Consider the following 72,089-nt stretch of genomic DNA (forward strand, 5'->3'; position numbering starts at 1 on the left):
TGCTAGTGATCCAAGGTTTCATCACTCAGCCTGGACCTGCACAAGCTGTACTCAGATGGGTAAGGCTACCTAAGTGTTCTTGGAAGCAAAGATGTGCACAGCAGCCCTCAGATGACTCTGAGAGTTACAGTCTTGGATCTATTTTTTGTCTGGTGCCAGTATGTAACTCATTGAATGGGCTGAAAAATTCAGTCCTGCAGGAAGTTATTCCTGATCAAGGATATTTAGGGACATAGGTGAGAGGCCACAGCCCCTTTTGTTATTTTTTTGTATTGTGGTTGTGCCTAAGGGAACAGGAGAGGAGTAAAACAGGAGTCTTTCCCAGTGAGGGTGACAACTGTGGGAAGATGCCAGTCATCACCCTGGGAGAACACAAGCTCTAGACTTTATTGCTCTGCATGACACACAATATTTTGCAGAGCAACCAATCATTGCAAGATTTTTGAAGTAGTTGTATTGCAGTTGGGACAGCAGGAAGACGTGGGGGGTACAGCTCATTAGGGTGAGTAATTTTCCATGTTAGACAAACTGCTTGTTATAAATGGACATACAAACCTCTCAACATATCTGAGAGATACACTACATTGTGAACTGCAGCAAGGCCAAACTCACGATGAGAAGGGTCATCTTCTTTTGCAGAGTTTTTGGTACCTGTAAATAATCCAGCAGAAATATAGAGAAAATATATAGAAAATATAGAGAAGATGTCTCCAAGAGGCAGGTTGAAATACAATCTGCGTGAAATGTTCTGAAGGGAACAAAATGGTGGAAAATGAAGGAACAACAGAGGCTGAAAGTTGCTGTGGCTTCCATTTCTCTCTTGTATGGCCTGCTCCTCTGTGGTCCAGTGTGGTCTGAACTGTCTAGATATGTTTGAGGAATAGAAGATGGAGAGAAGGCTGTCCTCTTTGTTCTTCCAACCAAAACCAGGGCTAATGTATAAATAATTGTATGAAGGTGTCTTGTTTTGTAGACCTCAGATCTAGGAGTGGAGCTCAGCAAATCATGCTGCATCCTTGGCAAATCAGATGAGAAACATGGGATCTGAATTAGCTCAGATAGCACACTAGGTGTCAAAACACACGTCACAGATCAGGCTCTGAGGAATGCTTTGCCTAGAGCCTCTTCATAAACTTCAAAAGGATGTGAGCAAAGATACATTTAGGCTGAGAGGTTTGGCTGACTCTAATGCAACGAGTATCTAGTAGAAGAAATGGTGTTCATGTGGTTTTCATCAACATCAAATGTAACAGTGACAGTGGATCTTGTCAGAAGTAGGTTTTTCATTTTCCAGGCAAATTTAAAAATCACAGTTTGTACCATGATGAAATGATGTGTAAACTCAGATCAGTCAGCAGAAAAGCTACAATTTCCTTACTTTGGGCAAGGCTGTATTCTTGTAGGTTGGGGCATACAAAATCTATAAGGAAACTGATGATTGACTTTCACTAAAATTCGGTGAGAATTAGATGCAAAACTGTCTCCAGTTTGTTCCATTTCCTCTTGGATGTATCTGTCAAATGACCTGTCCCTTAAATAACTACTTGAGGGACAGACATCTATATTAGCTGTATGACCTTGTCACAGGGCAAAACGTGTATAGCACGTGGAATCCCATTGTGTGGGAGGCCATTTGCAAAACCCAAGTGGGAGTTCTTAGAAGTAAAATCCCACTTCAAATACTGTCCTGTATGTGTTTCATGAGGTAGCAACCCAATTTAGGGATTGGCCTGAGTCAAAAATGAGACCTGGATCGTGGCTGCCTCTGTTATTCTTTGTTAGCTGCCTTGCGATCTCTTCTGGTGCAGGCAGGGGCTGCAGACATGTTTGAACAAATGGGGTAAGTGTTACAAATGGCTTAAAGCTGGATGCTTTTCATGACAATAAACAAGCCTTGGCTGCTGCTTGTTTACTTCTGATTTATTCCCCAATAAAAAGGAGTGAAGTTCACTCTTTGTGAGCTCAACATTGTCTACCAAAAATTAACGTCAGTAAAATGTCTGATGTATTATTGTCATTCTTCTACAAAAGCAGCTGGGATAGCATTGGAAAAAAATTATCTCTACACTTTGGGGGAAGCAGAAGGCTGGAAGAAGCCAGTCTGTCATCTGACAGTGGTGTTTAGAGAATATATTGCTGTTTTCTCCGTTACTGATATTTCACTAGCTTACAGCTAGTGAAGCACAGTCACTGACCTAACCGTTTAACCAAATGTTTTCTGGGAGTAAAGAAAAACAAATGCTAAGATGAGATTTATTAGGTGTCTTCCTTTACTTAGTCCATTAGCTGCTTTTGGTTCTCACTCAACATGCAGAAGAGTTGGTGCTGCATGGGATTTCAGCCCTCTGGCTCATATAATTTGGATGAAGACCTACAGACTGAAGAAGAGGAGGAAATAATGAAGCTAATTAGAAGGAATGAGTTTCAGAAAGAGTTAGAACAGCCCAGCCAGGTGCTTGTAACCATAAGCCAGCTACTGTATTATAGCTAATGAAAGATCAGACTGGGGGAAATGTCACCTTTCGGAAAGGTGTATTGGCTGCTGAAAAGACTTTTTTACACCTGCATTGATGTAAAGCTTTCCTTTCTTCCTGGAAGGACATAGATGGTCAAAGGATTTATTTTCCTTCTCTTCAGCTCTCCTCGTATCTATTTCTTTGCTGTTTCTTACATGGTGTCTCCCCATCTCATCTTCTGTTGCATCTCCCTGCTACTATGCTACAATATTCCTAGTTATGATACTAGCACGGACACCAGACCCATCAACCTGCATGTTCTCCAAAGAGCTCTGTTTATCTTCCTGTTGTAGACAAATCATCAGCATAGTGAAACTTATGGGGCTACAAGCCCTGGACTTCAGATTCCCAAGCATTTGGAGTAGCTTAAAGCATAGGGAATAGGGCTGCAATGAGCTTATTAGTGTTGATATACCTTTTGACAGTGTCTTGAGTTTCTTACATGATGCAGCCTTCAGTAGTCTTCAAGGAGTGGACTAAGAGGTGAAGGAAATATTGACTTTTAACATTAGTTATATTATAACAGAAGATACATTTGTTTTATCTGCCTGTCTGAAAGTGGTGTTTTAAGTTGAGATGAGACTCAGCAGGCTCTTTGCCCTGGTTGTCTGCTTGAGGTGGTTAAACCTTCCATACTCCTCTGTACTTTTTCTAAATAGGAAATAATAGTAGCTTCCTTCAAAATTCACAAACACACCTGGAAGACAAGGTAATGTACTATTATTCTAGATAAGAACAAGCTCAGAGGCTTGGGTGAAGTGAGTACAATGAGTAGGACCCCAGCTGTATTTTTAAGGATGCCAGTATGCATTCTGTGTCATAGGCCTTTTGTTGTGTAGTGTAGCTGCAGTTCACCCCTTACACTTCTCCTTCTTCTTTTAGGCAACAAGTGTGCCAGGACAGGATATCCAGCTTGGTTTGAACTGGCTCTCCAATTTCTACTCCAGACTACAAAGGCCAAACATATATAAAACTCCATCAGCTTTGTAAAGGAACTGAACAGCACCATGGGACTCTCCACCCAGGTTTTGGCCTGTGCGATCTTAGCTTTGCTGTACCAGCATGTCAGTGGTGGACTCATCAAGCGAATTATCCGGCAGAAGCGGGAGACTGGGCTAAACGTGACCTTGCCAGAGGATAATCAGCCTGTAGTTTTTAACCATGTCTACAACATTAAGTTGCCTGTTGGCTCCCTTTGCTCTGTGGACCTGGACACAGCGAGCGGTGATGCAGACCTGAAGGCGGAAATTGAGCCCGTCAAGAATTACGAGGAGCACACGGTGAATGAGGGGAACCAGATTGTCTTCACACACCGAATTAACATTCCCCGACGGGCTTGTGGCTGTGCGGCTGCCCCAGACATTAAGGATCTGCTGAGCAGACTAGAAGAGCTGGAGGGGCTGGTATCCTCCCTACGGGACCAGTGTGCCAGCGGGGCTGGATGCTGTCCTAATTCCCAGGCAGCGGAAGGTAAGGCAGACCGGGGAGCTGCTCTTGGGGAAATTCTTGTGCTGGCTGTAGATCTTGTTTAGAGCAGATACTCAAATCTGTTTCAAGAATGAGCAAAAGCCAACCTGTTAAATTTGAAACATAATCAAAACTGGGAATGTATTTGGCCAGCTTGCAAGATGCACTCATTCACAATTTCGCAGTTTTATGAACCTGTGGATCAGAAGTCTGCCTAAGCTGCTTTGTAGCTGTGGCATTGAGCATGTACAGCACTTGGGCACAGTGACAATCTGTGTCGGAGTTAAGATTAAAACTCATGCAGTCCAAGGTCTTGGCTCCACATTTTGTCCCCTTGAGTAAGCTGCCAATGTAACCGTTCTCCTTTCCAAGTTTTCTTTAATAGAGACCAATAAAAATACAGCAGGACATAAGGCAATAGAAAAGCACAAATAGTTGGAAAAGGGGGGGAATAGGTATCCTTCAGCTGTTTTTAAACTGAGGTAAGAGATTGGTGAGGTAAGAGATTGGTAATGCGAGAAAGAAAACACAGGTTGTCGTAGTAGCAATCTGTCCCTCTGACCACAGAGACAGTCTTGCTGTCGATGGTGCAGCATGCTGCCTGGCTTTTTATGTTCTAGAGCAAGCTGGTGAATAGTGCTTCATAGTGCATTCCCTGATGAAGCAGTCAGGAAAGCTGCTCGGTCACTGGATGAGGGACTTCGAGAAGAGCAGAGGAATCCAGCATGTTAATTTACCCAGTAGTTGGCAGGGGCTCTTCTCTGGCATTAGTGCAAATTACAGCATAATATCCCTGCAGAAAGGAGGAGAAATTCTCATTTAAAAGGTTTGGTGATTGTGGAAATTGTCCCCTCAAGGGAGCTGTGAAAGTCAGACCTCTTTTAGGTCATATGTGCTATGCTGGCTTAACATACCCCAGAACCAAGGGGAGTAACAGGTTTTCCAAATCATTGGTACAGGTCGCCTGGACACAACACCCTATTGCAGTGGACATGGCAACTATAGCATCGAGATCTGTGGCTGCATTTGTGAGCCTGGCTGGAAAGGCCCCAACTGCTCTGAACGGGACTGCCCACACAACTGCTTCAACCGGGGGAAATGCGTCCAGGGCAAATGCGTCTGCAATGAAGGCTTCACTGGTGAGGACTGCAGCCAAGCCACCTGTCCGTCAGACTGTAACGACCAAGGCAAGTGCGTGGATGGGGCCTGTCAGTGCTTTGAGGGATACACGGGCACAGACTGCAGTGAAGAGCTCTGCTCCCAGGGGTGCAGTGTGCACGGGAGGTGTGTGAGCGGCCAGTGCGTGTGCGATGAGGGCTTCACCGGTGAGGACTGCAGCGAGCCCCTCTGTCCCAACAACTGCAACAACCGTGGGCGCTGCGTGGACAATGAGTGCGTCTGCAATGAAGGCTACACCGGTGAGGACTGCAGTGAGCTCATCTGCCCCAATGACTGCTTTGACCGTGGGCGCTGCGTCAACGGGACCTGCTTCTGTGAGGAGGGCTTCACAGGGGAGGACTGTGGGGACCTGACCTGCCCCAACAACTGCAATGGCAACGGCCGCTGCGAGAATGGGCAGTGTGTCTGCTACGAGGGCTTCGTGGGGGATGACTGCAGTGAGAAGAGGTGCCCAAAGGACTGCCACAACCGTGGGCGCTGCGTGGGCGGGCGCTGCATCTGCCATGAGGGATACCTGGGCGAGGACTGTGGGGAGCTGCGGTGCCCCAACGACTGTCACAACCATGGACGCTGTGTCAATGGGCAGTGTGTTTGCCATGAAGCATTCATTGGGGAGGACTGCAGGGAGCTGCGGTGCCCCGATGACTGCAATAACCGTGGGCGCTGTGTCAATGGGCAGTGCGTGTGCCAGGAGGGATTCACCGGGGACAGCTGTGGTGAGCTGCGGTGCCCCAATGACTGCAACAACCATGGACTCTGTGTCAATGGGCAGTGTGTGTGTGATGAGGGGTACACAGGGGAGGACTGTGGGGAGCTGCGGTGCCCCAACGACTGCCACAACCGCGGGCGCTGTGTGGAGGGACGCTGTGAGTGTGATAATGGCTTCACAGGGGAGGACTGTGGCGAGCTGTCCTGCCCCAACGACTGCCACCAACGTGGGCGCTGCATCAATGGGCGCTGTGTGTGCCATGAGGGCTTCACAGGGGAGGACTGTCGTGACCAGTCCTGCCCCAATGACTGCAACAACGCGGGACGCTGCATTGGCGGACAGTGTGTCTGCGACGATGGTTACATGGGAGACGACTGCTCCGATGGTAGGTTGCAATGTCCCTTTTGAACTACTTCCCCTGGGTAATTCCCTGTGTCCAGGCAGCAGCCTCCATGGCTCTGTGAACATTTTCCCTGTTGCCATCCTTCTTTAGCACAGTCCAGACAGCTGAATCAGAGAAGTAATGCAAGCTCTTGGCCTCCCTTACTTTTCAGGGGTGTAGATATAGTTGTTGCTGGTCACTTTTGGTGGTCAGCAAGCGAACAGGCTAATGATGCCAATGCAGTCCATTTGTTATTTCTAAGTTTGTTCCCACCATGATGTCACTGGAGCTGGAGCTTGCACTGGCTGGGACTTTTCACCAGAATCTTTCAGTTTCTCATAGTATCTTTGATGCTAACAAAGGAATATGTCCAAAAGAAACTGTTCTAGCTCTGCACAAGATTTCTTACCAGGTACTCAGCAGAATTAGTCACAAGAACATGGACTGAATTTTGACTAATAAATAAGGCTTTGTAGGAATGAGATAATGTAAATGATGAACATCAGTGAATAAAGAACCAGGGTATCACAGTTCCTTACAGCCAGGTTCTGGTTCCCAGTCTCACATTGAGTGGGTAAGAATGAGGTTTCAATTTCCAATGCCATCACTATTGTAGGAGCTGAAAATGAAACGCAGCTCTGACAGCATACACTGACTGACCCCAAGGGCTCAGTGACTTTGCTTTGAAGGTAGATCTTGGAGCTGGAGGTGGAGAGTGCAGTGGAGGTGAGGGACACACTGAAAATAACATCCCATCTGAGTGATCCGTAAGAGACAACTGTCATGATGGAATTGCCAGATGTTGCAAACATTGCACCTTTCAGGATTATTACAGAGGTCTTGGCTGTCCCTCAATTGGCCAAATTAATTTTTCTAACTACAGTAAAACTTTATTATTATTATTTAAAATATATATGTGTGTGTACATGTATGTATATGTATGCATATGTGTGTGTGTGTATGCTGACAAAAGCTTGTAGAATAATCATGGAATCGGTTGTAGTGGTAACTTAGCTATAAAGCCACAGGCTTGGTTGCCCAGTACCACAGACTCTGTGGAAATTGGTAGCAGAATTTGGCAGTTAGATGATGACAGGCATTATGCTATAAAGGAGGTAGTTTTCTTTAGTAGGTCCCAGGGGAGAAATTTTGGAACTACGATCTCTGTAGAGCAATCAAAGAGTACTTTGGGGTAAGGAACATTATAAGAGACAGTGAATACCCTTGAAAAAAAAATCCTGTTTTTCACCTCCTGCTTCTGGAAGACTCCCAAGCCACATTTTGTGCTCTTGTGCGTGCAAATGTGGAGCAATCCATTGAAAGTATTTACAAAAATAACCATGTTTTATTTTACTCTGGAAAACCTTTGCAATTCTGTGCATCTGAACCACAGGACTTCCAGCCTTAAAGTCATGTGTTGCTGAGACTGGAATTAAACACATGAATCCTGAGGGACTTAGCTCTAGTAGTCTTGTGCAGCAGCCACGAGAGAAGGAACTGGAGCACAGTCAGCCATAGGTTATGTGCAACCTTTTGTGTAGAAATTGGCCCATGACTTTTAGAAATGTCTGTAGTTTTCATCAGCTGAATATTTCTTTCTTCAAGTGGCTAATTTGTGTGACATGGCTTCTCAATTCCCTGTTTGTTAGATGACTCTTAGGAACTGTTCATGGGAAAATGTGAAACTGGGTAAGTCATTACTTTCTGAGCCTGGAAATCTTCTTAGAAGTTTGTTCTGTTTTTTTCCCCTTCCTTAGTGTCTCCTCCGACTGAACTGAGTGTGACAAACATAACAGATAAAACTGTAAACCTGGAATGGAAGCACGAGAACCTCGTCAATGAGTACCTCATCACCTATGTCCCTACCAGCAGTGGTGGCTTAGACATGCAGTTCACTGTGCCAGGAAACCAGACAGCTGCCACTATTCATGAACTGGAGCCAGGTGTAGAATATTTCATCCGAGTCTTTGCAATCCTTAAAAACAAGAAGAGCTTTCCAGTCAGCGCCAGGGTAGCAACGTGTGAGTTTAATATACTCTGTAGTGATTATTTTGTCTGTTCTGTAATATCTTTTATTTGCATCCCCTTTTTATGGCATTGTTTCTTTTGCATTTTCTATTTTCAGTTCATCTTGTGTGCTGGATGAAGACTGACTCCTGCACCTTCATCTTCTATTATTTCCCAATACCAATAACCATGTTAAAAGTACAGTTCATCAGCTCTTCTGCTCTCTGCACTGCCTCCCAATGGATATCATGGGGTCTTTGTAAATTAAGACCCTTGGCTTCTACATAATAAGTTACACTTTTAAAATCTGGTAATGCTTCCTGAAAAAAATATAAAAATGGAGCAGTGTGTAAAAGAGCAATATGAAATCACTTGAATTCAAAGTATTTTGAGTAAAATGGAGGTTGTGTATTTTTTTTTTTTTTTTTGCATCACCAGCATATTTTACCTCTATCTTCCTGTCTGCTCATTGTTTATCTTCCTTTTTCTGTTGTTCACACCACAGTCATATCTAAACACCCCAGCCTCAAAAGCTGCTCTTTGCTCTCTGCCACTCTGCTCATTTTTAGAGAGCTGGGGCAGGATTCATCTTGCGTAACTTCAAATGTCCACATGAGGCTTCTTTCAAGAGGGTAAAAAAAGAGATTTCTGGGGCAGGTGACCCTAGAGGTCACCTTTTACTCTAAGGTGACCTCTAAAACAGGTCAAAGGAATGTCTGAAAAGACAGAACAACTGGCTCTGAGGAAGTTTTAGACATCTCAGATGCAGATACCTACTGGGCAGATATTTATAGTGGTGGAAAGCTGGCCCACCCCAGTGCCAGTTGATGGGAACTTGTTGCTCACGTAATGATATCCTTTTTTTTTCTGTCACAGATCTGCCTGCTCCAGAAGGTCTGAAATTCAAAACTGTTAAAGAAACATCTGTCCAGGTGGAGTGGGATCCTCTGAACTTTTCATTTGATGGCTGGGAGGTGGTCTTCCGTAACATGGTAAGGAAGAAGCGTTTCTTGTACAGAGGCTGTAAGTAAGTGAAAGATCTGGGATTTTGTGTATTTATACTGGTTTTTTCTGTGTGATGCAGAAAAAGGACGATAATGGAGATATAACCAGCAGCTTGAAACAGCCAGAGACATCTTATATGCAGCCAGGTTTGGCACCAGGGCAGCAGTATAATGTGTCCCTCCATATAGTGAAAAACAATACCAGAGGACCAGGACTGTCCAAAGTGATAACCACAAGTAAGCACAACCTGCGTTCGGTGTAGTGCCAGCAATAAAACTGCTGTTTGAGGTAGCCTAGGGAGTTTTTAAACAAAGAGGAAGGCAAGCTCTATGCCATGAATTGATAGGGGGAAAGAAGGAAAGAAGGAAGTAGTGCACCTGCCAATTAAGAATACATGAGGAGAAATTAATTCCTCTCCAAATTACCTCTTTGAAGAAGAAGTTTATGTTTAGCTAGAAATTAGGAAGCATTATGCACTTATACTCTTTTTCAAAATGGGCATCAACAGGAATTAGAATTTATTTCACCCTGGTGATCTTTGCATGAAGAAATTATTTAAAGGAGGCTTTCTGTTGTGTGAATGGAGAATCTTTTAGGGTTCCTGCTTGGAAGCTTCTGATGTTAATGAATTTTGATGAATTTGCTTCTGATGAATCGACTCTGTTTGATACTCTCTTCTACAGCTATAGAAAGTAAAGGAGGAAAGTAAATGAGGAGAAGTTTCAGTTATTAGAAGTTACTCAGTTTTACTCTGAATAGGCAATTAAAGCACAAGAGTGTGTATGATTTTTCTGATGAGGTTTATTTAAAAGAACACCTTTTTCTCTCTGTGTAACAGAGCTTGATGCCCCTAGCCAGATCGAGGCAAAAGATGTCACAGACACAACAGCTCTTATCACGTGGTCCAAACCCTTGGCTGAAATTGAAGGCATAGAGCTCACTTATGGCCCCAAGGATATTCCAGGGGACAGGACAACCATTGACCTCTCTGAAGATGAAAACCAATATTCTATTGGAGAGCTGAGGCCGCACACAGAGTATGAAGTGACACTCGTCTCTCGTCGAGGAGACATGGAAAGCGACCCTGTGAAAGAAGTCTTTGTCACAGGTAAGAGGCCTGGATACCATCCCAAACTCATGGGAAGGTAACAGAGTCACCATCAGTCTTCATGACACAAATAGCATAGCTTGCCTGGATAGAGCATCAACACAGAATCAGCACTCTTATTGAGGTATATGAAAATGGAGAATGGTTTATGGGTCTTCTATACCTTAGTGGCTCAACAAAATATTTAGAGCCCCCAAGTATCTCAATGTATTTTGAAAATAGGAATTATGCTATCAAGTCACTCAGAAGCTTTTATTCATCATACCCTAAATCTCAAGCAACAAATTCCTCAAATTAATTGCTTGTCTGCTGAGCTAAATATCTTCCACGGTTCCTATTCAAAGATCTTATTTCTGTTTGTCTAAATGTGTGACATTAGCAGAGAACTTTGCTTTTCTTCTTCCTTCAGTTCTGCAAATGTATTCTGTTACACTTTCATACATTTACTTTGCTCCTTAGTGATCCTGGGAATGCCTTAGGGAAGTGTGGGTCTTTTAGCATGTTACTGAGGTTTGATGCATTAAGGGAGCTGAGTAAACAGTGCCTAAATCACTCCCTTTTCATCCCCAAATGTAGTTGCTCATTCAGAGCAGGATTTAAGTGTATTCGAGGTGTGAACAGTGAAAGCCCACTGAATTTCTACATAATATTCACCTTTTGTTTTGAGACTTTGATTTCCTTTCAGCTGTGAATGCAAGTTGCATACTGAACAGATATTCTGAAGATGATAAATTCTCTTTTCTTAGCAGCCTTTTTCCTTTGAAAGCAGAGATAGTTATAAAGGAAAGATAGTATTTTCATCCAAATATGATTTTGTACAAGGCTATTTTGTAATAAAAAACAATTACTAACATTGAAAATGTAATTTTTGTCTCAGGAGATAAAAGTTGAATTTCTTCCACTGATCTTTTTCTCAAAGCTGGTGAACTCTCCACTTCATGCTAGAAGAAATCTCAATGTAGTTAAGAGTACAGTGAGAGGAAACTTAACTTCAGCTTTACGCATCATTTCACCTTCTGAAAAGTACTGCCAAGAGAGACTGCTGTCATAGGAGAATTATTCCTATTCAATTATTTATTTATATATTGGTTGATTCGTTACAGACTTGGATGCTCCCAGAAACCTGAAGCGGGTGTCACAGACAGACAACAGCATTACTTTGGAGTGGAAGAACAGCCATGCAGACATTGATAGCTACCGAATTAAATTTGCTCCCATCTCTGGTGGAGACCACGCTGAGATCATGGTGCCAAAGGGCACCCAGGCAACAACCAGAGCTACACTCACAGGTAGGAGAATGTTATTGTCATGATGCTGCCATCACCCTAGAGCACAGTAGTGCAGTGAAGAAGTGACCTTTTGGTCACTATACATAAGAGGCTACGCATTTTGAGTATGAGCAATTCAATTAAAATACATGCAATCTCTATTGACACACCTGAAGCCAACAGAAGGTGTGTAGCCATTTCACTGTGCCATGCATCTCTGAATTGCAGTGGTCAGTTCCCTGTGTTGTTAGACAGCTATGCCTTTGTGGAGATGGCCTGAGATCCCTGAGTTCAAAAGGCTTTTGCATGTGCTAGCAACCAGATTTACCAATGCTGGCCTGCAACTCTTCTGTGTACATGCAAGTTGCCTTAGCAGCCTGCAAGGCTAGGTAACGGTACTTTTGCCATGTCATCTGCATGTCTAGGTGCTTTTCTTTGGCACAAGTACCTGTGCTGCAAGCTTTTGAAAGGAGAAACTGTCTCTAATTATTCACTTGCACAGTGTCCAAAATGCAATCTCAGTCAAACATAATCTTTATCTTTTGGCACATACATGAAAGAAAAATTATTAACATCAGGTCAGCTGGAGGGTCAACTGAAACCTCAAGTCTCTGCATACACAAGGAAGCAGTTATCTTACTTTGCATACATTCTGACTTCCTTATTTAAACAAATGCCCATAGGCATATTCCATGGGCAGGAACTCATATTTGTATTCCTCCTCTCTTAGGTTTGAGGCCTGGAACTGAATATGGCATTGGAGTGACAGCAGTGAGAGAGGACAGGGAAAGCGCTCCTGCTACCATTAATGCTGGCACTGGTGAGTAGTTTGATCCTCCTGTGTTCTCTGGAGGAAGCAGCAAATCAGGAGGACTCACTCTGATGTTTCCTTCCTTTCCACACAATTCCACAAGAAAGATTTTAGAAATTTCTTGATTTAATTTTGGTACCAATGGGACATTTCCCCAAAGATCTTGACTTCTGAATCTGGCTTCCTTTTCCTGTATGAGGATCTCTTAATGCTCTGTGAGTTTCATCGCCAGGTGAGCTCCTTAATGGTAATTATGCTTACACTGATTACTCTGCCTACCTGGCAGGAATGGTGGCCAGAAGGTTGATCTAACAAAGTGTGCAGCCTCAGTGGTTGCAATGGTCCTCACTGCCCTTCAACTCCAGGATTTTTCTCGTACTATTCCCACTGCCTGGGTGAATTCTCTGAAGGCCTAAATTCTGCCTCTCCTCCATGCAGCGAGTGCACCTCCTGCTGAAGTGAGTGCAAGTGGGGGAAATCTGTTCTAGTGTCGTTTGTCTGTAAAAGAGAACTTCATTATCCTCTACCTATATCAAGCAATGAGGCTTCAAAAGCTCCTAAAGCTGGATAAGACATTAAGCTATTACTAAACACCTGGTATAGATGTTTCGCTGTCTACAGATGACTGAAACATTGTCCCAGGGTGGTTCAGAGACACCTCAACTTTGCTCTTTTAACCTACAGATCTCGATAACCCCAAGGACTTGGAAGTCAGTGACCCCACTGAAACCACCTTATCCCTTCGCTGGAGAAGACCAGTGGCCAAGTTTGATCGTTACCGCCTCAGTTACGCTACCCCCTCTGGAAGGAAGAACGAAGTGGAGGTCCCTGTAGACAGCACCTCTTTTATCCTGCGAGGGTTGGAAGCAGGGACAGAATACACCGTTAGTCTGGTGGCAGAGAAGGGCAGACACAAAAGCAAACCTACAACTGTCAAGGGTTCTACTGGTGAGTAACAGCTTTTGAAGAGCACTCTGCACCAGGTCGTTGAGCACTGACTAGCCCAAGTACGACTTCACCTGGTTTTGTGAGCTGTATCTAGGGTACTGCTTAAAAACATCAGCTGCCTGCAGAGCAGGCTTAGCTCTGTCTAGATTAAATGAAGGATAGCTGTGTATTTCCCTACTTATGGTGTTTAGCTCCATGTTTTCAATGATTTCTTGCTTATCCTTGGAGAGACTCGCAAAGTACGCAGATACTTGTTCTGCAGGAGATGCAGACCTCATCTCTGGTGTTCAATGAGGCTGCTTTTTCTTGTGTGTTATCTCTTATAACTTGTTTTGTTTTCTACAGCCAAAAACTGAGAGTAAGAACAACCAGAATATATTTCATACTGCTTGTTCCTGCCTAATGAATTCTCTTCACAGCATGCCTCCATCCACCAACTTGAGCAGAGTCAACAGGGTTCTAATCTTGCCCTTTTTCAGTTTTCTCATCCAAAGGGGAGGAAGGCTACTGCATTCAGGGTAGTGGTCATGCCAGTAGAGCCTCTATGCTTTATAGAGTCAAGTAATCCAGTACAGCAGAGTTATATGGTAAGGTGTAAACTACAGAAAGCCATCACTACTGAATTACTTGTGTGATGCATGTCAGGCACTAGGAAGCCTCAAGGCATACACACACAAAAGGAAGCTGAAGGTTCTACTGTGGTAGAAGTGAGAAGGCTTTGGTTTTCCAGTGTTATCTGTCTCCCCACCTGCCTGAAGACAGAGTGGCCTCAAAGGAAGTATGCATAGATGGTGAAAAGGCAGAAACAACATGCTGTGGAATTTCAGTCTGGTCTTTCCATACCGGCTTCCAAAGTCTCACAAGGTGGCTTTTACATGGCTCGATTTTTGGGGTCTTTTTATAAATGCATTTATCTTCCCAGTGTGTTTGTTTTAAGTATTTACTCACAGCAGCCAATAAACAAAGGGTTCTCTGCAGTGGGTTCCTTGGAAGCAACAGCAGTAGTTGACATAACCTATCACTGTGACCTTCCTCCTGTGTAGGAATGGACTAATCCAAACACATGAGCATGGGGAGGCAGAAATGCTCTGTAAGGCTGTGGAGTGTAAGACAAGAGGTCTCTTCTTCAGTTTACTTCTTCATCTGCCCCCAAGTCAGCCCTCTTTTCCATGTTCCCAGTATTTGGGAGGTCCTCATGTCCTCAGGCTAAGCCAAACAAACTTGTTGTTTTACCCTCTCTTGCAGAGCTACGGGACCTCAGGTCTGTTGCAGTGCTGGGGAGAGTACTTGGAGCAAGCAGGGAGAGAGAGGAATGATTGAAATGTAAAAAGCCAGTAGCAGGGCTTGAACTAGACAAGCTCTTCCCGGTGTACCTAGGAGACAGTCCTGCTGTTGAAGAGCACGTGCCATCCCTGCTGAACAGGGGAGCCAGGGACTGTGGGAGGGCTGAGAGAATTTATTTTCACAGTTTCATTTGACTCTCCAGATTTCTTATATTCTTCCCAACTCCGTGATGGTTCAGTCAGGCTTCTCTGCCAGCAGGTATTCAGGAGTCTCCCACAAATTATTTCGTTTGTTTACATGGTGAATTTTCATCACTGACATCAAAGCTTCTTTCAGCCCCAGAGCTCAAGGTCTTTTGCTGGTCCTTCCTCTCCCCTCACATTCTTCCTGATAGCATTTTATGTATATCAACTCTCCACATACAGAGAGAGAAAACTTTCAGAGCTCATGAATCTCTAGCAAAGGACATGTCACAAAATCTTCCATAGTATAGGATGGGAGCCTTCTGTCTCTTCATATGGATGAAGTGCAGCTCAAGTGACAAAGGGGTTTTTTTTAACTGATGTCCATCATTCTGCATTCAGTGGATGGTAAAGATTATACAGTGACCAGTGTGGTAAATGTCATTTTGTTTTGCTGATGAGGAAAGGCTGAATATTTCACACTGCCATTCACTTGTCTGTTTCTTTGTAGCTCTGCATAGTCTTACCCTAATGCAGACAATGACTCCTGGCCCAGAGGAGCTTTCTGCCTCTGGGAGCTTTATTGCTCCAGAGGCCTCAGGGATGCAGGAGGATGCACTGAGTGACCTTGTGGTCTCAAGTGTAACGGACCACAGCTTTAGTGTCTCATGGTATGCAAATATAGGAGTCTACAGTAGTTTTGTGGTGGAGTACAAGGAAGTGTCATTGGCAGGCGGGTCCCCTGCAGAAACCTTCCTGCCCAGAGAATCCCTAGGTGCTGTGATTGATGGCCTCCAAGCTAACACTTCCTATAAAATCAAGGTGTATGGATTGGCTGGAGAACAGCGCTCTTCTCCTCTGGAAGCTGTGGCTACAACAGGTACCTTCATTTCTGTTATTAACAAAGGTATCACAAACTAAGGTGCTGCTTAATTGTTAGAGGTCCCACCCAGCACTGCACTAATGTTTTGGTTTAGAAACCACTTCAGAAATCAAAGAAAATGGGCCATTTTACTAGTTGGAAGGACCTTTCTGGCAGTATGACTTGAGAGTGGTACATCAGATTAATAACTAATCTGTAGGGTGAGCACGTAACCCAGCTCTGAGGAAGCAGAGCAGTCAGACTGCAGCTTTGTTCTTTCTTGCTCTGGTTCTGGAACCCTGCCTGCATCGCACAATGTGGGTCCTGGAGAAGGATGGGTGGTAATACATCAGGCATGAGAGGCCTGTGGAGATAAATGAGTGGATATTAGAGAAACCAAGTGCCTACCTCAGATTCTTCTGCTGTAGGACCCAGATTGTGCAGCAACTGCTGATGAATCGCGGATGGGATACTGTCTTGGCTCTGGAAGTTAGTTGCACATAGGAGCATGGCTTGGAGAAGTGATTTTTCCATTCTGTTGAATGTTTTTAAGAAGATTTATGCTGTTTACCAAAGACCTTTGTCCGTGTTGTGCATCAGTCCCTCTTTCTCTTCTGGCTTCTACTAGTCTTAGATTCCACCACCCTTTTTAACACAAACCTAAAGAAACATTAGGAAGAATGATTAGGTGAGCCAGTTCAATGGGAAACTACAGCTCTGACCACTGTGAAAATAAGTTTGCCTGTAAATATTGTCCATTTCTTCGGCTGATTCCTCTGCTAAGACTGTGTGGAACCTGACTTCAGTATGATTTTCAATGGTAGCTACTATAGCACTTCTGGCCTGTGATATACTGTGATATACTTTCTTTATGAAAATCAGAGGTATGCCAGCACTGTAAGCACAGTTTATTCAGCTGGTGGGGGATAGTGATTCAGCCCAAGGAGCCTGAAAAGATTGGTAATATCTTAGTAGCCCACCATGTCTTACTGTGAGCTTGAGCTGATGAGAGACTCTGCAGTGAAACTGGCTGATAGCCCCTCTTGGAAAATAATATAAAATACAAGAGACAGAAGCAAGAAATAATACAGACTATTGTTTGCTCCATCCCAAGTAACTAGGGAAATGTCCTGGCAGGACCTTAACGTTATTTATTTTTTAGTAAAATTGCCAGTGAAGCATTGGAATGGAATTCCTGAAAAGGCAACGACAGCATAGACGTATTTAGGCCATATTAAGCCTGAAGATTTTACTAAGAGAATGATATTGAGAAGTATTCCAGTCTGAGAAAGAGCATACATTTGTTGTCCATCCAGTTTCCTCTCTACATAGCTTTTGGCTCTCTGGCATTTACTCTTCCTTCATCTTGCTACCATGAATCACTCTATCTGGCTGTCATCCACCCACCTAGGGCTCATAGAGCTCTCTTTCTCTTCTCCCCATTTATTCTCTTAGTTGCTAAATCACATGTTTGAAACTTGTTATCCTATAGTTTGTTTTCCAGATTTTCCCCTATCTGTTATAGTATTCTACCTGCTAATCAACAAACGCTGATACTGTCTCTGATATCAGAGTATTTCTCATATATTCATATCATTTTCATTCTTCTGTCTTGTATGTTTGTACACATGGACTTAATGTTGTATGTGTGTTTGTTTATGTGTGTATGTAGAGGGTAGACCACTCTTTCTCATCCCCAAATTAATTTCTCCAGTCAAGTCATTAAAACCAAGGGAATATTCAGAATTAGGTCTGGGGGAAAATAAAATAAATCAGAGGTAATGCAACTCCATAAAATGACATGTGGTCCATGAGACAATCTATACATGGCAATGTCCCATGTAGTTGTCAAAGTTGGCAGGCACAATAAAATTAACTCACTGGTGACACCAAATTTCTAAATTAACATGCTAATTAGGTAGTTGGTCCCTCAGTTTTTGTATAATGTGGTCCAACTGTTGCTATATTTCCCATTCAGATAAGAGAAACCAGGTTCTTAAGTGGTTATATTGGAACTGGCAGGAATCTGGGGGAAGTGTCAGGAGGGGAAGTCGATCTTCACTAATATTACACAGGGTTTTCTCAGGCATCCTCACTATATCAGCATGTTTTCTTTCTTTTTCCCTTGTACTGCTGGATACTTTGTCCTAGTTTTCAATTCAGGGTGCATGGCAGGTTCCCAGAGAGAGCATCCACAGCATGGAGCTACGTGTGTACTGAACTGCTGCCCTTTCCTCCCCACTCTATCTACGCATGTCTTCTACAGAAGTACCCCACAGTAAAGCCCAGCTACCCCTACGCACGTTATGCAGACAACTTTAAGGCTAAACAAGTACCAGGGCACTTGCTTGATGTCAGTTTTTTCCCCTGAGTCCCGGAAGACTAACGGTTCCACACTGCATGTCCTCCTGCTTTGTGACAGGAGCTCAGTAACCCTGGGGCAGTCAGCTATTTTGACAGTCTGTTTAGTGAGCAAAAGGAAACTATGCTAGTGGTTCCCATGGCAGGTATGATGGCAACATAAATGTCTTCAGGTTGTACCATGTGTAGGGCTGGGTTCGGATCATGTGCTGGCATCATTTAAGGAGGGCCCTTACCTCAGTCAAAGAATACCAGTGGTATATGTAAATACAAATGTTTGCCTCACAGGCCTCTCTCTTTCCTGAAGGAAAACAATGGGTTTATGTCTGTATTTGTCCAGGGAGTGTATTTTCAAGATAACATTTCTGCATTTATTGCAAAACATTTTTAATTGATCTTTCTCCTCTGAAAACTGTTCTGAGGCATGTGTGAATTTGGAGACAAATACTGAATCATGATGGGACGGATGGTGGTAGATGACTTGCTCTCTCTTAATTGAATGCAAGTGGAGCATGAAAGCAAGGCATGAGGTGTGAAATGATGCGGTTTTCCACTAACGAGGAGATAATTCTGCATGTCACAAAAATCACCTGCCTGTTGCCTTTCAGCTGTGATCAGAAAAGTGTTCCCTCTGATCTCCCCAGTTCTCAGATTTTCACAATCTGACTGTACTACAAGATCTGTTCACAGATCATTCAGCATGTTGAAGGCCAAGACTTTTTGCTTTCCATTCTTTTCATTCCCTTTAAAGAATGATTGCTCAAGTTATTTCTGTCTTGGCTTTTAGGTAAGAACATGTGTCCCCCCACCTTTTTTTTTTTTTAAATTCTGCATGTATCCAGATGGATAACTCCTCCAAACCTGGTTTTGATTGGAGATTCAGCATGCGGATGCTGTGGCTGATTTCCAAGTCTGGATTCAGATATGTTTGTGATATTTGGCATGCATTCCACTTCTGGTTTGCATGTGAAGCAATAACTGACATGCTGGAGTAAAGATAAAAGGCATGTTTGGGAGACTTTGGCCTCAAATCCTCACTGATGTAGCAAACTACTTTGACAGCAGTCAAAGTGTACTGATTTACACCAACTGAGGATGTGCCCATTGCTCTGCTGGAAGCTCATCTCTGTGTTTAATGGTTCTTGCTCTGGATCTGGTGCTTAGTGTGACGTTAGTGTGACGTGCGAGAACCACGTTCTGCTTGGTGATGCTACCTTTGCCTGTGACCCTGGATTCAGTCTCCAAAAGAGAAGTACCCATCTGTTTTCTCTGTTCTTAGAGCTCTCTAATGCAAAGCACCCAACTGTTGTGTAGCAGATGTAAGCTGTCTTCTGGTGTATTTGGGGGTTTAAAATTTTAACTTGTAATTTACCTCTGTTTAGCACATCTAGTCACAACACCTGGAGAATCAAACAGTGAAACATCACTTAATCCTACCAGTCCTGCACCTACAGAGCTAAGTTATTTAACAAACTCCAGCAGTGATTCTCATGCTCTGCTTTTGGTGCCCACTGACCTTCCCACCTCAGAAGCCACTGACGCTCTTCATGATCTTAATATAACACACAGGACTTTCAGTAGTTTCACCCTGTCTTGGGCAGCACGGGATGAGGTATTTGATCAGTTCTTTATCACTCTGAAAGACCTGTCCAGTTTAAACAGACCACGGGAAATCTTTGTGCCGGGAAACCACCGAGAAACAGAAATTACCAATCTCACAGCTGGCACACAATACCAGATTAACCTCCATGGAAGCACCCAAGGTCAGCTCTCTCGGTCCCTGGAAGCTCTAGCTGCCACAGGTATTTCCTATGGATTCATTAGCCATATGTTCCTTCTCCGCTTTGAATTCCAGAACTCCATTCTCGTGCAGCTGTCCCACTGCAGAAATGCCAGGCTGTGTGGGCAATGCCTTCCTTTGAATGTTTTTAAGATTTCTTCCTGTTGCACGGGATAAAACTCTTCTTGCTATGGAATGAGAGCCTTGAGGGGTGCAGCATGGGCAATGCCCCGTGCAGCTTTTAAGGCGATGTAGCATCAATTCTCTCTTTTCAGATTGCATGCAGAGAGGGACATTGATGCATCTGCTATTTACCAGGCACATGAAAATAGCAAGATGCTGCAAGTATTTATCTGGATTGTGGCTCAAACACAAGAAAGATTGGGTTGAAGTTCCAGTTTGCAGCATTGGCATGGAAGTGGTGATGTTAGAGAAAAAAAAAGATTGTAACACATTGGGAGTATTCCTTTCTGAAAACTTCCATCTCTTATCCCTATTACACGATTCTCCTGAGGAAACAGACCTATAGCCACAGGGATCAGTTAATAATGATCGAAATATCAGTGTGTAAATTCAGATCTGAAGAATCTACCTTGAGACCAGTGACTGTACCTGCCCATCTCCCAAAACCGAAATCACAATAGGAGATAAAAGATTTACATAAAGCTACAGAGGTTATTCCCCACCTACTACAAGGCTCGCGCAGTCTCATCTCTCAATGGCCTGTTCTCTCTTTTTTTTTTTGTTATTGTTATTTTGGGGTGGGGTTTTTGGTTTATTTTGTTTTTTAAGAAACATCATCCCTTGTTATCATTTGCTATGACATTGTCGTTTATGTTGGATGCTTTATGGATGAGGCTTTTGGAGGTCTCCAGCAGTCCGACCTGGTGCATGATTCTGTATGAGAACCTCTTGGTCCCTGGGGAGCATGCTGGGGTTGCGTGCGCTTCCATTGCAGCTGTGCATGAGAAACAAACGGGAGGAGAAGGGACTCTGCATCTTGGAGGTGAATGAAACTGAGCACTCTTCAGAGAAATCTGAATTGCTTTTAAGCTGTGATGATTACTGCATTACTTATTATAGTCAAGCTTTTCCTTTAAAGATATTGCCTTACTATAACTTTTGGTTTAGTTTCATTTTCAGTTTAAGAAAACGTTTGGTTTGTTTTGCCACCTAAAGATTGTGATTTCTGGTACAACCTGTTCCTTTTCTGTCCTGCTTTCTCCATTTGAGCTAAACAGTGTTATTTTGACAGGATTAGTATTTTGCCTCTAGTGTGTCTCCTTTCTGTTCCTGTTTAATGATTTTTATGTTTTTTATGAACATCATCACGTTATTTCATAAACAATCTTTGCCTTTCAAACAGGATAGGAAAAGCTTGTCAAAACGTTTGTGTTCCTGAACAGTAGCAGTTTACTATACATCACTGAATCTCACTGAAGATAATTGGCTGTGATCTAGGATTGCTCAACCAGCAGTCATACAACAAGCATTCTGTTTTCTACAGGGGGGAAAACCTATACGAGTGCTGTTGCTGACCCTAATTTTCCTTTATTCAGGGGCCCCTTTACTTTCTGCCTTAAAATATCCATAAGGCTTAAAGTGGAAGGTTTATGACCCATGTCCCTCTGACATTATCTCTAATAATAAATTCCTACTCATGCAGATTGGAACTATTCAGCTAGACTCTGTTCTTGTTATAATGCTTATGTATTGACCATGCAAGTAAATAAGAAAAGTGCTAGGAAGTAATTGCAGTCCTCAGGCCAATTAAAAATCATATAGCAAGAATGTCCCTGTGAAAAAACAAGTATTTCTCTGTCATTTTCCTATATAGCTGCTAATTTTACAGAATCAGTAATATTTCCTCTGTAACAGACAGCTATCCTTGCTGAGAAAATGACCTAAACTGTCAGATTTAACAGCTTCAGAGAGTTAGCTGTGATGGCCCCCAACTTTCTTGGGCACCCAGTGATGATTTATGAGAATGTTGATGAATTCAATTTGAGATTAACATCAGTAGCTCTGAAAATCCAAGCTACTCTGCCCCAGGAAGGTTTTTTGGACAAAACAATGAAGTGTAAGGAAGATAAACTTATTAAACTGAAGACATGCAGACGTGGAGGAATTTTCCTCTTCTGTATTGTTTTGAATTAGAAATAGTTTGGAAGAATAAATAGCATCCTTCATGTGGACACAATTAAAAGCATAAACATCCCATCCTACCCTTACAACAGGAGTCACTGCAGTTTTCAATGTCAGTTCATAAAGGCAAACGCTGAGCTGTCAGTAGTGCAGTAAAGTAGTTACAGGAATACTTACTCATGTCCTAGGAGTTGTAATTAATGACAGGAAAACGCTTGCAGCTGTAAGATGGTCTGTGAGTTGCTTTCTGTCTTTTATTATTAATCTGGTTATTATTTTTTAGTACAGTTTTTTTCTTACTATTCTATTTTGTCATGTCTCTGAAGAGACTTTACCAGTTATCTGGGGCAGCTGAGAATGCAGGTGAGGGGGGTTATCTCTGCGTCACTGAGTATAAGTGAAATGCATTAATGCGACATCATTAAATAACATGTCATCACCACTAGCCTGTAATCTGAGTAACTGATTGACTCTCTGTCCTTATTCAGAGGAGGAACCTGAGCTTGGAAAACTATCAGTATTGGAGACTGGCTGGGATGGTTTCCAGCTCACCTGGACAGCAGCTGACGGGGCCTATGAGAACTTTATCATTCAGGTGCAGGAGTCTGACAACCCCGAAGAGACCCGGAATGTCACAGTGCCGGGCGGACTGCACTTTATGAATGTCACAGGCCTCAAGGCCAACACACGTTATAACATCACACTTCATGGTGTGATTCAAGGCCACAGGACCAAACCCCTTTCTGTTGAGTCCACGACAGGTATCTTTCCAAGTCACTCGGCCAGTCTCCTGGCTCCCTTTCTTTGCAGGCAGCGATGTGAGCCAGAGCTATTGCAACCGCTCGGCAAGGCTTGCCCGCCTGGTCGACTTTGCATGGGGTGTGCTGAACTCATTAAAGCTTGGCTGAACATCTCTGACATGGAAATGCCTCATGATCAGACTTTCCAATAAGAGTCTCAGTGCCCCCATGGAGCCCTTTGCTTTTAGGAATGCTTTTTTTCCCTCCACCTCCAAATGGCTTGTTTTGTTTCCTTTACTCGCTTTTCTGCTGGTTGACACTAACAGCAAAACCCAGCTGGCTGTTGCAGATGCCCAGAAATGCCCAGGTTGCCTTGTAAAATTATAAAATCTGTTCTTTGTAGCCCAGATAATCAAAGCCTGAGAGTATGTTGAGTCTGAAATTATGCACCAGCTTCAGTGCAAATACAAACTCAGGGATGTAGTGTGTGCACCTGCATCCAGGACAAGGACAGACACCTTCTGTATGTTCCCATGTAGAAAAGAACACAAGAGATTCCAATCAATAGTAGCATCATATACTGAGCCACATCGGGCTGTTAAACAGTCTGATTGATCTGGAAAAGACAAAAGTTGAACCCCACATTATCAGAAGGTTGCATGAAAGTAATCAAGAGCCACAAAAATAATTTTATGGCTGATCTTGAAAAGCCAGCAGTTTTAAATGAGAGCTCACCATGAACTTTGACTGCCAGAGGTAAATATATACTTATGTCTATCCTGTAGAGTACACTGATCCTTCCAGGTGTTATGATCATTGGTAAGAAAGAGAGTCTGAATTAATTGAAAATGAAGTGGCCTTTGCTTCAGATAATTTCTTGTAGACAATATCTGCTGCCTCTGGCCTTATATACCTTGCAGCCTCCTGTGATTGTGAGGTGGCCAGAACTTGCTCATATTTCATTTCCCCAGCACAGAAGTGGATAGAAGTACACATAAGAACTAAATAAAATTAAAGCATGTAATGCATTAGAGCTTGCTTGTTTCAATAATGCTTTACACAGCCTGGATTCTGTAGAGATGTGTCTGGCACACGACACAGCCTTGGGCTGTGTGCTGCTGGAGGCTAGAAGTCCTGTGCTTTGAGAGCCCTGAGTGTGAGCTGGTAGCAGATTGCCCATTGAAAGCAGACAAATGTGGCTAGACAAGGGAGGCTGTACGGGGACAAACAAGGAAACAGACATCATGGGTGTCCTGCCTAAATGTGCACTGTGCTCTGTTTTTCTTAACTCAATGAAAACAGCAGAAGATGCCCTGCTGATGTTTTCCCTTCCCTTTCTGGGTCATGCTCAGCACCCAGCTTTTCAAAATTTTCCCTTCTGGGGACATCCAATTGTAAGAAGTTTTTGAGCCTTCCTGTTAACACATTAGGATGTCTACAGAGAGGATGAAACCTCAAGTCAGCTATCACTGCTTTGCATTTTGGCTCCAGCTCCAAATTTACATGCCAGCTTTCATAGGCTTAGGCTGAAAGGGAAAATAGAAGAGCAAACAAAACACAACCTTTTCCTTTGGCTAAAGCAATAGCTCTAGTTTTAGCTTTTCCTAAAGCTGGAAGCTGACTTTTCCAAACGCCCTGGGGGCATTCAGAACAGTTCTTTTGCATCTGCTTTCATGCTCAGACCTCAAAGACTCATGGCTGATGGCTTTAAAGCTTTTTTTTCCCCCCCTTTTTAAATTTTATTTCACAATTTGAGATTCTTTCATTTGATTTCTTCCCCTTAGTACCTGTCTGCTTCTAGCAAGCTTTTACTCAAATCCTTCTCTCCAACGGCACCTTGGAGTGCTGCCAGCATGAGCAGAGAAGCACGGCATTTCTGAGCACAAGAAGAAGGTGCAGGGCTGTCCCCTTCTGACCAGTGTTATTTTCCTCCTCAGGAGCGTACCCAGAAGTTGGTGAGCTAACCGTTTCCGACATTACTCCTGCAAGCTTCAACCTTTCCTGGACAACCACCAACGGGGACTTCGACGTCTTTACTATTGAAATTATTGATTCTAACAGGTTGCTGGAGCCCATGGAGTTCAACATCTCAGGCAATTCAAGAACTGCTCATATCTCGGGGCTTTCCCCCAGCACTGATTTTATTGTCTACCTCTATGGGATCTCTCATGGTTTCCGCACACAGGCAATAAGTGCTGCAGCTACAACAGGTATATAAAACCTACCTCAGTGCTAACTCTCCTTTCTTCTAACTCTTCCTTACAGGTTGTGCCCCTTTCCCTGCCCTCAGCTATCCCATCAGTCAAATCCTCTACCTCACTGTTTGACATCTTGTAAGGAAGACCTGCCGGAGACATTCTGAACTGTGAATGTTAATCCACCATCCCATACAGCAAAGTCAGTCAATCACGTTGTGAAGTGATTTCATTCACTTAATAATAAGGTTACTCTTGTTCAAACATTAAGGTTGGGACACCCTCTGACACAGATAGGGAGCAAAACATATTTCCCAAGCACCAAGTGGGAGATGATTCATTATGTTAGCTTTGCAACATGTGTTTGCATCTGTCACACGGCACAGAGGAGACACTATTTCTCTCATATAAGCTGATTTCTAGATACAGTTCTTGAGTCTCTAAATAGATCTCAGGCACATTTCAGTCTGTGATAGCAGAGTTCAGTTTACATGGATAAGAGATTGAGAGAGTCCATTTGAGTTGATGTTGGTGAATGAAATAGGTAGGTGTTTAGTTGTTGGCACATCGTGTATCTCGAGGTTTTACAGACAGGAAGTCAAGCGTTTGATGTGCTCTACCCTATTACAGTATGAAATTGGAAGGAGAGGACTAGACTACAGAAGTAGAAGGTGCATTCTCATAGCAGACAGCTAGTAGCTCATGTTGCAATCACTTAATATCTCTACCAAATTTTGCCTGTTGACATGATCTTAGGAAAAGTTTTCATAGCAATTTGTCATAGCAATGGATTAACATGGTCAGTGATATGCCAGAGACTATCAAATGTCAGTGATCAGATAACACTGAGGTGCAGTATGCAGCAGCAGCAAGATGTGAATATCCTCACTGAATCATGAGGAACATGGGCAGGGTGACTGCATGGAAAACACTGAGAAACACACAGCTTAGATGACTTTTGTGACCTGTGGCTGATATGAAGTCAAACTTCTATATTATTTGATTTTGTTGCTTTGGGTTTTAATAATTGCAATACATGTCCATTTGTTTTTCTTCCTATAGTAGAGGAACCTCTCCTTAGCAAACTCACTGTATCAAATGCTACCTCAGACAGCATGTCACTCTCGTGGGAAGCGCAGGACAATGCCTTTGACCATTTTATTCTAGAAGTCAGAAATTCTGACTTCCCTTTGGACTCCCTGGTGCACACAGTGTCAGGGGCCTCCCGGCGACATGAGGTCACCAACCTCAAAGCTGCCACTAATTACACTGTCCAACTCCATGGTGTAATTGATGGGCAAGGTGGTCAGACCTTGACAGCACTGGCAACCACAGGTATTTTACCGTTTCACCTTCCAGGTTTGCTTTTTTCTCTTCTTTCTTTTGCTCTCCACCGAACTGCTCTAAAGCATGGCTCCAACTCATCATCGTTCCTTTGGTAAATTATAGGGAGATCATTATGAGGGGAGGTTGAAATAAGATGGACTTGAGAGCACATGGAAAAAGAGATATCTGAGACAATGGAAAAGGCTGGATAAGTGCCCCCAGCATTAAGTGAGCCAGTTGTAAACCGTGATCGGTTTTCTTATATATACACTTATCTGCAAGTTCTGTGTATATATAATTGACTTGCTCAGATGGTTAATGTTTTTCACAGCATTTCTTTGCACTTGATCTAGAGTAAAGTTCTTGTTCATCCCATTCTCACTTGCTTTGTTGTGGGTGGGAGGTCTTCACATCTTTGTCAGCCTGGAGAGGCACCTGCATGCCATTTTGGTTCTTTGTTCTTAAAACCAAATGTCTTCCAAGGCATTTGCATCTCTTGAAGGAGTTTCATGCAGCATGCTAAATGACCTGCCAAAACTGCATGGAGTGGTCTGGCCACCTTGGGCTGATTTTGATTATGTTCTTTGCCTATCATTTTTGTGTGATCCCAATGGAGAGCAGGACTCAAAGAGCAAGTTCACCCTTTCTTGGTGGTCAGCCCACCACTCTGCCACTTTTATTGCTATCTTTGAGTCTTGAAAACCTCTCTTGTTTCAAAGGATGTCAGAGCTTTTCCTATGGTGATAGTGATTCCAGGATGGTGAAAGATCACTAAGACTTGCCTGAAGAGATAATTTAAACTTAATTTGCATGTCATGCTCTTTGAAGTCAGGGTGTCATGATACAACCGTGCCTGGTTGGATGCAGGTGGCATGTGAAGGAATGTGGCCATTTCAAGATGAGTTTGGAGAGGATCTGTTTGTCCTCCTTGACCTGCATGCGGGGCTGATGGCTCCATGCTCCGTTTCACTGGGTTCTGCACCTAAGCCTGTTTTCTTTGTGGATATTTTCTCATCTCCCACCCTGTCTTCAGAAGTACCATGCTTACATGGTGACATCTTCACTGTTAGCCATGAAGGCATTGATGGTTACGTTGACAGCATGACAACAGCATGTGTTCTTAATTGGGGCCACTTGGATTCACCAGTTCCTAGACATCTCCAGAGAAGAAAGTGGACTATAATTTAAAAGTCTTGCAATGAGGGACGGGAGTAGAAGTTGGAACATCTTGCAGCAGTTCATGTTTTAGTGAAGGATTTCATTCCTTCGTGGTCCTTCACTGTTCTCTTTGTCGGTGGGATACATACTTCTTGCTTTTCTCTCAGCATGAATCACTCACAGAGTTATTTTCCTGTATCTCACCGGCTGCATTTCCCAAGGTGTTCTTGGTTTGTACTCAATTGGCAAGAGAAAACTAGAAAATCAGCCCTGAGAGCAGACATGGGATTCTCTGACCACCTGACTGCTGGGTCATGTTTGTGCTCTCTCTGTGCTCTCATGAATCTTGAATGAATTTATGCTTAAATGGAACAGCTTTGAAACAGGATGGGAGAGGAGTTCTCTCCATCCTGTAGCCTGAAGGCCCAGTTTCTCCCCTGGCAAGGGAGAGATGTGATTTTTAATTTCCTCTGGCAGAAAAGTCTTTGCTTCTTAAAGAAGTGTCCTGACCACTGAACAGTCAGAAAGGAGAGCAACAGCAGTGGGGGGGCAGGGGAGGATTGTTCAGTCTAATATTCACTGATTGTGCCTAATCAGAGGATGAGGAACACCTTATATGTGGGGTCCAGGGAGGTTTTGGCCTGAGATTAGTGCTGAGATAGTCACTGTTAGGACTGAAAACCCTCATAAACTCCACCATCCAAAACTAAAAGTATCTACAATTCCAGGCAACAGAAACACTGAACAGAAGCTGAACTGGGATTTCAAGGATATCTGGTTTCAACTTACCTAATTGCTGCCTGAATCCTACTTTCTCTGCTTTGGAATTGCTGTGGGTTTGTGTTCCCATCAAATTCCCAATGCAGAGTTCCTGCAGTTTCTGTGGTTTTGCCCCAGGGCTGCATGCTGTGGGTGCTTCTGTACATCAGGCCACATTTCCTTAGGAGAATCTGGAGTTTTTAACAAAATTGAATGAAAAAAATAAATGAAGAGTCAGCACTAATTTCAATGGCTTCTTTCCAAAACCTTACAAAATAGCTCTTGCAATGTTCTTTTTTTATTTTTCCCCACTGCAAAACAAGGCTTAAAACATTCAGCACCTCTAAACCTCCACTGCTAATGCCCCCAGCCCCCAGAGTAATGCTGTCTCTTGACCTGTGTTCCTTTCTCCCTCAGAGGCTGAGCCACAGCTGGGCACCCTCACACTCACAAACGTTACCCCTGACAGCTTCAACCTCTCATGGACCACAAGAGATGGGCCTTTTGCCAAGTTTGTTATACACATTAGAGATTCCTATGCAGCACATGAACCCCAGGAGCTCACGGTGTCGGGAGGTGCTCGCAGCGCTCACATCTCAGGCCTGCTAGATTACACTGGCTATGACATTAACATTAAGGGGACCACCAATGCAGGTGTTCACACAGAGCCCCTCACTGCTTTTGTCATGACAGGTACCTGCTTAAAGGTTTGGAGTCTATTTATTGGCTTATAAAAATATATATATTCCAGCATGGATTAAAAGGGAAAAAAAAGGCAACTTTCTGAATATCTTGTCCAGGAATGATTCATTTCTTTGCAAACTGAGTGCGAGGATGGGTTAGACCAGTGGTGTTGACCTTAAAAAAAGTTTCTAGGAGGAGTACTAGTTGATGAGTTAACTCAGTGAGTTAAGAGCCCTCTGGAGTGTTTCTCCAGTAGCAGAATCCCTCACAGCACCTGGGCTCTCAGTTTCTGGGAGGGGCAATGTCTGTGATCATTTTCCTTCAGGCAAATGGTTGCATTTTGTGCCAGCTCTCATCTGCCCTGATGCAATTTAGTCCTGTAGTTTGAAGTGAGCAGCTCTGTGCTTTCAGAACCCCTGTCCTTTTACTCTGCCAGAGCACAAGTGCTTCCTTTCTAAAATAAGCCATGGACATTGGTATTTGGAGAGGAAGCTCCACAGGTGGTAACCGTGGCACTCTACACAGCAGAAGGGTGTGCCAGCAGCTGACATAAATATGCTGGGTTTAGAGTGTTGGTGTCACTCACCACCTATCCCAGGAAAACCATGTCAGCATTTTGGGCTCATTACTACCTTACCCTCCCAGAGACCAAACCAAACATGTGAATCTTTAGGGTTGCTTGATAAGAGGCAAGTAAACTGCAAAAATGTCTTCAAATTGAGGAAAATTGGGCTGGATCTCTGGCCCCCAGATGTGTAAACATCAAAACATCAGGACTTCAAAATTCTAAAAATTTAGGATGGATTTTTTTCTGCCAAATTCTTACAGAAATCAATTTCAGCAGCTGTAAAATGTCAAAGCAAAATCCAAAAGCCTTTCTCAGAGAAAGTTCTGCCTTTAGCTAACCATTTTTTTTCTCTTACATGGGTGGAATTTGAGTGATTGGAAAATCTTGGGCCAATAAATCAAGGTTGGTCAAATAATTCAGAGAACTGCTAGCAATGCCCAGGATCCAGGATCAAGGCCAGGGCTTAGCAGAGCCAGCTGATCTTCCTATGTGGCTCATCAGATTTTGCATGAGCAAAATACACTGAGAAACCATCTTGTGAAAATTTGGCTTTTTTTGCTTTTTTCTTTTTTCAGAGACTTGGGAAAATTCTGGGGAATTGATCCCCAGCCTCTAAACTTTGACAGATGTCATGCTAATGTGAAAAAAAAGACCCCCTGGCTGGAATTTCTTTAAGTTGTCAACATGCAGCACTAACAGCTGCCTGTGAAGCTCGTTGGGCTGATCAGTGCTCAGTTCTGCAGTCATTACCCCCTGCCTTTAGCCAGAGCAAACTCTGGCTTCTCTCCTATTCCCTAAAAAAACAAACCAAAAAGTTGTGCAAGTATGTAGTACTTGCTCTGGCTATGACCCTGCCTGATTAATGTCCTGCTTCTGGCAGTCCTGCTGGCACCTCTGACCCCTCCGCCACTGAAAAGAAAAGCCAGAGATAGTCACGGGAATGAGAGGTAAAGATTAGAGAGGTAAAGAAGCAAAACCCAGGAATTTTTCATGCTCAGGTTGAGGCATGACCCTAAAACACTGACACAAGGAAATGAAAGCATTGTGCATAGAGCATTTCTACAACGCTTTTGGTTGTAACTGTCCTACATGCATGTGTAGCAGAAGAAATGTGCTTACACAGCAAGCTTGGCAGGAATTTCACCAGAGCTTCTGGGATGAGGTGCTGAGACACCCTTGGTGAAAATTAAGAAATAAACATCTAAGTCCTGGAGGCTCCATTGAAAATCCTGGTCTTGTGGTCCCGGCTGTGTGCTTCTACTAAATCCATACTTTGGGGGAAAAAATGTGATTTATGTTTGGTGGAATCTGTGACACTTCCTAATTTGCAATGTTTTTTTGCTTCTTTTTTTTGTGTGTGTTTTTGCACCTTCCCTTCTTTTAGAGGCCATGCCCCCACTGGAAAACCTAACTGTCTCTGACATTAACCCCTATGGGTTCACAGTGTCGTGGATGGCATCGGAGAATGCCTTTGACAACTTTCTAGTAGTCGTGGTGGATTCTGGCAAGCTGCTGGACCCACAGGAGTTCCTCCTTACGGGAGCCCAGCGGCAACTGAAGCTTAAAGGCCTTATTACTGGCATTGGCTATGAGGTTATGCTTTATGGTTTTGCCAAGGGGCACCAAACAAAGCCCCTAAGCACTGTGGCTGTTACAGGTATTTTCATGCGAACAAATTGTCCTCTTCAACCCTTTCTTTCTTTCTTTTTTTCTCACATGGAAGATGTTTTATGCAATCCATTTGCAAGGCAAACCTTGTCTTTTTGCATCCTTTTCTGCATCGTGGCTACACATAACTCCTCACGACTGATAGATTCACCAATGAAATTCTGTTCCTTTTAACTTGATGTTTCCCTTTCATCTTCGTTAGGCGTCCTGTAGAGGTGCATGACATGGGTTGAGAAAGTTCTGCTATGGTTATGCAGGTACTTCTAACTGAACTCTTTAAAGAAAAATGGTTGCATGTGGGAGCTCGTCTCGTTAACAGCTGCTGGGCACATCAGCATTCTCCAGCCTGCCAACTGACAGGAACTTCAGGAGGAGTCAGAATGGATTTCTTGTTCATGGCCTCCTTTCTTTCACTGCCTGTGTGGATTCCACCCACAGACCATTGAGTGTGATCACTGCCACCCATGAAGTTGGCATCTCGCGACAGAAAACTTTAGCTCATGTTTTCAACCTCATCATAGCTGCTGTTTTCCTGCAGCATTTGAGCTTTCTTGAAAAATGATTGCAGACTCATTCTCTAGCCCCATAACCATCAAGTCTCATCTGCATGTTGTGGCAGTAAAGTTGGGGGTCAACTGACTGGAGGTTCATGAGAAAATAAACAGGAATGTTTTTGTGTGGAAGAAAGAGGTGCATTGGAGATGCTGTAAGATAGTAACGGCTCCAGTAGCATTTCTCTAGGCAATGATGCCTGACCATGCTGAGCTAAAGGTATTTTGCAGGTAATTAATAACTTAGAGCTCCTGGGATCCTCCTGAATGAGTTCTTTCACCAAAGACAGTAGGTCTTGCTTTTGGATTGAAGTGTGCTGTGTAGGGGTTATGAATTTTCACAATTCCCCTTTGCTGCTCCAGCACTTTTTAAATAGGGAGGTAAAGGATTCATATGATCAGAAGCATCACAGATGCCAGAAGTGCATGAAATAAGGATTTTGCATGAAGAAAAAGACTCTTTAAAGTGGCTTCTGTGTTGTCCTCCTAACAGAGAGAGACCTGACAGTATTACAGGCATGCCTGCGGTTCTGTAACAAGAGCTTGTTTCTATCATACATAAAGGTTTCACATAGGTAGCAAGGGAGAAATGCACATGGAACTTTAGTATGAGCATGTGTAACTTTGCATGTCAGAGGCAAACAGTGTATGTTCATGCAGTGGATTTGCTGTTCAAGAGTGAAAATATGAATGGGCCTGCACACACTCACACGTATCCCCTTCAGTATGTGTGTAACGCTAACGTTCTGTTTTGTTTTTTTAATAGCTGGCAGATTGTTTCCCTTTCTTTGAACTGTGGTTGGATTCTTGCAGTTTGCTCTATCCAGACCTCAGGCAGGTCTCTAATGAACTGACTAATGAATAATTTCTTTTCCCTACCGCTATCGTCTCCTTTTTTAGAAGCAGAACCCGAGGTCGACAACCTTCTGGTTTCAGATGCTACTCCAGACGGCTTCCGTCTGTCCTGGACTGCTGATGATGGGATTTTCGACAGTTTTGTTCTAAAAATCAGGGATACAAAGAGGAAATCTGATCCACTGGAACTAATAGTACCAGGCCATGAGCGCACTCAGGATGTAACAGTGCTGAAAGAGGGTACTGAATATGAAATTGAGCTCTATGGAGTTAGCAATGGACGGCGTTCCCAGCCCGTAAATGCAGTAGCAACCACAGGTATTGTCTCTGTCATAGGAAAAGCATAACACGTTCCCGACTGTTTCTCTCAGCATTTCTCCTTTTCATAGCCAGAGAAGGCTGTTGCTGAGGTGTTAGACCTGTGTCCTGCATGTCCCTTATCCACGTTTCTGTTTCAGTGGGGTGTAGTGATTTATAATTAATCATCTCGGATTCCTCAGTTTCATGGCTGCAGTCTGGCAGTTAAAGTGCTGGCTTTGAGACCAAGAAATATTGTCTCTGTATCAGCCTTTTTCAGTAATTTCCTGGGACTAATTCCATACAGTCATAGAATCCTGTAGGTTGGAAAAAACCCTTTTAGATCATCGAGTCCAACCGTAAACCTAACACTGCCAAGCCCACCACTCAGCCACGTCCCTAAGTGCCACATCTCACCACCCCACAGCAATTTACCTCCCTAGAAAAGAGGTATGGCAACATGAATTTGCCAGAGCTATCGAGAAGTTTATCTACGGCTTGGTCAGCAAAGGACTAAGCACCATTAGCTTAGGCTGATCTTACCAAGAGCACGGTGTGCTCAATAATTCAGTGTAGACTTGAGTATCTAGCAAAAACAAAGCTTTGAACTTCATCAGCAGAACTGCCTATAAATTCCTATTCTTGTGTGTCAGAAATCCTGATGTAACTTAGCTTAGTGATTTACCCAGCTAAAATAATCCAGAAGAAAAGATGCAGCTATCACTGCAGTTCATGCCATTTTCTTTTAAAAACACCAAGGCCTTAATCCTCAACAGTGGCATGCCAGGAGCTGGAGTTCTTGCCTTTTGTAGTCTCACACTAAAGAAGAAATGTTGTAAACAGAACTGCAAATGTCTTCTGCCTGAAGTTAGCCTATATAATATTTCTGAAAAATCTCCACCAGAACAGAGTCTCATTTTCTCAGTGCCAAAGGGAGAAGGAGCAAGTTTTTGCTATTTGTAACTGGAATATTTTTTCCTACTATTCTTCTATGAAAATATGCAGGTCCTAGTCCAGTAAAAAAGTTCCCAAGGCTTAGATTGAATTCCTGAGGTTCATTTAAACCAAAGAAGGTTCATAGTTGGAAGTAATTAATTTCAGTATTTTTAATGAAGTTTTAAAATATTTTTCTATCAAAATCACAGTTTTGTTTGGAAACGTATTTAAATCTAAAGCAAATGAAGCAATGAGCCAAATCCTCTCTTTTAAAAATTTTGAGCTTGCTGAGATGAAGACATAATAATTTCAGATCAACCTAATTCCAGGATGAGGGGAACGAGAAGGGGATGGGTCAGTCCTGTGTGGAATGCACAAAAGAAGCCCTTGCTGAGCTGTAGCAGTGTACTTCAGCCAACACACAGAAAAGGGCAGTAGCAGTTCAACTTTTCCTGAAATAGCATGGCCTCATGATTCACCTTAATGTCTGTGGTGCCAGCTCTTTGCACAGGAAGGCACGTTTCTGACCAGCCCCTCAGACTGCCATTCTATCCCTTGAATAAACAGCCAGGGCATATATACACTCACCCAGACATTTACATGAAGCAGAACATGCACCCCTCACGAACCACCCATCTCTGGGCTCATGCAGGTTGACTCATAATGGAGAGGGATGTTTAAAGTCAACTGCATTTGTCCCCATTTTCACTGACTTCCAGGATATTTATGGTAAACCACTAAGAGTTATCATTTTCTCCATGACTACATTCTTATTCAGTTCTTTCAGGGAGATTTAGCACATGTCACTTACTGAAGCAAATAGCCCAAAAGATGTTTGACAGATGTAAATAGCCCATGGATAATTGATAAGAGAGTTGGAGCCACAAAAATCCAGCTAAATAATTCAGACTGCAGGTTACACTACACTGGGTAGCAGGGCCACCAAGGCATCTAGCCAGTTTCTTTTTAGGAGCTGATTATTAGACAAACATACGTATATTCAGAGTATTTCCAGTCTGCTTGCAAAGAAATATTTCTATTCCTGGAGGTGGTGACTCAGACAGCCTTATATTCAGCCTTACTTTATTCTGGCCTGTGTACGTGTTACAAGTGAGCAAGGAATAAATCAGCTAGGAGGTCTGTAGCTTTAGTAGAGGAGATAGTAAAGTAACAGTTGGAATAAAGCTAGCAAGCAGACCAGTAAACCTAAACCAAACACTGCCATGGAAATCCAGGCAGGGAAACAATCTAGACTGAAAATTCTTCTCTCCATTTGTCACTTGCAGCTTCCCCCTCCTTCCCTAGCTGGGCATGTACCCTTGCATACACAGACACGGTCTTCAGGGATCAACCAGTGTAAATGGTGCAGTTGAGGGAGTCTGATTTGAGCATTGCCAAGCAGTGCTCACTGAGGGTCTCTCCTCTTCTCTTTGTACCACCCACCCACTGTGAGGAAGGAGGGGGAGGAAAGATCTCATAGCATTCACCTTTTGCTGCCTTGTCCTACTCTGTGGTTTCCTCTCCTTTGTTCTAAGAAGTTAGAAAGGCAGCTGCTCTAGTCACAACCATGGGCTGTGGACATGGAAAGGATGAGTAGGGCAGGACTGGCAGTTGCCATTTTTTCCATGTAGCTTGTGTTGGCCCTGCAGCTGGTACCCGGCTGATCTCCTTTGCTCCCATCACCCAGGAATGTGGTGTGAGAATGCTGGGCATGGGGCCTAAGAATAAAGTCCTATCTTCTCACACCCATCACAAGTAGCTCTTCCTCCATTATTTAGTCATATGTAGAAGTGAACAGCAATAATTTCCCCCCAGAACTGCTGCTGATAATGCTTTTAACAACTTATCCTCTTCAGGGTGGTGATGGTACCCAGTCTCCCTACCCTCTGCATCTTGTCATTTTACCTTCATCGATTTGGCTGTGTTAGAAAACACTAACTATAAAATCACTGTAGAACAAGCCAGCATCATACAGATCTGCTGTATCTAATCATTGGCACAAGGGGGTTTGTCCACCACTGCTCTGAGGGACAGACAGTGTCTGTATAATGTCTGTTAAGGTTCAGTGCAGCCCTCACCAAGGGGCCACAGCATGTCTTTGCACCACTTAATATCCTTGGTAAGAAATGTGAGTCTGGTGTTGCTACTTTTCTCTTCTAATGGTGTTTTTCCACACCATGACAGCATTTTTCAGTTGAGAGGATCACACAACACTTCAAATGCTCTTTATACATGATAAATGCAACCTGATGCTTCCTGTTGCTTAGGGGAAGAAAGCCAGCAAACGTATTCCTATAGTCTGACAGTAATGAAAGAGTAATTTTAAGCAAAGAAAACCCCAAAGAATAGCAGCTACTCAGGGTTCATGGGTGCTTTAACAACCTGTAGAGAAAGTTCTCTGTCTCTCATAGAGCTAATGGGGAATGGTGCTGGAGGATAATGCTAATTACCTGTGTCTGCCCAACAGATGAACTAAGGTTTTTTTATGGGTGACACTCAGAAGCACACTGGCCATTTTTTTTGCCTGCTGAATTTTGGCTTTCAGGTGCTCAAGAAGATGGTTTCATCTGCTCCTTTTCATGTCCCTGCTCAGAGGTACCACACTCTAACATCTCTGGGACTCACTCCAGGACTGGTGCTTTCTCTGATGGTCCATTACAATTTTTTTGGCAGGTTTGCTCCCAGGAAAATAGCTGCAGTTGGGATTGTTGGGGACATGGAACTCTGACATAGTTGTGACTCTTACTACTGTTTTTATACTATTCACCTGGTACAGAATATAAGCATGAATCCCATGGAAGTGTACACAACAGAGTCCAAGAGGGATGAGCTGGGTACTTTATTTTCTGGGAAGGGCTGGAATTCCCCATGTGTATGAAAACTGAGTGCTTGTCCATCTCTTAGGTCTCCAGACTCATCACTAGCACTTTTCAGCGGTCACTAAGGACATCTAAAATGTGAAGCAAAATGAATGTGATTTGCACTTCCCTCTGCCTGATTTTCTTTATGGTCTTCTGTTTCCTTCCACACTGTCCCTAAATCAGTAGCAACTTTGTGTGCTGTGTGGCTTCATTAACCCCATCTTGTTTACTTCAGTATCTTTAATTCTTTTCTTTCTTTCCTTGGCTTTTCCATGTGAGCAAACCCCACAAACACAACATGTCTAGTGAGCTCCAGAGAAATAATTTACATTTCTCTTGAGAGCTCCATTGTTTTTCTTTCCTTGCCTTTCAGTTGATTTAGTGCATTGCTGCTGGAGCTTTGGGGACACATGGAACAAACAACCCTCTGACTTCTTTCCCGCAGACACGTTCTTTCCAAGCTATTTCAAGCACAGTCACTATTTTTCTACTCTTGCCCCCCTTCCCCTGCCCTCAGTCTGTCTCCACCACTCTTAAAGTAGCTGATGTTTGGTATCTCTCCCCTGTGTTAATGGCCTGCTCTGTGTGGGCTGTTTATTGTTTTTAACGGGTATCAGGGTTGTTTTGGTTACAGTCAGAAAAGTAAATTGGAAGGGAGATGCTCAGTGTAAATTTTGAAGTGGCAGGTCTCCTTACCATGTCCTTCCAGAAGCACTTTCCATGCTTGTTTTGCAGTAGCTTAATTAAGCCTTAAACTGGAATGTTTCAGATACGTGTTGGTTTGCATCGTAAGACAGGGGCAGTTTGGCAAAGCTTGGGCTGTTTGCTCAGCTTGCTGATCGAATTCACATGGGCAAATGTAGTGCTCAGGTTTACAAAGGGAAAGGCTGGGGTTGTATGACAGAAATCTGCAGTGGAACCACAAGTGCCTTCCTCATGATGGCTGTACTTGGATGACCTCTGGATGGATATGTTTGAGCCTAGGAAAAACTCATGGTCTCAGCTAGACACTCCAAGAAGAAAATCTTGTCTCTTCTAGTTTGAAGCCAACAAGTTACAGGCGGTCAGTGCTTGAGAGGGTGGATCCTCCATGCACTCACACAGCTGAGTCCAGGTCTTTTTCAGGCACCATACACTAGTAACTTTATGCTCAAAAAAAGGGATTGCTCCACTGCTAAGGGCTGCCATTGCTGTGTGTCACAGATAGGGCCCTAAGGCTCAATAGAAAGTCTGAAAATCATCCAAGGGAAACTGGGGTAGAAAAAATTCTGGGTAACAGAATGGCATTCCTCTGCAGTAAGTACCCCTCTGGATTTTTCTGTAGCACTGAAATTCTGTTGCTTCTGTTTACGATATGTCTGGGGTATTTTTAAGCTATGCACAACTGTAATGGTACTGAAAAAGGATGATTTAGACCAACTAGATTGCTGCTGTCGGTGCATAATAAAACCATTGACTGTTTGGTTACTCCCTGCATTAGTGTTTATTAGGACAGAACATTGACAGCATCAGCTCTTGGGAGAGAGGGATAAGACAAATCGATGTTCCAGCACTAAGGACTCATACACAAATGATTTACCTTTTCTTTCTATGTGGTGTGTTTGTTCTCTGTTCTCCACTGATAGTTGTTGGATCTCCCAAGGGAATTTCTTTCTCTGACATCACGGAAAACTCTGCCACAGTCAGCTGGACACCCCCTCGTAGCCGCGTGGAGAGCTACCGGATCTCCTACGTCCCTGTCACAGGAGGTGAGTGACTGCAAGGAGGGACAGAGAGAACCAAAAGGACTTGTTGTCCTGGTATCCATCTCTCAGTGCATGCCCCAAATGACCTTACATAGAGCATTTCTTTCTTCTTCAAACTGCTGATCAGGAACGTGGGTGCACAAACACAGTCCCAGTAGCCAACCTCTGTTTGAACACAGTGTCCCACACCCCATGGACAAGATTTGTAAGGGAGCTCAGAGCTAGCAGCTGACAGGCCCACCTTCACAAAAATCTCTGTTCCTGCTGAGCCTCCTAATTAAGGATTTCTTTCCAAACTCTCCCATTGTTTTGTAGGAGCTTTATAAGGTAGGCATATTTGAAAAGATGACCCTTGGAACTAATAACCATAATCCATGGCTATGATAGTTTTCCAAGACAGTGTTTTTTGTTAATACTCTCCAATGTTGTTTCATTTCATCCATTATATCGCTGTTTTAGTGTTCAGCTTAAAAAACTTCCTATACTTAAAGAGATTTTTAGCATTGCTTGGGGACATCTCTGGCAGGAAACAGCTAAAGAGCAAACACTGCAGATGTCAGGATCATAAAAGACATGCTACTGCTTACATCAAGTAAAGATATAGGCCTTCAGACAATATAACATGTAAGCACACGTGCAACATTAAATACATAGTGATCCCACAGAGGAAAAGGAGCAGTCCCCAAGGATAAAGTTAGGCACCTGTCTATGTGTTTTCCTGGAACAAACCCAAACTTTGAAACAAATATGTGTCCTACGTCCTCACCCCCACATGCAGCACCTCTAAAAAAAATATATGCTATATCTTTATTCAAAATTAGATGGGTGAAAGGGAAACTTCCAGCCCTTACCAGAAACAAAGCAGATCGAAACCACAGGCCCTTTCCTCACAGGTGCCTGAGCTCCATGTACAGACTGCTGCATTTTCACCTTACATCTCATTTGTAAAATTGGGTTTTTCTGAACAGAAATGTTAGCGTTTTTCTTACTGTTAACATACCACTAAGAAGAATACAAACCAATGTCTTAGATTTAATCGTCATGGCAGCAGTATTTGTCCCTGAGGCTGCCCTTTGACATTGGTGATTGTAACTAATGGGAAAATTCATCTCCTGTACAAGTACATCCAGATAGCTCATACTGTCTTTAACTTGAAACACATCCTGCAAGCATTCCCCCAAGGATTGTGTCACTAATCCCTCAGCATTTGCCTTCTTCCTAGGTACTCCAAATGTTGTTACAGTCGATGGAAGCAAGACAAGGACCAAGCTGGTGAAGTTAGTCCCAGGTGTAGACTACAATGTTAGTATCATCTCTGTCAAAGGCTTTGAAGAAAGTGAACCTCTCTCTGGCATTCTGAAAACAGGTAATATATATATAATGAGGTAACAGCAGGTTTTCAAATCCATTGTCTGTGCTGTAGGAGAGACTCAGGATCTGGAGCTGACGACCCACTGAGATCCCATTTTTGCTGTCCACACAAACTGTAGGAAGTTTTTTGCCCCCTCTCTCTGTATGTCTTTGTATTTCAGATGAGTATAGAACTTGTAAGTTTGATCAGGCTCCCATTTGTTAAGTGCTGAACCAACTTGCAGTGAGAAAGAGACAAATAATGTATTTACAGTCCTAATACATCAGAAAAAACCCAGAAGTTTAATTGATACCGTTTTACAGGTGAGGGATGAAAGGGCTAGCTGAGCAGCTCAGATCAGTTTCTGTTGCAGACTCAAACTCCACATCAGCCAGGTTACTGAGTGTGCTCTAAGCACAAAAGCATTCTCTATCCTGGGTTTTTTTTAAATACAGCTTTAAATACCCCTGTGGGAAATGAGGGTGCCCTATGCTCCTGCCTGCCCCACCCTGCAGTCTCATTTACTCATTCATTCTTCATTTGGGGCTAACAAGTATTGAGAGAACTGAGGGGAGGAACAAGATGACGAGTATTGGATAATGACATGACAATATTAAATTCAAATGATAAGGAAATGCTAACAAGGACTGTGCATCAGTAACAGCACTCATAGCAAAACTGATTTGTTTCTCTTTTTTTAATATTTTACAAGATAGAAGTAAGAAAATACTTCTGAATATTTTTAAAACATTACAGACCAGATCTCCAGCTGCAATGAACCAACAAAATTTTGTCAGTAAAGCAGTCCTCCCCCCTCTCTTTGAGTGCATAGGGATACAGCTTTACTCTCTATACAGCTTTACTCTCTATAAACACTGTAGAAAAAAAAAAGGTGTGAAATAAAAAGACTGATATAGGTATATAAACCAGAGCTCTTTGCTGCCAGCTTGCCTATAGATCCTTTCCTTATGTTCAGCAACAATACCTAAATGCATTAAAAAAAATAATAGGAGTTGGACTCAATGATCTGTCTGGGCCCCTTCCAACCCAGAGCCAGGTATCTACCCAGTTCAGGGAGGGCATAAAACTGCAGAACTGTGTGGAAGCCAGGCAGGACACGTGGGGATTGTTGATGTTTAGCTGGTGCTTTGGGTTATTTTTAACCACGTGGGGCGAGCTGGCGGAAGGTCACAGTGGCCATCGGTTGCCGTCACATTAGTTCTTTTTCCCAGCTCTGTCTCCAAGTTTGGTCCAAGAAGCAGCCCAGATTTGAGGGTGTTGAGAGAAACACGTCAGCTCGGACAGAGCTGTTGGGATTGATGGTATCAAGCCTGATCTGAGAACATAGTTATGTCTGTTCCCAGCGTTTAATCTTTCCACACACTGACCTCCCTTTGCAGTGGAGGCATTTGCTGTCTCTTTATAGGCACTGACGTGCTCTGCTATTCCAAAGGGGGTCATAAAAGCTGCACCAAGCGGCAGCGTTTGCGTGTTTTGTATATTTACAGCCATTGCACGGAGCTGAGAATGTTTGTCAAATTCCTTCTAATCCATTATTCTCTCTCCTTCAGCTCTGGACAGCCCGTCAGGCCTGGTAGTGCTGAACATCACAGACTCCGAGGCGCTGGCAACCTGGCAGCCAGCAATCGCTGCCGTGGATAATTACGTTGTCTCCTACGCTTCCCAGGACGGTAAGAAGAATCCGTGAGGGGTCAGGGAGCTGACAGCGTTAGAGCCAGGATGGCAGGGGCTGTTATTTGAAGGAGATGCCTCACTTGAAGCATTTGAAAAACACTCAGTTTAGTTAAGCGTTTCCAATTCAGACACAGAGAGAACCGATTCTTGAAAAGAAGGTGCTATAATTCATGTGAACACTAGAGAGTGCTGAGAGTTTGAGATAAAGCACCCTTGTGTTAATTCAGATTCAGGGTAGGTGTCAGCAGAGAGATGTGCTCTGGGCATTTACTGTTTTGTGCTTGCTCCCTTCGAGTAAAACAATACCACTGAGTGGAGCATGGAGATGTCCATCTTGAGATGTCCGAGTAACGCTGGGACCTGTTCTCTTTTCTACTCAGAACCCGAAGTTACTCAGATGGTATCAGGAAACACCGTGGAGTACGACCTGAAGAGCCTTCGACCTGCAACTGAGTACACACTGAGTGTTCATGCGCTGAAGGACGCGCAGAAGAGCGAGACCCTCTCCACCCAGTTTACTACAGGTGCTATGTCCCACCTCACTGCAGGGGGAGCTGCCATCTCTTCTAGTCCCGTCTGGCTCACAGTTCTCTGCTCCCATGAAGTCAGCCAGCACATTGTGCTTTTATTACTAGAAACCCGACTTCTGAGGGTATTTGCAGCAGATTTTCTCTGGTGGCAGGCTGATGTGACTGACACAGAGGGTGGTTTTCTGTTACCAGCTCTACACATTCTCACTCAAAGCAGGAGCTTTGAGCCCTCTTGAGGGCTGATGTTGGGTACCAATGCTGAAGGTATCCAGCTGATTTCATACTTGTGACTTTCTATTAACATCCATGAAATCATGGATGTTTCTCATTTTCCAGACTCTTACTTGACTTGTCCCAGGGTGTTAACTTGGGAACCAGGAGCCAAGCCATACAAATTCATTGTTTTAAGTACAGCAGATAAGGGGAGCTGTAGCCAGGCCAAGTATTACAAGTTTTCCTATTCAAAAAAGGCACCATCAGAACCAAAGTTTTTCTTCCTGGGAATATGTAAATAACAATCTCTCTTCTTATGTGAAATAATGAAAGGTCCAGTTCCATTTCAGAAAACCTGTCAGTGCAACTACTTGTAAACTGAAGTGCCTGAGACAAGCCAACATTTTAACTTAGATAAAATTAATACCTCTATTTTAAAACTTATAATGGGAAAAATGCTTTTTAATCACAAAACTTAAGTTGAAATATTTTTAAAGTTCAAATTTCTGGGGAGAAAAAGTTTACTTTTATAGCCTGTATACTGAGCTCCATATAGGTATGTTCGTAATTCATCTGTTCTCTCCTTCAGGACTGGATGCTCCAAGAGATTTGAGTGCCACTGAGGTTCAGTCAGAAACAGCAGTGATAACTTGGAGGTCTCCACGTGCTCCTGTCACTGGTTATCTCCTGATCTATGAGTCCATTGATGGCAGTGTCAAGGTACAGCACTTGGGACTAAACCAGAAGGGCGGTGCCTCAAAACCAGGCACTAGGGATGCTCTGAGTGTCCAGCAATGGGACATAATCACGTGTCTGAGTTATAAATGGTAAAATACAAAGTACCCAGTTCAGTGCATTTAAACCCTTGCTTAAGTACATTCCTGTATTATATCCTGAAACAGATGCTCAACTGCAGCCTGAATTTTGACAGTCATCTCTCCACAATACAGATAAAAGCACAAACAATCATTCTCCCTCATTCCAAACCTGTATTGTGAAATAAACTCACACCCCCCTAAGAATGCACACCCCCTTTCTAAACTCAGGAGAATCCATCTCTGTGCAAGTGAGGTGTCTAAGGCAGGATGAATCACCTTTGAAAGCACCTCTTGCTCTCTGGTAATTTTATTGTGATCCTCCATGACAAGATTACACCAGATGCTTAAATATGAATCAAGTCAATCCCAGCAGAAGTGACAGATAATTTTAGATGCCCAGCCTGCTGCATCAGGAAGGGTTCACACTTCCAAGAAGGCAAATTCTGTAAGCACACTGGTAATCAGTCTTTGAAAGTTACAGAAAAACAGCCTTTTGAAGACTGGAGTATTGCATTTCCTTGTCCTAAAGAAGGATTCTTCTCAATTTTTTATGAGTTTCACAGAGACATATCTATACAGTGTGTATGTTTGAGGCATGTAAACATTTATGCTGACTTGATTTTAAACCATACAGCTTATACCTTGTGCCAGTAAACAGGCATTTCCAGGCAACTTTCCTTGTACTTCTAAAGAAAGTTAGCTTGGTAAAACTCTTAGAGGAATAGTAGTTTTGTGCTAAATAATTGAGATTAGATAGTTAAAAGTAACATATATAATTACCACAAATTTTCTTACTGAGATTTCCCTGTATTCTCCTCCCCATAGGAAGTCATCCTAAATCCTGAGACAACTGCCTACAGCCTGACAGAACTGAGCCCATCTACCCAGTACACGGTGAAACTCCAGGCACTCAACAGATCCCTGAAGAGCAAAACGATCCAGACTATTTTCACCACAAGTAAGGACTTTAGAGCACCTGCCAGCCAAAATAATGTAAAAGTTACTGCTCTCAGGACAGCACCGAGCTCTGCAATAAGCAGACAGAGATCTCATTGAAGATTTGTAATCCAGTTGTCAGTATGGATTTTATTTGCAAAAGTCCCTGTTCTCCCTGGGCTGTAGTGACCCTGTAGTGTCACCTGCTTCCCCTGGCCTGGCAGGATGAAATTCTTGTCATTATACCCATCCACATCACCTCTGTAGCAGTCTTTTGGATGAAATATCCTGCCTTTTCTGTGTAAAACTTTGAAAGGAACATTACTCTTTAAAATCCAAACCGACACCCTGGTTAACCTCTGGATTGATGCACAGCAAGCTGTTAAAGCCAATCAGTGTTTTAAGGTGAAATGAAGCGAACCACACACACATACACACACTCAGCTCAGTGGTCCAAGGAGCTGAATTTCTGGGCAGGTTTTTTCCTCTTCTTTCTGAGATGGGATTTTGCAAAGCCACACGACAGGTCTGTTTCCAGCTCTAACAGGACAGCTCTCCAGTGAGCTAAATGCAAGAACAGGTTGGGTTCTCTGAAGGTCACTTCACAGCTGACATTAAAAAGCAAAGAATCCTTCAGTATTAACTGTGAACCCTTGCCTGTCATTTTTCTTTTTCACGGTTTCCAGCCTTTCAGAGCCAGCAGGACCTTCAGCTATTTCCATCCTTCTGTCTGCCACTTGTACCAGCTTCAGCCTAAGGACTCACAGAAGCGCTAATAAAAGTCACACAGCCCTGAGCCTGCCCACAGTCACTCCTCGTGTAGAGCAGGAGGGGCGCCAACAGGCAACAATCCACACCCAGAAATAGGAGAATAATTAAATCTGGGTATATTTAAGTGACATTTGGCAAACTGACCACAAGCAGGGACTGAATAGGGTGCCTTTGCCCATATGAATGCAGTGTCAGCCCTGCTCAGGCAGGTGCTTAAGCCTGACCATAACTCTGAACATACATCTGTGTGCTGTTCAGTGGGAGTAAAACACTGCAGTAACTCCCTGCAGAGAGCTACTTTGCTCCAGATCCCAAAGCTGAAGCAAATTCCCTCTAGCTGAGGCACAGGCAGGGATGGGAATGCACTGGAAGGGAGCAAGAGCCACTCTGTGAGCAGCCACAGTTAAAACCTCTCTTGTGTACATACTAGAACATGACTGAAAAAGATAATGGCCTAAGTGAACTTAATCAGAAAAAAAAGATATGCTTTTTTGGGGCTTAGAAATTGTTCTGGCTGCAGCAATGCTATTAGCTTGTTGTCAGAAAGAAATGCTTAACAACATTTCCCAGTAGCTTCAACTGTTAATGTTTTCTTTGTTTTTAAAAGCCTAATTTTATAACGTATTTAATATTGTACTTGCTAGCAAAATATCCCCAATTTACTTATTTTTGCTTGTAGTCCTGTCTTTGTGCTTCCCCTTCCCTTTTCTGTCACATAATCAGACGGGGTAGATTCTGTTTTACCCAAACGTTGCTATTTAAATATTTAGCTGGAGGATGCACTCCCATCATAGCAGGGAGTAGTTATTTGGCATTCACAGTGTAGACAGATGTGCAAAAGCATATTCAAAGGAAAAATCTACATTATCTGCTGTTTACTGTGAATCTTTGGTATTCAGGATGGCACCTCCAAGCCTGTTCCTGGGCTCTGTACCCGGCTGTGCCATTGACCCAACCAATTTTCCATGAGCAGTCTGTACTCAACGAGTTCCTTTCATGGCTGGTTTCTTAAGGATTGCTTTTTCTTTTTCTTTGTGTGTGCAGCTGGTCTTCTCTACCCTTACCCTAAAGACTGCTCCCAGGCCCTCCTGAATGGAGAAACCACCTCTGGGCTGTACACGATTTACCTGAATGGGGACAAGGATCAGCCTCTGCAAGTCTTCTGCGACATGAGCGAGGATGGGGGCGGATGGATTGTGAGTATGGGGGAGAGGGGATGTACCAGCCTCCTGTCCTGCCTTTGGGGTAGGACACCCCATCCCTGCTCATCTATGGCATCCCTCATAGTGCTCTCTTTTCAGAGTAGGGCTGACTTGTCTATAAATTTAGGGAATTTTATCTGGGGTAGGACAGTTGGGTGGCTAGAATAAGGTTACCAGCTCTTTCTGTGGTTGGAGGAGTGTGAGGTATCTCACAAGGAAGGGTGATGTCAGTGGTTTCAGCGGTAAGAAGAGCACTGATCTCTCTCCACTGGCTCTGTGTCATGTGAAAATGACCATCTCAGATCAGATACATACCTTCTAAATAGCTAATTAGGTGAGAGGAGGGTGGACTACCTCTATTTGGAAGAGAAAGATAATGAAGGAGGTTAAAGCACAGGCCAGAGAAAGCATTTTTTCAGCAGCCACATGGTGTGGTGGCCAGACAGCCTTCCCAGGTCAGATACATCCCACCCAGGCAGCTAACAAATGGCAAAAAAAATGCCAGTTCTCTGTACTGACATCCTCAAATCTGAACATGTCAGAGTGGCCCCAGGCACAGAAAGGAGGAGGAGTTGGAGAACTGCATGGCTAGGAGCCATGGGGACATAGAAAGTCTTGGCTGAGGCACACAGATTTGCAGGGGGCTGTTAAAGCAGAGAGCAGGAACCAAAAAGTCACATCATGCAGGGCAGCCTGGGAACCCAACAGAGAAACTAGGGGAAAAAAAGCAGAGGGGTTCAACAGTCTTGGAGCAGTTCAGTATTTGCAGTGAGACTCCTGCTTTGGTGGTAACAGTGAGGGAGCAGCACTGCCAGGCTCTGCATCTGTAAAGTCACACCACCAGGGACTGTTCTGGCAGCCTGTTGATAACACCTCTCGTGTTGGTGGTGATGTAGGTGTTCCTGAGGCGTCAGAACGGGAAGGAAGATTTCTACAGGAACTGGAAGACTTATGTGGCTGGGTTTGGAGATCCCAAGGATGAATTCTGGATAGGTAAGTGGCAAGAATTTGTCTTTTTTAGAAAGAAAACATGAACCCAGCCCAGAAGACTAGGAGCCACTCTGAAGCCTCCATTTAGTTGGCATGAGTATTTGTAAATGGGAGCATGGTCTGGGTGAAGGAGGCTAGGGATGGCTTCTGTAAGTGATGCTGCCATTGCCATGTCCAAGCCAGTCCCTCCAGCTGCAGTTCACAGGTGTCATGCTTCCCGGGCACCAAACGTACCCCACCAGTGCTCACTGGTGCTCTGCAGGAAGTCAGAAGTAATTGGAGAAGCAATTGCAAACCTTCCTCTTCCTGTGCTCCTAGGACACCCCCAGCCACAGAAGCCTATGACTCAAAGAAGCAAAGTGGGGAAAACAGAAGCAAAAGGCTGATTTTCAAAGTTTGGGCTACATTCTATTTGGGTGTAAATGAAAGCCAGTGAGGATGCCATGGCACAACTGTGACTGCATTTCCCAAAGGGCTACCTGCTGCCACAATTTGGAGGGAAGCAGTGCCTCAGTCAGGCTCTTCTTACCTGTTTGGCTTTGTGCTAACATGACTTACGCTCCTCACTGGTGTTTGTGCCCTGGTGTATTTATACAGCCCAACAAGACCCGCAGTGTGGGATAACATGGTGCTGGAGAAATAAACATGGGGAGACAAATTGTCCATTTATGCCCACAGGTCTGGAGAACCTCCACAAAATCACTTCCCAGGGGCAGTACGAGCTGCGCGTGGATCTGCGCGACAAAGGTGAGACAGCTCACGCTGTCTACGACAGGTTCAGCGTTGGAGATCTGAAGACCAGATACCGGCTCAAAGTGGATGGGTACAGCGGCACGGCAGGTGAGATGAAAGGATTTATCTGTTTTCTCCTGATGGGCAGCTTCCTCCCAGCTGGCTCAGGGTAACTGTGTGGATGTGGCAGATCCTCACCACAGCAGGTACCTCTCATCTGTCAGCTGTTTGGAAATACCATCGTATCAATATATTTTATGTTTCCATTTTCAATCCTCCAGTCATCCAGGTGCCACATTTTATGGCGTGCTTATGACAGAATATAAACAAGTATATTAAACCACTCTATATCTCACTTGACCAAGGCTTCACTGTCATTTACACAGCTAATAATAGCTTGGCACAGCCTCATCTCCTGTCAGTGGAATTTGCAGCAAAGTCCTGCTACAACATGATTTGTCATTTTTCTGAGCAAATCATCTGCCTTTTGTAATCATACTGGGGCAAACCCTGCAGTCCCTATCGAGTCCTGTTTGGGGCTTCAAAGGCTCGAGAGAGAAATCCTGAGACAGATAAATCTGCAACCGAAATACTAAGGCAGGAGTGTGAGCTCTGCCTCAGGCATAGGCTGAGGGCTGCTCCCATTGCACCCAGCTCCAGGGGGGAACAGGCGGAGATCACTCCGTGGTTCCAGGTAGCTTTACTGCATGGACCAGCTACATGTGGAGACTTCTTTAGTCATGAATCACTCCTTGTGGAGGTCTCTTTGGTCTCGGTTTGTCCTTTCCATATAGGGCCAAAATCCAGCTTTCAGTGAGAAGTGCAGAAATTGAACTGCCTAAAGAAAGTATGTTGGGGACTAGAGACCACCTGGAAAATTATTTTGACTTGCCTCCATCAACAGTCATGTACTTCCTTCTGTGGTAGGACAAATCCATTTTTAAAACCTTTCCTACAGAAGCCAGGCTTTGCAGATGGTGCGTGGCCCAGTCTGAACATGTTCTGCAGAACAGTCACTGCTGTGTAACCTAAACTAGACAAACCGCTGACTTTTCTCTTTCTTTTGTCTCCTCCATCCAGGTGACTCCATGACATACCATAATGGAAGGTCCTTCTCCACCTTTGACAAGGACAACGATTCTGCCATCACTAACTGTGCTCTGTCATACAAGGGTGCATTCTGGTACAAGAATTGTCACCGCGTCAATCTGATGGGTAGATATGGTGACAACAGCCACAGTCAGGTGAGTTTGGTGTTTGAAGGCTTTAGAAGAAGGTGAATTGCAATTATGGATGTGTCTTGTGGTTTGGTTAGCCAGACATCAGAGCATCAACCAAGCCCGCTCTCCAGACCAAAGTATTGTAGGGAAAGCTACAGGCAGCTGCTCACAAAACAAGAACTGGGGAAAAATTGGTGTTTTTCTGGGGAAACAGTGATGGCTTTGTATGATTTTTCCAAAGGAATATCCCAGGAGTGCAGGGAACAATTGTAGTTTTCAACAGCTGAAACAAAGGCAGGCAAAGAGTGACAGCACTGGGGGTTGTGGGTCGGTGTGTACAGGTTGTGCACGCCAGCGGCCAGAACCCTGCGCTTCCCAGAGCCCCTCTACTTTGTTGTGCCTCTGTTCCCAAGGTAGACAACAGCCTGCACAGAGCGGTGAATGCTGGCAACAGGAGAAGTGAATGTGTGACCTCTCACACCTCATCTATCTCTTTGCAGGGTGTGAACTGGTTCCACTGGAAGGGCCACGAATATTCCATCCAGTTTGCGGAGATGAAGCTGAGACCCTCCAGCTTCCGAAATCTGGAAGGAAGACGAAAGCGAGCGTAAAGCCCCAGGGGTGGCAACGGGGCTACGGGCAGGGAGATGGGGAGGGGGGGAGGATATAAAGTGGGGGTGTGGGGAGATCCTCTGGCATCACTGGGTGGTGGGGTGTGAGGAGCTGGTAGTCGTACCAAAGCATCGGTGACCCTTGGTCCAACAGAGGCTTCTGCAGCCGTCCAAACAACAAGCCTTAAGTGTCCCAGCGCTTGCAGCAGAGCGGCCCTAGCTGCCCACCAGTAATGTCCTCCACGCCAAAGACAACGATCTCAAGGGTTGTATGTTGTTTTGTTAATTTTTATTTTCTCAGAAAGCCTCTGGGATAAAAGTTCTTCCACGTTCTGACTATCTCTTGGGTGGCCTGGGGTAGGGGAGGGAGAACAGCTTTGTACATTGGTAGTTTGTTTTAGAACCAGCCATATTTTACACACAGAAATGTGTATGATTAATTATCATTATTATTATTATTATTAGTTATAATTGAAATTCATCGGTCGTTGGAAAGCCTTTTTTATATATATATCAAGTCCCACAGAAAAGGAGGGGGTGGGAAGAGGAAAGCAGTATGTTTTTAAACTAAAGCTTAAGATTAATATTATTAATATAATGACAAAGTAATAATAATAATGATAATAATAAGCTAAGTTTTTGTCAATTTTAAGAGAACCATGCTTTCAGAAACACAGCAGGACAGTGTCTGATTGTAAATTTTTTTTTTTATAAATAAAAGCACAATTACTTTTAAATAAATTTCTACCTTTTTCATACATGTTGAGTTTGTGCATGTCCAGGGTGTATTGACTTAGATGGGGAAGTAAATGAAAGGCTGAGAATGAGGAGGCTGCTGAGCCCGTACAGATAACTGTTCCTTTTGCCAGCAGTTGGCTGTAAGCATTCTGCTGGGTTTGTCACAGTGAAATGCCCACAAGGATTTGGTTTCTTTTAGAATATTTTTTTATTTTCCTGCCCAAAAGCTTCTTACATGTTTTTCTAAGTGTTACTGACCAAGGCTTGCTCCATCTAGGTGGGAATTACTAACAAAAGAATACAAAGAAGAGAACAGAGTTGTTGTTGTTAGGTACCATTGGCAACTTTGAACACTTGTGTAAATAAAGGGCTCTCTTTTTTTTTATATGAATGAATCCTACGTGTAGTTCTTCTGTATCATACTCTCCAGCTGAAGACAATAAAAGATCTTTTGTTTTAATCCAGTCTCTGTGCCCTACTTCAAGGTTGTGCTCTTCAAACAGAGCAAATGTCTCTGCCTCCTCCTTGGTGATGACTGGAAGGTGGCTGGGAAAGAAGATGCTTTCAGTCAGAGCAGGTACAATCGGCCCCACAAAGGAGACCGGGTGAAGTGCTGTTAGGTCACAGCAGATATTGTTTGCTTGACACAAGGTGTCAAAAGTGTGCTTGCTTGGGAAGTATCAGTAAAAATCTTCAAAATAAGGAGGGAGGAAGGGAAGGAGGGAGAGGATCACCGAGGGGGACCTCATTGCAGCCTTCTAGTCTCTGAAGGGAGCAAACAAACAGGAGGGGAATCAGCTTGTTAAAAGGGTAGAGACTGGCAGGACGGGGGGGATGGATTAAAGCTAAAGGAAGGAAGATTTAAATTAGATATTAAGGACAAGTTCTTTACAGAGAGAGTGGTGAGGGGCTGGAACAGGCTGCCCAGAGAGGGGGTGGGTGCCCCATCCCTGGGGGTGGTCAGAGCCAGGTTGGATGGGGCCCTGGGCAACCTTGTGTAGCTCCAGGCCTGGAGGTTGGTGTCCCTGCCTGTGGCAGGGGGGTTGGAGCTCTGTGATCCTTGGGGTCCCTTCCAACCCAGACTATTCTATGATTCTATGATCACTTCCCTTCACCCTTCTCTGGTGTTTCTCAGAGCAAAGGATTGGCAGCATAAAAGAGAGCAAAATCCAGTAATGAAGAAACATGCTCCACTTTCGAGATGCTTTTCAAGTTCCTAGGAAACAGCAGTAAATCTGTACAACTGGGGACTTGAAAGCCCTTGCAGTCTGTTTGCAGACACTCAGAGGAAGAATTGAGATTTATGAAATGATTTCCTCATTTCTAGTAACATCACAGAACTGACTGTCGCTGGCTGTGATGTCATTTAGCTTGGCAGATCCAACCATGGCTGCTGGAGATGGACTCAGGTTTTTACCTCACTCCAAAAATGATGCAAGCCCACTGCACAGAAGATGGTATTTCCTGTAATTACTCACTGACAGATGCCCTGCTCGGTGCTTTTTGTGATCACTACTGCAAGAGAGAAACTGGCAAATCCTTGAAGCAACACTTGCCAGAACACCCTTCAGAGACGACACAAACTTGGTTTGGTGCCAAACAGCTCCAGCAGAGGCTGTTGAATGGGATATTCACTTTCTGGCTCTTCTCTCCCCCTTCTCCTGATTGTCACTTGTGAGAAAAGCTTAAAAATACCCCCAATTTTGAAATCTATTTCAAACCTGCCAGAGATGCACCAAATTGCTGTCAGGTTGGTTTGTTGGCTTCAGGAACTGTAAGTAACCTCAGTGCTGCTGTTAACACCAACCATGACAAAGCAGTTTTGGAGCCTTAGGAGGGCGGGGGGGGGGGGGGGGGGAAGGGCTTCAGAAATACCTAAGCAGCAGGACCCAAGGTCTCAAAGGTACTGGAGGAGATATTTGAGGGAGTGAGTGGAATTTGTGGGGTAAGGACTGCATCCAGAAGGGACAGTTTTGAAACATGAAGTTGCAAAACCTCTTTTCTGGTGCTGCTGCACCTCTGCTCTCTCCTTCAGGCAGTGTGCATGCCCAGCCCTGCAGCCTCCCCTGTGCATACTGCAGTCCCAGCAAGAGCTCAGGCTTGGACTTACCTAAATTTGGGGGAGGTGAGTGCCTCAGGCTAGCTGGGCCAAAGGCAGAGAGATAATTTTTGAGTACTGAGGCTTAAGCTGATGTCAGCTTTTAGTGTATTTGATCCTCTGGCTTTCTGAGGGATGCAAACTACTACATGATGGGTTTTTTTTTTTCTGAATCCAGGCATGAATGTGCAGACACAATGACCAAGTGGCTTGAGCATTCCAGTGGGATGTGGGAGATGAGAATTTAAATTCATACATCTGAACCTTGATAAGACCTTGATGTCAGCTTGGTTTGACCCCAGGGGAGTACCCTCCTCTGCTGCACCACCCCTGGGTGCAGCTCCCTTACCCTCTCCTGGTGCTGATCCATTGTGTTCATTAAGGAAGAGAATCAGTTTCACCTCTTGCTGGGGTAAATGTGACCACACAACCAGGGTCTCTTGCCTGAGCCTGCATGAAGGGACAAGACCCCTTCTAGTTCCCATCTTTCCTGGACAGGAGGGTCACTTCATTCCGACGTGCGAGTTTGACTTGCTTTGCTCTAAGAGGGGTTGGGCATAATTGGTAATTAAAGAATGTGTAAAACGAGGATTCGCGTACGGAATGACCCAGTGGCTGCACCCTCTCATTTGGTCTCAGTCTTCACTACCTCAGTCCAAAACTGGAGCCCTGAAAAGCCTTCTCACAGCTGCCATAATAATGCTGAGGGCTGTCAGACTCTGCAGGAGCAGAGTTTTCTCTTTATTTTTCCTTTTTTTTCTTTTTCCTTTTTTCTTTTTCTTCTCCTTTTTCTTCTTTTTTTTTCTTTTTTTTTTTTTTTCTCCTAAGCATTCTCTATGCTTTCCCTAAGGAACTTTCTGTCAGACCTTGATTAATAGAAATGTTTAGATGTCATGAATAAGCAGCAGCTTTATCCTCCACCCAAATATTGGCAAGGTGGCAGCATCAGCCTCATAGGTACCTTAACACTTCCTGCCTCTGCCTTCCAGGGATGGGGACAAGATGACACAGGCCTCTGGAACAGAGCTGGGATTGCTGAAAAAGCTCTTGGCTCATTGCTGCTGGTTCTCTGCACGTCATCTGGAGCTCTGGGCAGACTGGATGTAATGAGCAGACAGGAAACACCTTTGTATAACATTGCAAATAAAGGATCAGGCAAAATGATAAAATGTGTTTTATGGGGAGTTTTATTGGGGGGGAAAAAACCCTATATAAAATTAAAAAGGAAGACATGAACCTTTCAACGGCCTTAGAGCTCCAGGTGGGGATATCCCTGTACAGAACTGCCTTATCATTTTCTTTTGAAAACGTCTGCTCAGAAACCCTCCTGACTCTAGCCTTTGTTCAGATGCCTTTTTCTTGGGTATTTCCCCAGCAGCCTCACCAGGTAAAGAAATCTCAGCCTGTAGTGCCTCAGCAGCTTTGTGTGGGTACAACATATGTTTGTCTTGATAAGCAAGGTGTGGTTTGTCACCAAGAGACTGCAAGCAAATACCAGCAAAGGCTGCACATATAATCTCTATTCTTGGAAGGCTGACAGCCTCACTGTAAAAAAACACATCTTAATCAGCCCTTCAATCTAGAGAATAACACAACCTCTCCATGGTGAAGAAGAAGCTGGTTTAGGTGAGAGGGAAAGCCAATTCTCAGAAAATAAAAGAATAAAAAGGCTATGTAAGATCAATTCTGGCTTTCTGGGTCATGCTCAACTGCTCACAAACTATTCCTGGCTCCAGCCCAAGAAGTTTAGGAGCAGCGACACAACCCCGATGATTGTAGGGCGAAGAGGTTTTCACTTGACTAGCAGCCTTGGTGAGGAATTTCCACAGGGTTGAGAATGAGTCTCCATCCGGGCTTGTATCAATCATGTTCCTCCTGCAAAATGAATCAGTCCTATTTCATTTGCAGTGGAAACGACATCCCGAGTGGAGGATGGAGCAGGAAAATACAACCACATGCAAGTATTTCAACACCTCTGTAATTAAAAGGAAGGTTTTCTGGAGGTAGTAGGAGTTGGAAAAGAAAGAGGAAGTTGTTGCATTATAGTTAATCAAAGAAGCTGACGTTCTACCCGAGCAGACGATCTCTGTCAGCCTTTCATCCCTTTACTCCTACATTTAGACACATGCAAACTGAAAAAACTACTTCAGTTTTAGTCACTTTTAAAGTGTGGGGAACTCATGGTCTCAATGAGATGATATCTGAAGAGTTACTCACTTGTGCCTTTTTAGGTGACATTGAGCATAAGGTTGGTTTTGGGGTTTGGTTTTTTTTTTTTTAATTTTAGGGTGAAAGTCCCTCTTCAGGCCTCAGAAATTGGAAAAGTTTGGGCTGAGCTTGTCAAAGGGGTCTTGCAATATAGGAGGTGCAGGTCACGTTTTGCGTTATTTATCTCCCTCACTTGGTTTCAAGAAGTCTGCAGAGAGGACTGGAGGGGTCAGGCTCAAACTGGCATTTGTGGTTGTACCATGCAGACAGGAACTTCCTGCCCTGTACCCCCACTGTGGTTCCCAGGAGTCAGCCGGGCAGCCACACGTCTCTGGGTATGGAGAGGCGCCTCCAAAGCCCATGTTCGTGCAGCATGAGCACTGGGCACTGTGCCTGACTGCTTAAGAGGGTTTATGGGGTACAACATGCAACGTAAACTACTAGCTGCTATTACTCACAGATTCGGGATTCCCTGGGCTTGAATTGCCACAGGGAAAAAGCCAAGGCCCGTGTACCTCCCGCCTGCCACGCACTGGCAGAACCACTTCAAAGGCATCTCGTGTCAAGATAGCGTCTCTGCCTGAAACCATTGAGGATACTTGGGTAGTGATGAAGTCAAAGGGCCCCGGCGATATTACTTGTTCACCTCTTTGTCAGGTACTTTCCTCAGAGGAAATCGTTCAGCTTCCTGTGTTTTTACTGTAAATTATATGCTGCAAAGAGGAAAGAGAGAAAGAGACCAAGACAGACAGATTAGGAGGGAAAAAAACAAACACACGGATGGTTTTGGTACAGATAATCCCTTTCACTGCCACTTCTGTGGCTGTCTCTGCCTAAGTCATCCCCCTTCTTTATAAATGTGTGGAAAGGGTTAAAACCAACAGCTACTCTGAAATTTTGTCCACTGCTTAAAGTGAAACTACTTTCAGGACTGAAAGTGCTTATTTCCTCCCCGCCCTCCCCCTGCCTCTTTACTTTTACTTTACTCCGTGCCCTGTCCTTCTATTTCTGTAACTGGCAGAAAGAGAGGAGAAATAATGTATTAAAAAAAAAAAAAAAAAGAGACTGCTTCTTGTCCAAGTGGAAGAAGAAAAAAAATCCTGGCTATGACACTGAGAAAGCACAACCATTCAGCTTTGTTCTGAAAGATCATTTCCACTTCTTCATCACCCCGATCGTAAAAGTGTCAGCTTTAAAAAGAGTTGGGAACTTTTCATTAACAAGGTGATGGAGGTTTCCATGCAAATAGAATGCTGCTTGCAAAGAGGTACTTAGCCAAAAAGGGAAAAAAAATACCCCAAAACCCAACAATACCCAAAATAGAAAAGACTGTCTTCCCTAGAGAAAGGATTTGAATGGAAATTTTAAGTAGCTCCCACAGAGATGTTTCAAGTCCATTATGACAGACCTGAGAAGTATAACTGCCTGAGATAAATTGGAAGAAAAAATTCCATCATATTCTGAGTATGCATTTACACTGAATCATTTGACTTTTCCCTAGAAAATAATTACAAAAAATCAGCTTAGAACCTGGGGATAGCAATTTGTATAAGTCTCAAGTACAAGCTACACATAGCCTCTACCTTACAGTAACCAGACTACCTGGAAATAACACACCCCACTGCAAGTGCTTGCACATCAGTCAGATTAATTACAGAAGCTCATCAGAGCAGTGATAAAGGCAGCAGTGTGGTGTTCTAGCAGCTTCCCATCAGCCCAAAGGAGTCTCCTCTGCTGCCCTGCACATGAATGTATGTCAGCCAGGGTTTTACTTGGATACCTGGGGGGGGCTTGAGGGGAATGATTCCTTGAGTTCACATTTGTGATTAATCTGACCAGCCTGGTCTTTGCTTTCAAGCACTTGCAGCTCCAGCCCACTGCTCTGAACTCTTCTCACCAACATAGGTTAAGGTCTCTCAGCTACCAGAATTTCAGAGCCCCTGAGCAAAACCTCAATTCCAAGTCCTGTTCCCCCCCCAAAAACCGTTGCCCTCATCCCAAACCCTTGCCAGCTCCTGGCCTTTGGAGCGCTTTGCTGATGTGCTGCTTCCAGGCAGCTGCTGAAAGGGCGAACAGGGCTGCTCTGCATAGAGTGCAATGCTCACACACAGCAGTGAAGACAGAAGGGTGCGTGTGCGTGCACACACACGTGCCCTGTAGCTGTGCTGCCTTACAGCGCCATCATGCCATTAGGCCAAGGGAAGAATTCAGAGAGGAAACTCCCCCGGTAAAATCCCATGTGCTGCAGGATGCAGTAAGTCACTTCAGATGACACATCCCTGGTCAGTTCTGCACCGCCCCGCACTGCAGCGCTGCAGGGTGCAGTCCCGTCAGCTTGTTTCCTTTCCTGTTTGCCTTGCACAGGGTAGTGTGGGCTGCTGTGGGCTTGTGGAGGCCGTCAGGCCATGGCGCTGCTGAGGACAAGGCTCTCCCCAACTGCTTTTGGGGCCAGGTTGTCATCCTGGCCTTGAGGGCTACAAAGATGATGAAGGGCCTGGAGCATCTCCCCTGTGACAAAAGGCTGAGTGAACTGGGACTGTTCAGCCTGGAAAAATGAAGACAGATATGGACCTTATTAATGTTTATCAGTATGGGATGCAGGGGGAAATGGGCAGCCCCTTTTCAGTGTCTGTGGGGACAGGACAAGGGGCAATGGCTGCAAGTTGGAGCATAGGAAGTTCCCCACCAACATGGGGAAGAACTTTTCCCCCGTGAGGGTGAGGGAGCCCTGGGACAGGCTGCCCAGGGGGTGTGGAGTCTCCATCTCTGGAGTGATTCCAGCCCCGTCTGGACGCTGCCCTGTGCAATATGAGCTGGGGAGCTGCTTTGGCAGGGGGGGTTGGACCCCATGAGCTCTCCAGGTCCCTTTCATCCCCTGGGGTTCTGTGATTCTGTTATTTTCCAGAATCTGTACCTGGCACAGCCTCCCAAATCAATGCTCTGTTGAGATGGGACCTTCCATCTGAAATGCCAAACTGTAGCAAGGAGAGAAGCTCTAAAGGCACAGGTCTGTTAAAACCCTCCTCCAGGAGAAGCAGAGCCTTCCAGCTAGGAGCATTAATGAGGGCTGGAAGTATGCGATTGCTGTTCGGTTCACTAACTGCTCAGGCCTTAGGCATGTGAAATAACCACTGACCTGAGCTGAATCTGTCCCAGGACAGTGACACCTCTTTGGTTCTTCCTTTTTTTTCCTGAAATGCACTTTGAAGGACATACAAAAGTGAATAAACTGATTGCTACAGAAATCAGAGAACTCCTACACATGGACACGCTGTAACAAGAAAGGTACATGTGCTTTTGGTCACACAGTGAGGGGTGGAAGGGGTTATCCATCAAAATGATTTGGAGTTTTGGTGCGTTCTGCCTGTGGGTAGAATGGGCTGGTGGGACACAGGCAGGTGTTGTCGGCTTGCCAAGGCTTCTGCTTCTGCTCCCTTCCCACGCTGCAAGAAATACTGAGATGGACGCTGAGCTGGTAGCACTGTGGAGTCCCTGTAGCAGAGATGCTCAGCTAAACCCCTCCCAGCCTCGCAGTGATTGCACTTATGTGTGTGTGTGAATGATGAGCATCCCCCAGCACAGACGGGTATGGACAGTGAATAATGAACATCCCTTAGCACATGTCTGGACATGTACGCACAGGTGCACACACACACACACACACACACACACACACACACGTTACACGTGTCATCTGCTGAAGTACAGCTGACTCACTGGGTGCTGAAACTATTTGGCAGCTCGCAGCAGTGTTCCTCCTGTCTTGGGGCATCATTTAACCTGCTAGCAGGAGGCAGGCTGGTGGGTGCAGGCTGACAGAATCACAGAATCACAGGGGTTGGACAGGACCTGGAGAGCTCATGGGGTCCAACCCCCCTGCCAAAGCAGCTCCCCAGCTCATATTGCACAGGGCGGCGTCCAGACGGGGCTGGAATCTCTCTGGAGATGGAGACTCCACACCCCCTGGGCAGCCTGTCCCAGGGCTCCCTCACCCTCACTAGGGAAAAGTTCCTCCCCATGTTGGTGGGGGACTTCCTATGCTCCAACTTGCAGCCATTGCCCCTTGTCCTGTCCCCACAGACACTGAAAAGGGGCTGAAGTCAGTTTTGTCTTTGAATAAACCCCACCTGACTGTGTTACCTGCGTGGACAGCCAGGGAACTTCAAAGTACAATAAAAATGGAGATGTGTGGCCCCTCTGAGACAAGGGATGGGTTTTTCCTTTCCATGGGAGGCAGCAGAAAGGAGGATATCCCCTCAACTCTAGCACAAAGGCAACAAAACCAAAAGCAGCTGCCACCATTGTCTGTCTGGAGTTAGAACATGGCAAGAAAGCAAAACATCGGCATGCTCAGCTACCTGAACAGGTGATGCTCAAAGCAGGGATGTTGTACACTCTGTTAGACCATGGATCTGGAAAAGAGCTAGCAGAAGGAAGTGATACATACACACAACTTTTATTCCAGCTGCAAAGCAAACAACACATGGTCAGAGTTAAAGGTTTCTGCAGTGAAATAACCCCTGAGCTTTGCGTATCTCACTGGCCAAAGAAGCAGCAGCTGCTGTGTTTTCCAGGTGAAGGCTGCACGATTAGCTGCAAAAACAGAAGATACTGTTAGGATTTTGTTCCCTCCCAGATTTCTAAAGTACTGAAAGTCTGGCAGATTTTGGGGGGTTGTTCTGCACTTAGCATTTCTGGAACTAAGAGTACCTTGCTACGTGGCCATCTAGAGTCTTAAAAACCTCCACTGGGCATCTTATTTTTGTCAGTTCAGCCCTAAGGTAGATGTATGCATGTGCATACAGATGAGGAATCAGATCAAGGGTGTATATGAAATGAATATATACTACTAGTCTGTGCTGTTCCTGCTAGGAAGTCACTTCTATTTCAGACAAGTGGGTGTATAATGATAGTTTTAAAATTTTTGTATTGGTTATTGGCATGTGCCAATATGTGTGGGTATGTGTATTTTATATTTTTATATGCACATATATATGTAACAGAAAGATGTTATCTATCTCATCTCCTGTAAACATCAGGGCAAGAAGTGTCCCATCAGCACAAATGTATTGTGTGTGATCCTTCAGAGGTAGCAACAGTGTCTAAAAGCAAGAATATTCCGTGGAGTTTCAGTGCAAACATTTCACAGAAGACTCCAGTTATTATTACTTGCAGTGCAGTACTTCCTAGAAGCCCCAATGGAGGAGATGCAGCTTTTTAGGGGGACCGTTGTGTGAGCATCTAACACCTCACCTGGCACTTGGCCCAGCTGCCCTCTTCTTGGAACAGGACCTTTGGAGAATGCAGGCAGTGTATCCTGAGCACACCATCCCTCAATGGCGTCTGTGTGGAGATGTTTTTCCACTGACGGTTCAACCGAATGCCTGGGCTGGTGTGGCACTGCCATGTTTCTCTGAAAAAAACACCTTTTCTTCCTGGGAAGACAACTGTTGTCAGAGGGGTTGAAGATGTGGAACAGGCCAATGGGATAGGGGTGTTGCAGCCCAGGCATGACCCCGGCTCCCCGCGGCGCTCCGAGATGCACTAACGCACCAGAGAGGAATAGTTTTGTAAGGAGTAAATGTACATTTTTATATGTAACCTATTCAGGAATATATATATCATCTATATATAATCTATTCAGGAAGTTGTCCTGAATTACTGCAGCGGTGGTGGGCACTAGAGCTACTTTTTGTGGTCACCACAGCTCACCCCCAGAGAAATCAATAGGGAACCTGGCAGGTGTTGGCATCTGCAATGGGCAAAGTGAGAAAATAATAAAGGAAGGCAGGCTGTCAAAGAGGATTTTTAGCAACCAGTACTCATGTTAATCCTCTGACCTAGTTTCTAAAAGGCCTATATAAGGAAGAATATTCTCCACTGAGCAAGCAGCTAATAAGCAGTGCCAGCATTTAAGAGTCTGGAGTGCATCAGTTCTGAGATTCAGCTATCTCTTCCTGGAAAAAAAAATAAATCACAGAAAACAGTCTTGAAAAAAAAACCAAACCTACCCCAACCCATCTATTTCTAACAAAAGTTTGCACCATAGCAGTGCTGTGAGTCCTGGCATGGCCCCACAGGCATTCCTGTGTTTGCCCACTTGCAGGTAAGCTGCCAGATGGACTTTACTGGAACAGAAAATTTTCTGGAACAATTATTGTAGCTCCTGTTAATGGAGTCACTGCAAACATCCATCCCTTCCAGCCACGTGTGTATACAGGCAGCCATTTGTGCAGTTTTAGGCACCACACTCTTAAATTTCCCTTGTGTGAATCTTCTTTTTTGTTATGGTTTAAAGCTGCTGACAGCCCCAAGCCTGCAGCCTGTACAGCCAGGTCCAAGTCAGGCAGAAAGACCACTCATGTCAGCAGTGTGACCGCTCTTTAGAAGTTACCTGTGACCTTGGCCAACATGAGATACATTCAGGCTTGCTTCTTCAGACAGGCTGAGCTGCAGGACCTTCCTTCCCTTTGACTTCCAGTGGGGCTGAAGCTACTCAGAGAATTAGTATGAAGTTTGTCAAGTTGGACTTCAAAAAGTGGGAAAACTAGAGCTGCTGTCCAAATCTAATCATTCTTGGTCAGTTTTCACATCTGGCAGCTCTTATTTCACTCTGTCAGCAGTTCATTGCTGACATTGGTTCCAGCTAGATGTACAGCAACAAATGGCACTGGTGTTATTTCTCGTTTACTAAGTTGAAGTCCTTATGAGAGTCAAGAGATTTTCATGTCATTGTCCTTTTGAGAGATGCTTCATATGTTCTAGTGTAAGAGCCATCATGTAAGTGGCCTCATAGTGTTTCGATGCTTCTTACAGATCTATCAAGAAAGAGGTGTATCAGAAATTATACCAAAGTGCCTTCACTGCTGCGAGCCCCAGTGCCTTTCTATAGAATGAGGTACAGAAGCATCAGCTCGAAACATCTGCTCTGCAGGATGAGGATGTTCTCAAGGCCATTGGGAGAAAGTGAAAACTCATTGTGCAGTGCTGTGGTTGGGGGGAAGAGAGATGGTTTGGTTCATTAATCACCTAGTATCATTGATTCTATAACTTTCTTGCTTTCTTCTTAGGTTCAGGCTTACAGAAGAATGCTTTCCTTATGTTGTTGCTTGCACAAACACACAGCTAGATGCAGGTGTTCTCCAGGGCCATGTGGGCATGGGGAAGAGTGTAAAATAAGAGCTTCTTTGCTGCCATTCTGTACTTCAAATATTTTCCTAATCTTTCTTCCTCTTACATTAATTTTTTCTTCTCATAGTGAAATCTGCTAGAAAGCACTTTCTGTTGGAACCTCTCAAGCACATCAAGAGACAGCAGCCCCAACGAGAGACCTCACTCCTGGGGATTTCCATTTTATCTGTGTCAAAACCCAAGCAGAGAGGCACGAAATGCCCAGTTCAATCCATGCAGCAAATCACTGCCAGAGCCAAAAGCATCATCACCATCCTGTCTCAACTGCCATCCCCATCGCTTCGACCATGCGAGCGCCTGCCTGCTCTCGTACCCGGCTCTCCCCTGCTGTAGGCACAGGGATTAGGATGAACTCAGCACACAGACATAGGCTGCCTGGCTCCTTCCTATGATGCCACTGTAATAGTTTCCACTGAATGTTCCCTGTGAAAGAAAAAAAAAAAAAAAACAGAACTCTAAACCTCTTTTTTTTTTCTTTTAAATAAACCAGCGAGCCCCAGGGGAACATATGACACAACCATCTCCCTCCTCCTGTTCTTTCTGCATCATCTCGTACAGCACACACTACCTTGTGGGAGGACCTCTGAGAGGAATTTGCCACAGGTGCTAGTAAAACTAACCACATTTTTCTTGCAGCTTCATACCCATCCTCCTCATCGGCCTGTCAAAGTCCCTCGGCGCGGTGTGCTCGCTACGAGCAACCTCAAAGCAGGTTTGCTGTGAGGGGCCATCAGATGAGCCGACCATGGCAGTGCTACAATTTTTTGCCCCTCACTAACCTTTCAGAACACCTACCTGTTTATTAGGGCTCTAAAGCACTTAGGCATACTTGTGGGTTTCTGTAAAATTGCAAAACAAGAAATGTCCCCCGATTCTCAGGAAACCATACAAAACCACACTAGAAATCTGTCAGCTAGTGTGTAGTGTGTTCTCACTGTGCCTGCCTCACTAGGGATGGGGGGACATCTGACACAGATCAGAAGAAAAATTGACCTGGCATTGGCTGAAATTAAAATAATCCTTAAAACCTTTTTCATAATTTTGACCAGCTTAGGAATAAACCTCTGAAGGCTAAGCAGAGATGCTCAGTGTTTTCCCTTTGGGCATGGGGGTGGTCCCTAGGAAGGGCTGCATTCCTCCTGTCTCTTCATGCAGAGGATGGGGCTGTGGGCTCACAGCTCTGGTCCCCACATGGGGATGGGGATGGGCAGGGAGTCCTTTCTGCTTCCTGTGCTGCTTCCTCCCAGAAACCTGCAGCGACACCTTCCCCTTTCACTGTACTCATTTTTACTGCCCGTTGCTCCAAGGCAAAACACCAGCTCACAACTCCTTTCGCTTGTTGTCTCATGGGGTTTCCTCAGCAGCTGCTGGGTGCTGCCCCTGGGGGTCACAGCTATTCAGGTCCGGCTGCCTGTGGGGTTTGTATTACAGAACTCACCTTGTTTTGGCTTTTCTTTGTTCTTTCCCATGATCTGAGATTTCAGGAAGCTGGTCTCCTGTACAGCTGGGCTCCCTGTTTGCCCAGTGTAGTGTTCCAGAGATAAAGCCCTCAAAGCAAAAGTAGAGAGCTGCTTAGTCACTGGAGAGAGATGGGTACCTGCCCTCCTGAAGAAGATACATTTAAAAAGCTAGACAAATCCCTTCTGAAAAGTGTCTATTTCTCCCTCTTGACTGCAAAGTAGAGTCCAATGTGCAGACAAGTCCCATTGCCCGTATCTAAGTTGGGCAAAAGTAGCTCTCTGGTGTCCTCCAAAGCCAGCAGACTTTCCAGCTCAGTCTCAGTTAAGGGAAAGCTCCTCATTGACACCCATCTCCTGCACCCAGAGGGCTGTAGCTGTGATTGAACTGGGGGACCCTTTTTGGACCAAGGTCTGGTCACTGGGAAAGCCTTGCACAGTGGGGCTGATGCTCCTAGCTAGTTTTTTGCCAACAAGTTTGTTGGCAATATTATAATATAATATATAATATTTGTGCAATATTATGTGATAGAAAAGGCACCTTCTGGTGCTGTAGCCACTGTCACACTCCATGGGGAGCTGGAAGGTCTGTATGGGGATCAGGTTGAGGGGGCAGTACAGAGAGGGTTAGAGGATGTAAATTCTGGACTTCACCACCCCCTCTAAGACAGGAGGTATAGTAGAGCACTGCGAAATGCTGGATGCATAGAGGCAGCGAGCCAGAGGTGAATCCAGTTCTTTATCTATCAACCCTAAGGGACACTCCAGGAAAGTAAAACCTTCAAAACATTTAATATAAATGAAAAGATCATTTGCTTTGTACACTGCATTATTAAATTATGGATCTTATTGTCACAGTGTGTAAGAGACTCAAATAGGAATTTGTTTACTCAGGTGAATGCTCACCATATTTTGCCCATTGCTTATACTGTCTCCCAAAGCCTCTTCTACTTAATTTTTGTGCTTGCAGATGGTGTATTGGGCTAGATGGGTATTTAGTCTGACTCCGTGCAGTGCTCTGATTCATTATAGGGACCAAAGACAGCAGGTGGTGACCTATTTGATGCTTTGTTAAGTGGCTCTTGGCAATCTGCACCTGCTGGCTCCAGAGTGGTTTTATTGGATGTATGGAGCACACCTTTCTAGTGCCCTTATGGCTGCAAGTCCTGGCACAAAAATAAACTTAGAGCTCTCTTCTTAACCAACTAATATTGAAAGGGTTGTTGATGTCCTGCAGCATCTAGATCATTAGTGGTTGAATTCACAGACTTATCTAACATGAACTCATCCTGCAAAGGGAGTCCCAGAGAGGGAATTTTGACTTGCAGTTTTCAGGAAACTATTATCAGGTATTTTCCTACCCTTTCATTCAGTTTATGGCATTCTGGTTTGTGCATGCTATTTAATAATGATGATTTCTTGGGGATAGGAGAACATTGCTCAGATTTGTGGTCTGAATTACAGAAAAGGTGGTCATACCTACAGTTATTATGATGTGGACTGCCCCCTTAATCACAGAATCACTAGGTTGGAAAAGACCTTTGAGATCATCAAATCAAGCTGGTTAATGGATGAAGAACAATAGCTCCATCACATCAGAAGTGTAAAAGCAATTAATCTTGAATCTGTCTGAACTCCTGTCTAATTCTGGTGTCTCAGGACTTCCAGAAGTTTTCATCCCTTGTGCTTTTGCCTCAGCCATTCAGCAAAATTCAACACAAATCTATGAACTGGCTTAGCCAACCCAAAAGTGCCTTTTCCAATGAACTGATGATTCATTGAACCATTTTCTCCCAACTTTAGAGCCACGGCATTTCATGGTAGCCAGTTCTTTGCTCAGAGAGATGGCTATCACAACCAGTTCCACTGTAGGAGTGTTGAAAGAGCAGGCTGTGGGCTGTGCAATCGTCTAGGATTATCTTCTGTGGTAGCTTCAACATTTGTGATACCTGCTGCTCTACTTTCTTTCAATAAATCTAACAGGCTTTTGCCATTCACCTTCTACATTCAGCAAACTATTTACCAGGGTTAAACTTATGAGACTTTGCAGTCTCCTTATGATTGGGATGTGCTTTCATTTGCGGTCCATCATGTCCTCTGTCATTTTGCTTTCTACCTGGCTAATTTGCATTCCTTTATGCTGCACAGTCAGATGTAGATCAGGTTGAATATTTAGATTTTAAGTTTATAAAAAAAGGTAAGAAAAAAATCTCAAAGGTGGCCTATAGAAAATTTCCCCTTGGTGCACAAAGCTGCAAACTGGCATTAATCAGAAAAATGGTCCCCAAGCCATCAATTTTCCCAGTGAAATAAAGCACAGTTACCAGTTCCTGTGTACTGCTCTGCTGAAGTACTCACCAAAGGAGCTGCCCAACCTCTGCCTGTCTCCACCCCTAATGGCAGCTGCCTGCAGGGATAGGCATCTGGTCCTGGTGCCCAGGTCCCGTCAAGCCTGGCCAAGCTGTGCCCTCATCCATTTCCCCCTACTGCTGCTTATGCTTCTCCAAAGCAGAGAGGTGAGCAGCAGCAGTGGGGCTGGGTCTTCCCCACTCCTCCAAGCCATGCACCACATCCTCTGCCTACATAGTGACTCACCACTGGTTGCACCGTCCAGCGCCTGTGCATCACCCCCGTGTCAGCACAGGGTACACAGCCTCCGCTCTCCACACTGTGCTGCCTTTATCCCCAGTCATCGATTCTCTCTTCCTCTTCAGTCCCCCAGGCATGTGTGTGAATGTCCCATCCAACCCTGGACCATACCCATACAGTCTTCTCCATCCTTGTCTTGCCCCCACACCCCTACCTTGATGCTCACCCAGAGCACCCCATGGTTATCCCATCTCCCCAGCTCCCTCCTCTAGCCTGCTGCCACTCCATCAAGTGCTGCCTCAAGAAAGGCAGAAGCTGCTCCCTCGCTATCAAGGCAGCCCTGTCTCTTGCTGCTTTAATAGAGCCACTGGGAGTGCAGCCGTTCATTAGTGGTGTGTGGCTGTACTGTAAGCAGTCATGACCCTTTGGTGGCTCTACACTCCTTTTCCAGGAAAAGCCCAGTGCATTTGACAATGTTCCCAAGTGAGATTTAGTGGTGGGAGAAGTAGTGAGCCCCAGCTATAGGCCATGTCATGGCAGACTTGTCTCCACGAAGACATTCCTGTGGATCCACAAACTTTTCAAAGATTTTTCCAAAATCTTTCAGCCACCCAGCCCCTCACCTATTACTACAGCTCCTTATTTCTCCATCTTTTCCAATATGCCACCTGCCTTGCCTGTCTGCTAGTCCCTTACTGCACCAAGGTGTCTCTTTGGGAAGTGAAGCAAACTGGCCAATTTTCAGAGTTTTATGAAATTCCTCAGATTGGCACTAAGGGCAGTTGTCCCGAATTACTGAAATGCTGGAAGGATTTGGCATCACTGGAAAACCACTAGTCATGCAAATATTTTATCAGTCTTTGAGATGTAATGCTGCAGTTTAAGAATAACTTCTATTCAGAAAAAAAATAAATCCCAGAAATGGGTCAGAAAGAAAGAGTCTCTTTCTCCACCACCAGTGTGGGAAATGGAAATCAAAGGGCTTAATTTTTACCCATAGTTTCGAGCTGAATAAATACATAGAATAAATAAAACAGCATCAAGTGAAATGTTCCAAAACAAAATGTCATTTTTATAGAAAAATGAAATCACTCTATTCTCCAACTGCTGAACTTGCACCTTTCAAGCACATTAAAATGTAAGGGGTTTTTAATTTCTGAAAAGTTTTATCAGAATTGCCATCTTTCCGAAAGAGTTTCGCTTTTAACAAACCAGCTTTTTTGAGCAGGGGGGGATCCACTGCACTGTTTCCAACTGGTTGCATGCCATTTGGACTCGGACTCAGAAACCTTTAGTCCCAGTGTGGGAGATAACCCAGACCTGCAGTGTGGCTGTCACAAGTCACTTCCTTCAGTCTAGAGCTACCCTGATAGCCACCTGAAGAGCACTCTAAAGCCTGTGCTGTCCAGATATATCCCCAGTAAACCCCAAATATCCCATGGCACCCAGGTTTCCTTGGGTTGGTGAACTTACTTATCTACCAGCTGTCACTCGCTGAGACTCTTGCCTGTGTCTGGAGCACACCTGGGCATGCAGAAACGCCTGTGGGTGCCTCGGCAGACCCATCTCTGGAGTCCCTCCTCCTGATGGTCCTCCCTTTCCCTCTCCCCAATCCAGACCAGCTCCCTGTAGGACCATCGTCATGGACCAGCACTAATAGACTACGCTGCCCGTGCTAGGGGATGCTCCAGGCAAACAAGGGCAGTTCATGAACTTCAGGCTTGAAGACAGAACCTTAAAGACCAGATAACAGGTGCTCCGTGTTTTTGCTTCCTATCAGACTTGGTATCGCCTGTTCAGCCTGCAGACTCATGACTGTCTTGCTCTGTGTTTGTACTGCAACTAATACCACATGTTTCCATTGCTGGCAGTTGCCACAACATGAGAAAGGCTTTGTCAAGGCTAAAAATCTCTCTTAAACAAGTGCACTGCTAACCCTGTCTCGCTGCTGAGCGATGTTGTTCTGTCTCGTTGCTGGTTTTTAGACTTTGAGGTCTTTGTGTCTCTGCCTAAGTTGTCTTTTAGTGGGAAAAATGCTTATAGCAATGGAGATAAGCATCACAAAGCAATAATCACAGCCACAGATTAGTAGTTCGCCTGTGCTGTCCCTCCTTCACTGTAGATGTGTGAATGACCTATATTTGGTTTGTGGCTAGTCCGTACCTGTTACATCCCAGCGTCAGCCCCTGCCCTCCTGTTCTTCATATTGACTAATAATAACAACTTCTTTGCGAGCTGTTTACCACCCACATATATCTACCCCAAAAAACCCCAGAGGAAATAACATGAGGTAACATGCATTTTCTATTTATAAACAGAAAAAGATGATTCCCAGTAATAAAACAGATAGATGTTTATCTGCTACAGCAGAAATGTTGAGTCGATTTTTTGAAATTCCAAATGTGAAGTTTCCTTTGCTTGTGTCAAGGCTGTTTCATCTTCTCTCACAACCTACACCTCCTCCTCTTTTGTATGATCATCACCAAACTCCTTCCCTTATTCCTCACCTTGCCCAGCTGCACATGAAGAGACTGCTCTAGCCCAGCCAGGAAAACCCACTCTCACAAATGCCTTTCCCTTGGCCCAAGATGCTGTTTCTGCAAACTGAGTCCAGGGCAGAAACACAGTGCACCTGCATGGATCTCACCTGTCCAATGCCTCTAGCAAAAGGTTTGGAAAGACACTCAGCTCCATTAGTTTCTTCTCCACTCCCTGTAGACATCATGTAGATCTTTCTCATAAAAGAATTTCAACTCTGGGGTGGATGAAGTTGGTGTTAGGTGTATTGCAGTAGACCCAAAGTCATTAGCAGGTCCTTCTGTCGGGTGCTGGATTCAAATGTGTCTCTTCCCAAAGCATTCACAGAAGCAGCAGGCAAGTTCAGCCATGCATTGCTGGCTTTCCTTGCAGAGCCATCACTCAGACCTCTCTCAGCCTCTTCCCCTGGGCTTTTGGCCGAAGAAACTCAAGGCAAAGTTGTTACCATCTCATCTAAACTTGTCCTCCTTTCTCAAGGGATGCTGGCAGATGGCAAGGCCCTATGTTTGCACAGCTCCTACCCGGATGATTGTGCCGCTTTCCTCCCAGAGCTACGGGAGAAAGTGGGACACAGCGGTGACGTGGCATCGGTCAGGCAGGGCAGCTGTGGCAGGGCTCAGGCATGAAACCAGATTTCCTTTCAGTACAAGTTTTACCCACAGGCCAACCCTCCTCTAACAAACAGCTAAACCAAAACAAAACAACTTGTCAAGACACATGCCGAAACCACCTAATTACATTTATCAGTGGCCGCAGAGAAAACGGGATATTTTTGTGTTTGAGTGGGTGCCTCGAACTTTCAATTCCTTGCTGGGTTTTCTTTTCATTCGAAGCCTTGTTTGAAGCTGCAGTTTCCCATCCTGCATGTTCTGAGAATCATAACAGATTTTCCCTGCTGAACGGCTGCAGTGGCAGGGAGAGAGCGGATGGTTCAGGGTCTAGAAAATACCTTTAATGAGAGAAATTGGAGCCATTCGGTTTATTTGTTTAATCAAACCGAGAAACGAAGAAAATTCGAGTCTGGGTCCATATGAATTTAAGGAAAGTTTTGACGAGTGGAAATGAGAGTTAATGATGACAGATGAGGTGAAAGAAAACCCCAGAGCTTTCTTCTTTTCTGTCTTTCTGTCTGGCTCGCTGTCAGTATAATAGGAAGGAGAAGCAAATCTTAGTTAAACATTGGCATGATGCCTTTGAAAGAGATGGCAGAGCCATCATGACTTGAAGTCTTTTAAATGAAAGCTAGCTGTCTTGTAAAATGAAATCTTCCATTCTAGCTGAGTTTCCTGGCTCAGCTGTGCCCACTAAGGTAATTTCTAAGGAATTCAGCAAGAGAATTAATACTGATGTATCCTGGATGACAGAATTGGCTCAGTAGGTGAGACACAGCCTTCAGAAATGTTTCCAACAAAAATACATATATTTCCTTATATACAACTGTAAATGCTTTATATTATGAGACAAATTTTCTATAGTATAGTATATTTCTGGCACTGCCCATCTTTCATCTCATTCCTGTTTTCATTCATCTACTGTTTGAATGTCATGACTTCAAGGCTGAAGCCATGTTTTATGTAGCCTGAGAGAAAAGTGCTTGATGAGTTATGTGGCCTAGGTTACAGATGACCCAAGTTTTATTCTCTACTGGAAGAAACCACTATTAATAAGAGAGAACAACATTAGGGGCTCAGTATTTTTCCAGTCTCTTTAAACTGCAAAATAGAAAGTTGTAGACTTGTCTATGCCAAACCTGCATCATCCATAGATTTCCCATCACAATAAGAAGAATCCTTGATTTTTGTCTTCCAGATATGCATTCAAGGCTAAAACTATACTAACAAGACCAATGCAAGGACCAAAGCCAAGTCCAAATCTCAGGAGCTAAGGAGGTCCAATAAACATATCTATTTTCACTTAAAACAAACTGGGCAGAGAACTGTCTTTTTGCAACTGAGCATTTGATAGCAAAGACTTTCATTGCCAAGCATTATATTCCCAGTAGACAAAAGCTTATGGACACCAATTCAAAGTGCTTAAACATGCTTGCTTTTTTTTTTTCAGACTCCATGAAACTTTCACAATGAAACCCCAAAAAACTAGTTGAAATGTATGGTTTTGTCTGGAAACCATGAGCAATTCTGTGGTTTTGCTTAGGTTTGTACTGAAACTAGTCCAAACTATGTAGTTTGTTCTAGCTGAATTTTAGCTAAAGATTTTGAATTCATTCATACCTGAAACTGAGAGTGAAATTTAGGGGGCATGAACCCATATAGTCTAAAAGTAGGAAAAAGGGTTTGCATGAAACCGCAGGTCAGGTTTGCTAACGGAGTTGTCTGCATGATGCTCACTGCTGACTCACTGAACCATGGCTGCTGTTTGATGGACCCCATGACTCTATTTGTGAATGGTCAAGTTGGTGTAGGAACACACTGGTACCCAAGTGACACTTTTTTCATGGTAGCACCTTTGAATGCCTGGCTGAGTCTTGCCTTGTGGCATTCCTTCTGCTTTGCTCTAATCAGCAAGGAAATCCACATGTAGGCTGATAGGCCTCCAGTGTGGAAAAGTCTAGGGAAAATGTATGAAGAAGCAGTATTGCCAGAAAAACACTTGCTATTTGGTGCCATGGTTCATGCTGATGAGTTGTCTTGATTTTCCTTTGGGTGTCTTAGTGTCCAGCTCTTCTGGTCAGGGCACAAAACCTGCTTTTCCATCAGTACAACCTGCTGTGTGTTGGGTGTCCAATCAAATACTAGGACATTTCCATAAAGGCATCAAAGAAAGAAACAAAGGCATTTGGGGTGGGGGGTAGAAATTCGGGAACAGACAAGATTCAATTTTTCAGCATAAGCCTGCTTAAATTGAGACTGACATTGTTAAGATTCCTGGGTTACATTCATTCAAGAGAAGCTGAAGTAGAAATGATATGAATGTCAGTGGAGATGCACAGAGCTTTTGTACACTGTGATTGGAATCAAAGACAGAAACAGCAAATTTAATTCCACAGAGGGCAAACAAAACAGGATCCACGGTGGATATGTCCTTTTTGTGGATAAGAATATCAGCTTTGATAAAAGATTTTAGGGTAACTGTTCTAATGAAAATACAGGCAGATGCAGTATTTTGCCTGACATTTACCTTTGTATGGGGGAAGGACTGTCACTCAAGGCTGAGTATTTTGATTTTGCTTTTTCACTCTCCTTTGAATTTTCCCTGGCTTACACAAAAGAACAGCCAGTTTTTCCAGAGGTGATCATGCCCTGGCAGTCAGAGCTGTTGAGTGACACAGTGATGCCTCCACTTCCTTATCCTGCTCCTCCCTGGATGTGTCCAACTGAGACAGCTCCTATGGCTGGGTTGTCCCTGCTGGATGATGGACTTTTATCATTTCATTGCCAACCACTATGCTTATTTGGTGGCTATCACCTGCAGAAGGGTTATGTCAAAAGATGGGTGTGATTTTTCACAAGAACCACAGTGATTAACTTCCCAGCCTTCACCTGCTAATGAGGCTGAGGCTCACAAATCACAAGTACATCCAGTCATTTTCCCTGCTGTTAGCTATCTGAAAGTTATCCAGACCAAACAACTTGTCTAAGCTGTTTCTATAATCCCTCTGTGATACAGGTTGGGGACACAAGTTCTGCCAAACTGATTCAGCCCACCTAACTCAGCTATTTGAAGCAGGATGAATCACTTAGCAAGAAAGCACAGTGTGGCTCACACTGATGCCTGCCTTCAGAACCATCCTGGAGAGGTGAGAAGCAACATGTTCATCCAACATGTTCATGAAAATGTTACCCCTTGTCAATGAGTAGAGCTTGTGCAAAGCTCAGCAACTCTG

The 72,089-nt window shown here is 44.2% G+C and overlaps 1 protein-coding gene across 1 annotated transcript; it reads left to right on the forward strand.

The window, feature by feature from the left end:
• Positions 1–3,523: 3,523 nt before the first annotated feature.
• TNC (tenascin C) lies at positions 3,524–49,426 on the forward strand (the record flags this gene model as incomplete). Its single annotated transcript, XM_084272547.1, has 23 exons — positions 3,524–3,986; positions 4,943–6,256; positions 8,011–8,274; positions 9,137–9,252; positions 9,345–9,501; positions 10,104–10,373; positions 11,477–11,662; positions 12,372–12,461; positions 13,137–13,400; positions 22,503–22,775; positions 24,692–24,964; positions 32,564–32,836; positions 38,238–38,360; positions 39,580–39,723; positions 41,280–41,399; positions 41,784–41,927; positions 42,736–42,866; positions 43,790–43,922; positions 45,716–45,867; positions 46,770–46,866; positions 47,542–47,703; positions 48,676–48,839; positions 49,316–49,426. 23 exons carry the CDS (start codon positions 3,524–3,526, stop codon positions 49,424–49,426), a joined length of 5,424 nt encoding a protein of 1,807 aa, XP_084128673.1.
• Between the last annotated feature and the right edge of the window lie 22,663 nt (positions 49,427–72,089).

This window comes from Gallinula chloropus, assembly GCF_964237585.1.
Source record: "Gallinula chloropus genome assembly, chromosome: 18".
Taxonomy (NCBI): domain Eukaryota; kingdom Metazoa; phylum Chordata; class Aves; order Gruiformes; family Rallidae; genus Gallinula; species Gallinula chloropus.